At 37.7% G+C, this 72,089-nt stretch overlaps 1 pseudogene; it reads right to left on the bottom strand.

The window, feature by feature from the left end:
* Positions 1-41,409: 41,409 nt before the first annotated feature.
* On the bottom strand, positions 41,410-42,192 carry LOC100593589 (annotated as a pseudogene).
* Positions 42,193-72,089: the final 29,897 nt, after the last annotated feature.

Here is a 72,089-nt window from a genome sequence, read left to right as displayed (position 1 = left end):
TTAGATTTACAAATTTATTGCAAAGACAGTACAGAAAGTTACCATACACCCCACACCCAGTGTCTCCTGTTATTAATATCTTACATTTGTATGGCACATTTGTCACAATTAATGAGCCAATATTGATGCATTATTATTAATTAAAGTCATGCTCTATTTGGATTGTTTCAGCTTATCCCTAATGTCGTGTACTTGTTCCTGCATCCATCTACCACATCATGTCTCCTTAGGATCTTCTTGGCTGTGACAGTTTTTCAGACTTTCCTTGTTTTGATGACTTTAACAGTTTTGAGGAATACTGGTCAGGTATTTTGTAGAATATCCATCAATTGGGATTTATTGATGTTTTTCTCATGTTTAGTTTGGCGTTATGGGATTTGGGGAGGAAAACCCCAGAGATAAAGTGCCCTTCTTTCCTCATTATATCATGTCAAGGTTCTATACTATCAATAAGACTGCTTATCACTGTTGATGACCTTGATCGTCTGGCTGAGGTAGTGTTTGTCAGGTTTCTCCAATGTAAAGCTACTCATTTATTCTTCCTTCTTCCTACTGTACTGTTTGGAAGTAAGTTACTAGACTTAACCCTTAAGCATTAAAGAGTTAAGCTCCACCTCTTATTTATTTATTTATTCTTCAACTTTTATTTTAAGTTCTGGGGAACATGTGCAGGATGTGCAGTTTTGTTACATAGGTAAACATGTGCCATGGTGGTTTGCTGCACAGATCAACCCATCACCTGGCTATTAAACCCAGCATCCATTAGCTATTCTTCCTGATGCTGTCCCTCCCCCGACCATCCCCAACAGGCCCTCGTGTGTGTTGTTCCCCCCATGTATCTATGTGTTCCCATCACTCAGCTCCCACTTATAAGTGTAAGCTCCACCTCATTGTGGGGAATATTTACATAAACTATTTGGAATTCTTCAGTACAGAAAATGTGTCTATTCTCTTTATTTATTCAATCATTTATTTATATCAGTGTGGACTTGTAGATGTTTATTTTGTACTTTGGGTTATAATTCAACATTATTTTGTTCCTCAAACTCTGCTCCACCTTTGGCCATTAATAGCTCCTTCAGTCAAGTAGCTCCTGATCATGGTTTGTTTGTTAGCACTTCCTTACCTCTGTGGCCCTACAAGATGCTTCAGGCTTATCTTGTGTATTTCCTGCCCTGTCCTAAAGTCTGCCATTTCTCTGAGGATCTTCTGGTTCCTTTCATTGGAGAATGGTTGAGAAATCAAGATCTGGGGGCTGGGCGCAGAGTAATCTCAGTGCTTTGGAAGGCTGAGACAGGAGGATGGCTTGAGCCCAGGAACAGCCTGTGTAACATGGTGAGACCTTGTCTCTAAAATAAATAAATGAATAAAAGATAGCCATGCTTGGTGGTGCTCACCTGTATTCCCAGCTACTCGAGAGGCTGAGGTGGAAGAATTGCTTGAGCCCAGGAGTTTGAGGCTGCAGAGTAGTATGATCATGCCACTACACTTCATCCTGGATGACAGAGTAAGACCCTGTCTTTTAAAAAACAAAACAAAAAAATAAATCAAGAAATCAAGATCTGGATGCTAGCTATACTCATTGCTACTAGGGTGTTATAGGGTGTCATTGCCTGTAGGTCCCTCAGTTGACAGCACAAGCAAAGCAAGGAGATATATGTGTGTATACAAACCCGTGTATATACACAGATCTATAAATATTTCTATGTACAACTCTCTATATTTATGCTAAAGTAAACATGAGTTTATATTGATGTCTCCAACTCTAATTCATTACCACATGGATCATTCTAGCCTCTTCCCCTTCCCTATCTGTAATCTCCCACTCCAACAGTGAGAAAACTTGCTCCCACCATTCACCCTCTATGTATTAATACTTAATTGTTCAATTCCAGCATACATGTATAGTGATTTTAAAATTACTACTCCATACATCATTGGGAAAAAAATTTATCAAGTAGAGTACAGTGCTTATGTGCGGTTCCTTTTACTTTTAACCTTACAGACCACTCATTTCCAAAACTACTTAGGTCAATACCTTAGTCCCTTACTCCCTTCAGGTGGGGTTGTTTCATATATTTATAATAGATTGTTTTGTCACATTCTGCATTCCGCCCTGGAATCCCTCAACTTTCTAAATTATTAATTGCATAATTAAAGTTTACTCTTTGTACTGTAAAATTCTATGAGGTTTGACAACTTCTTAATGTGTTATATTCACCATGATAGTATCACACAGAATAGTTTTACTGACTTAAACAATCCCCTGTGCTTCACCAATATGACCCATTCCCATACTCCCCAAACATCTAACAACCACTATTTATTGTCTTTATATAGTTTTGCCTTTTTCAGAATATCACACAGTTGCCATCATACAATCTGTAGCTTTTTCGAACTGGCTTCTTTCACTTAACAACTTGCATTTAAGATTCATCCATGTCTTTCTGTGGCTTGACAATTCAGTCCATTTTATCACTGAATATTTCATTATATAAATGTACCACAGTTTTTTATTCATTCACCTATTGAAAAACATCTCAATTGCTTCCAGTTTTTGGTGATTATGAATAAATATGCTGTAAGCATTTACATGCAAGTTTTTGTGTAACATAAGCTTTCAAATGAGTTGGGTAAATACCTAGTAATGCAATTATCAATCACATGGCAATACTAGGTTTAGTTTTGTAAGAAACTGACAAACTGTTCTCCAAAGAAGCTGTATCATTTTACATTCCCACCAGGAATGAATGAGAGTTCTTATTGCTCTGCATACTGGCCATCAGTTGGTATTGTCAATTTAAAAAATTTTAGCCTTTCTCTTCGCCTAGGCACATTGTCATCAGGATATCCAAAATTAAGATGAAGGAGAGAATCTTAAGAACTGTGAGACAGAAGCACCAGGTAACCTATAATGGAAAACCTATCAGATTAACAGTAGATTTCTCAGCAGAAACCTACAAGCTAGAAGGGATAGGGGCCCTATCTTCAGCCTCTTCAAACAAAACAATTATCAGCCAAGAATTTTGTATCCAGTGAAACTAAGCATCATACATGAAGGAAAGATACAGTCTTTTTCAGATGAACAAATGCTGAGACAATTTGCCATTACCAAGCCACCACTACAAGAACTACTAAAAGGAGCTCTAAATCTTGAAACAAATCCTGGAAACTCATCAAAACAGAACCTGTTTAAAGCATAAATCACACAGGACCTATAAAACAAAAATACTAGTTAAAAAGCAAAAACAAACAAATAAAAAAAACCAAAGTACACAGGCAACAAAGAGCATGATGAATGCAACAGTACCTCACATCTCAATACTAACATTGAATGTAAATGGCCAAAATGCTCCACTTAAAAGATACAGAACCTCAGAATAGATAAGAACTCACCAACCAACTATCTTCTGCCTTCAGGAGACTTACCTAACACATAAGGACTCACATAAACTTAAGTAAAAGGGTGGAAAAGGCATTTCATGCAAATGGACACCTAAAGCAAGCAGGGGTAGCTATTCTTATATCAGACTAAACAAACTTTAAAGCAACAGTTTTTTTAACTTAAAAAAGTCAGAGAGGGACATTATATAATGGTAAAAGGCCTTGTCCAACAGGAAATATCAAGATCATATATGCAATATCAAATATCATAAACATATATGTACCTAACACTGGAGCTTCCAAATTTATAAAACAATTACTAATAGACTTAAGAAATGAGATAGACAGCAACACAGTAATAGTGGGGGTCTTCAATACTCCACTGACAGCACTAGACAAGTCATCAAGACAGAAAGTCAACAAAGAAACAATGGATTTAAACTATACCTTGGAACAAATGGACTTAACAGATACATACATAACATTTCACCCAACAACCACAGAATATACCTTCTATTCAACAGCACGTGGAACTTTATCCATGATAGACCATGTGATAGGCCATTAAATGAGCCTCAACACATTTAAGAAAATTGATTATATCAAGCACTCTCTCAGACCACAGTGGAATGAAACTGGAAATCAACTCCAAGAGGAACCTTCAAAACCATGTAAATACATGGAAATTAAATAACCTGCTTCTGAATGAGCATTGTGCTAAAAATGAAATCAAGATGAAAATTTAAAAATTCTTCAAACCGAACAACAATAATGACACAACCTACCAAAACCTCTGGGATACAGCAAAGGCGGTGCTAAGAGGCAAGTTCATAGCCCTAAATGCCTACATCAAAAGAGCACAAACTAACAATGTAAGGTCACATCTCAAGGAACTAGAGAAACAAGAACAAACCAAACCCAAACCCAGCAGAAGAAAGGAAATAACCAAGATCAGAGCAGAACTAAGTGAAATTAAAACAAAAAAAAATACAAAAGATAAATGAAACAAAAAGCTGGTTCTTTGAAAAAGATAAATAAAATTGATAAGCCATTAAGAAGATTAACCAAGAAAAGAAGAGAGAAGGTCGAGTATGGTGGCTCACGCCTGTAATGCTAGCACTTTGGGAGGCCAAGGTGGGTGGATCACCTGAGGTCAGAAGTTCGAGACCAGCCTGGCTAACATGGTGAAACCCTGTTTCTGCTAAAAATACAAAAAAATTAGCCGGGCATGGTGGCACATGCCTGTAATCCCAGCTACTTGGGAGGTTGAGGCAGGAGAATCACTTGAACCTAGGAGGCAGAGGTTGCAGTGAGCTGAGATCACGCAATTGCACTCCAGCTTGGGCAACAAGAGCAAAACTCCATCTCAAAAAAAAAAAAAATACTTCACTAAGAAGAAACAGGAGATACTACAACTGACACCACTAAAATACAAAACATCATTCAAGGCTAGTATGAACACCTTTATACACATAAACTAGAAAACCTAGAAGAGGTAGATAAATACAACCCTACTAGCTTAAATCAGGAAAAATTAGATACCCTGAACACACCAATAATAAGCAGTAAGATTGAAATGGTAATTAAAAATAACCAAGAAGAAAAAGTCCAGGACCAGATAGATTCACAGCAGAAGTCTACCAGACATTCATAGAAGAATTGGTACCCATCCTTTTGACACTATTCCACAAGACGGAGAAAGAAGGAGCCCTTCCTAATTCATTCTATGAAGCCAGCATCACCCTAATACCAAAACCAGGAAAAGACATAACCAAAAAAGTAAACTACAGGCTGATATCCTTGATGAAGACAGATGCTAAAATCCTTAACAAAATACTAGCTAACTGAATCCAACAACCTATCAAAAAGATAATCCACCATGATCAAGTGGGTTTCATATCAGGGATGCAGGGATGGTTTAACATACACAAGTCAATAAATGTGATACACTCCGTAAACAGAATTAAAAACAAAAATCACATGATCGTCTCGAAAGATGCAGAAAAGGCATTCAACAAAATTCAGCATCTCTTTATGATTAAAACTCTCAGCAAAATTGACATACAAGGGACATACCTTAATGTAATAAAAGCCATCTATTACGAACCCACAGCCAACATAATACTGAATGGGGAAACGTTGAAAGCATTCCCTCTGAGAACTGGAACAAGACAAGGATGCTCACTCTCACCATTCCTCTTCAACATAGTACTGAAAGTCCTAGCCAAAGCAATCAGACAAGAAATAAAGTGCATCCAAATCGGTAAAGAAGAAGTCAAACTGTCACTGTTTACTGACAATATGATCATTTACTTTGAAAATCCTAAAGACTCCTTCAAAAAGCTCCTAGAACTGAAAAAAACATTCAGCAAAGTTTCCAGATACAAGATTAATGTACACAAATCAGTAGCTCTTCTATACACCAACAGTGACCAAGGGGAGAATCAAATCAAGGACTCAACCCCTTTTATAATAGCTGCAAAAAAATAAAATAGAATACTTAGGAATACACCTAACCTAAGAGTCACAAGACCTCTACAAAGAAAACTATAAAACACTGCTGAAAGAAATCATAGACACAAGCAAATGGAAACACATCCCATGCTCATGGATGGGTAGATCAATATTGTGAAAATGACCTTACTGCCAAAAGCAATCTACAAATTCAATGCAATCTCCATCAAAATAACACCATTATTCTTCACAGAATTAGAAAAAACAATTCTAAATTTCATATGGAACCAAAAAAGAGCCTACATAGCCAAAGCAGGACTAAGCAAAAAAACAAATCTGAAGGCATCCCACTACCTGATTTCAAACTATACTATAAGACCATAGTCACCAAAACAGTATGGTACTGGTATAAAAATAGGCACATAGACCAATGGAACAGAATAGAAAACCCATAAAAAAGCCCAAATACTTACAGCCAACTGATCTTTGACAAAGCAAACAAAAACATAAAGTGGGGAAAAGACACCCTTTTCAACAAATGGTACTGGGATAATTGGCTAGCCACACGTAGGAGAATGAAACTGGATCTTCATCTCTCACCTTATGCAAAAATCAACTCAAGATGGATTAAGGACTTAAACCTAAGACCTGAAACTATAACAATTCTAGAAGATAACATTGGAAAAACCCCTCTAGACATTGGCTTAGGCAAGGATTTCATGATCAGGAACCCAAAAGCAAATGCAATAAAAACTAAGATAAATAGCTGGGACCTAATTAAACTAAAGAGCTTTTGCGTGTCAAAAAGAATAGTCAGAAGAGTAAACAGACAACCCACAGAGTGGGAGAAAATCTTCACAATCTATATATTGACAAAGGACTAATATCCAGAATCTACAATGAACTCAAACAAATCATTAAGAAAGAAACAATCCCAACAAAAAGTGGGCTAAGGACATGAATAGACAATTCTCAAAAAAAGACATACAAACAAACATATGAAAAAATGCTCAACATCACTAACAACCAGGGAAATGCAAATCAAAACAGCGATGCAATATCACCTTACTCCTGCAAGAATGGCCATAATCAAAAAATCAAAAAACATTAGATGTTGGCATGGATGTGGTGAACAGGGGACACTTCTATACTGCTGGTGGGAACATAAACTAGTACAGTCACTATGGAAAACTGTGGTGATTCCTTAAGGAACTAAAAGGAGAACTATGATTTGATCCAGCAATCCCATTACTGGGTATCTACCCAGAGGAAAAGTCATTATTCAAAAAAGATACTTGCACACACATGTTTATAGCAGCACAATTCACAACTGCAAAATCGTGGAACCAACCAAAATGCCCATCAATCAAGGAGTGGATAAAGAAACTGTGGTATATATGTATGATGGAATACTATGCAGCCATAAAAAGGAATGGATTAACAGCATTTGCAGTGACCTGGATGGGATTCTAAGTGAAGTAACTCAGCAATGGAAAACCAAACATCATATGTTCTCACTGATATGTGGGTGCTTAGCCATGAGGAAGCAAAGGCATAAGAATGATATAATGGACTTGCGGGGAAGAACGGGAGGGGGGTGAGGGATAAAAGACTACAAATATGGTGCAGTGTATACTGCTCAGGTCATGGGTGCACCAAAATATCACAAATCACCACTAAAGAACTTTCTCATGTAACCAAATGCCACCTGTACCCCAATAACTTATGGAAAAAAATTTTAGCCTTTCTAATAGGTGTGTAGTTGTGTCTCATTATTTTCCTTTGCAAGTCCCTAATGATAAATGATGTCGAGCATCTTTTTATATGCTTATTTGCCATCTGTGTAATCCCTTTTGATGAAGTGTTCATTTATATCTTTTCCTGTTTTTAATTGGTTTGTTCCTTTTCTTATTACTGAGTTTTAAGAGTTCTTTACATATTTTGGACATGTAGCCTTGATCAGATATGTGCTTTGCAAAATCCCTCAGTCTTGGGTTTGTCTTTTCATTTTTTCATTTTCCATTTGCAAAGCATAACATTTTATTTATAATAAAATACAATTTAACAATCTTTATTGTTATATTAGAAACTCATCACAAAACCCCATGTTATGTGAATATTCTATTCTTTATATAAAAATTTTATAACCTTGTATATTACATTTAGGTCTATAATCCATTTTGAGTTACTTTTTATGTAAAGTCTGTGCCTAGGTTAATTTTTTTGCACATGGGTGTTCAATTCTCCCAGCACTATTTGTTGAAAAGTCTATTCTTTCCCCTATTGAATTGTCTTTCCTCCTTTGTCAAAGATGAGTTGATTATATTTGTGTGAGACTATTTCTGGACTCTGTATTCTGTTCCTTTCATCTATGTGTCTGTTCTTTTGCCAATATGATGCTGTCTTGATCACTGCAGACTTACAGTAAATCTTATGTAGAGTAACACGAGTGCTACAACTTTATTCTTCTTTTACAGTGTTGTGCTGACTATTCTTGGTCTTTTCCTTTTCCATATAAACTGTAGAATTAGTTTCTTGATATTTATAAAACGGCCTGCCAGGGTTTTCACTGGGATCATATTGAATTTATAGATGAAGTTGGAAAGAATTAACATCTTAATAATTGAGTCTTCCAATCCATGAACATGGGCTATTTTTCCATTATTTAGATCTTCCTTGATTTTCTTCATTAGCATTTTGTAGCTTTCTGCATACAAATCTTGTGCTTATTTTATTATATTTATCTCTAAGTATTTTAAACTCTAGGTGCTTTTTTTTTTGTTTTTTGCTAGATGGAGTTTCGCTCTTGTTGCCCAGGCTGGAGTGCAATGGTGTGATCTCGGCTCACTACAACCTCCACTTCCCGGGTTCAAGAGATTCTCCTTCCTCAGCCTCCTGAGTAGTTGGGATTACAGGCATGTGCCACCATGCCCAGCTAATTTTGTATTTTTAGTAGAGACGGGGTTTCACTATGTTGGTCAGGCTGGTCTCAAACTCCTGACCCCAGGTGATCCACCCACCTCGGCCTCCCAAAGTGCTGGGATTACAGGTGTGAGCCATCACACCCAGCCCTCTAGGTGCTATTATAAATGATATATATTTTTTCACATTTCAAATTCCATTTGTTCATTGCTGGTATATAGGAGAGCAATTGACTTTTATATTGCAACCTTGCTATACTCACTTATTAGTTCCAGGAGATTATCGTTGATTCTTTGGGATTTTCTACATAGACAATCATGTCATCTGTGAGTAGAGAGAGTTCCAGTTTTTCTTTTCTAGTCTGTATATGTCTTATTTCGTTTTCTCATCTTATTTCATTACTAAGAACCATGTTGAATAGGAGTGGTGAGAGAGGACATGATTGCTTTGTTCCTGATTTTAGGGGAAACCATCCAGTTTTTCATTATTGAGTATAATTCAGCTGTACACTTTTTGGTAGATGTTCTTTAATTGAGTAAGTTTCCCTTCGTGCCCAGTTTGCTGAGAGTTTTTGGTATTGGATACCGATTGGACTCAGTATTGGATTTTGTCAAATGCTTTTTCTACATTAATTGATATAATTCTATGGTTTTTCTTCTTTAGACTGTTGATGTGGTAGATTACATTGATTGATTTTTGAATGTTCAACCAGTCTTGCACACCTCTCTAAATCCCACTTCATTGTGGTAAATAATTCTTCATATACATTGTTGAATTTCATTTTTAATATTTTATTAAGGATATTTGTGTGTATGTTCATGAGAGATATTGGTCTGTAATTTTCTTTTCTTGTAATGCCTTTATTTGGTTTTTGTATTAGCATAATGTTGACCTCAGAGCATGTGTTAGGAAGTGTTACCTCTTCCATTTTTTGGAATAAATTCTGGAGAATCAGTATTATTTCTTCCTTCAATATTTTAAAGAATTCACTGGTAAAACCATCCGAACCTGAAGATTTCTTTTTTGGAAGGTTATTAATTCAAATTTTCTAGTAGTTACATTTTAAAATGTTAAAAAAAAAAAAGTTAATTTCAGGCTGGGCATTGTGGCTCACACTTTGGGAGCTGAGGTGGCTCCCTCAGCATTTTGGGACGCTGAGGCAGGTGGATCACTTGAGGTCGGGAGTTCGAGACCAGCCTGGCCAACATGGTGAAACCTCGTCTCTACTAAAAATACACAAATTAGCCAGGCATGGTGGTGGGTGCCTGTAGTCCCAGCTACTCAGGAGGCTGAGGCAGGAGAATTGCTTTAACCCAGGAGGCAGAGGTTGCAGTGAGCCAAGATCACACCACTGCACTCCAGCCTAGGAAACAGAGTGAGACTCAGTCTCAAATAAAATAAAAGAAAACAAAAGAAATAAGTAAATTTCATTTGAAAATATACTTATTTAACGTAATATATCCCAATTATTAACACTTCAATCTGTCATTAATATTTAAAATATTGATGAAATATTTTATATTTTTTCATACTAAGTCTTTGAAATCTGCTGTGTATTTTATACTCACCACACATCTCAATTTGAACTAGCCACATACCAAATGCTCAATAGCCACGTGACTAATGGCTATCATATTGAACAACGTATGTCTAAGGCCTGAACCAAAGCTGTAGTTACTGTTGAGTTTTAATAATATCTATTTTATCCTCTCTCAGGATATTAATAATGGAATATAGATTGACTATTTTTAAGAGGAGACATTCTAATACTTCCTCTTAAGAGAGAACCACATTGGCCGCTATCAAAAAATAAGCCTTGGTAATAAAAACATAGTATGTGTGAGATTGTTTCTCATGTAGCAAATGTAAATTAATTTTATGGAATGTCACAAAATTTTCAAGAGGTGAATAAATCAAGTTGCGAAGTGGTAACTGGAAAATTACAGTTTTCTGTTACAAAGTAACTGCAACAGATTTAAATTGAGTCAGTATGCTCAAAGAACTGTAAAAGCAAAGCTATCTACCAGCAAAGTGACTTGACTTTGTTGCATTAAGCCATTTATTGTTAGCAAACATTTTCAATATGGCCTACTCATCAAATACAGTGGAGCAATCAGCTCTGTTAAACATCATCCCTGTCTGATGTTGGCTCAGTAAGGTTTTTGCCCCTTTTTGTATCAGTAGCTTTCCTTTTCCAGACCTGTCTCTACTAGTCTTCAGAAAGCCCAAACATTATGAAACCAACAGGACATTGAACAGTGGTTCCAAAGTATTGATTTGCATTCAGCCAGGAATGCAAAAGACACAGCAGGGGTAGCAGGAATCTGTTATTTCTGGCTCAGGGGTTCAGTAGCTCACAGGTGTCTTAGCCTCCATGAGGTTCCCCAAATCTTGCCAGCATACCATCAACATCAAGAATGAGCTTCTTATTTTTGTTGTTCTCACCATTGTATCTCAGATACCAAGAAGAAATCATACTGTAAGTGGTTAAAAAATAACAGTTGGGTGGATGGATGAGTCAATGAACAAATTCATGCGTGAATAAATGAATAAAAATCAAGTTCTGCATTCTCAAGGATCTGCAGTCCTCCTGCCTGCTTAAGGGGCAAGCTCCAGGCCAAATTCTGAAGTCCAGAAGCTTTGTCTTTGATTTCTTCTCATCTCTTTTTCTTAGTGCTGTTATGTCCCCATGAATTCTACCCTGTGTCCTATTCCCACATTATCTCCTAGTCTTTTGTGATAGTATTATTATTTCTATTGCACAACTATAAAAATAGAGGCTCAGAGAGAAACACTGAATTCTAATCTTGGCTCTGATTTTGTCCAACAGGATGATCTAGAATATCTCTCCTCAGTCTTAAGACTCATTTTTTTTTAACAGCTGTATTGAGGTACAATTGATATAAAAAGAACTGCACATACTTAATGTGTACAATTTGATGAGCTTGGTCATGTGTAAATACCTGTGATACCATCACCATGGTCAAAGTAATAGACACATTCAACACCTCTCAAAGTTTCCTTATGTCTTTTTGGGTTTTTGTTTGTTTGTTTTTGTTGTTTGCTTTGTGTGTGGTAAGAACACTTCGCATGAGATCTACTCTCTTAATAAATTTTGAAGTGCACAATACCATATTGTTAACTATAGGCACTGAGTTGTGCAGCAGATCTCTAGAACTTATTCACTGAGCATAATTTGAAACGTTATGGGCATTGAACAACTCCCCATTTCCCGAAACCCCAGGATCCTGGCAACCACGATTGTAGGCTCTGCTTTTATGAGTTTCACTATTATAGATACCTCATATATCGTGAAATTGAGTATTTGTCCTTCTGTGACTGGCTTATTTTGCTTAGCATAATATCCTCCAGGTTCATCCATGTTGTCGCAAAAAGCAAGATTTCCTTCTTTTTTAAAGCTGGATAATATTCCATTATGTTACATACTGGGACTCAGATTAATGCCTTCTATTCCGACATAGCTTGGATGACTGCCACTCAGCCGCTGTGTGGATATAGGCAATTTTTTTTTGCCTTCCATTAGCCTTAGTTGCCTGACCTATGAGGTCTGAGTAAATACCTGATGGGGCAATTTATGTAATGGGTTTCTATTTATAAAAAAAGTAAATAGATGAAACAAGGCTCATCAACCACTTAGCATAATGCCTAGCATATGACAAATACTTCATAAACATTAGCCACTATCATTTCTATTATCTCCAAACTATCAAATTGTTGTACTGTCTTTGCTGAAAAATAATAATAATACTGAAATAATAAACAACTAGCAAGAATTGGCCAGGACATGTTCAAAGCTACTTACATATATTAGCCCACCTGATTTTCACGATTATAATGTCGTCATTCTACATGTGAAGAGACAAAAACTCAAAATGTATAAGTAACTTGCCTAAAGTCACAATGACTAAGTGGTAGAGTGGAGATTTGAAGGTGTATCTTTCTCGTTTCAAAGTATTTTCTCTTCCCACTATATTATAAAAAGTCTTCTATCACCAAAAGTCTATGACTTCCATTATTTGATTTATAAAAATTTGGCAATTTAAAAAAATCCATCAAAGGCCAACTCGTGTATGGCTTGTGCTAGGTGCTATGGAGGGTACATGAGTAGGACATGGTCCTTAGCCTCTCATATGCTGGCAATATGAAATGAACATTTCATTCTGGCCAGTTTTCCTTGGTGTTCTTTTCTGCTATAATTCTAGAACTGAGTAGCCATTTCTCTCATTCTCTCATTTTATAAACTGTTAGTTTAGAAATGTGTTTCTAAGAATCGCATTTTCTAAATTAACAGTGCTAACAAAAGCTGATTATCTCATCACAGTACATTGTCAGCATCTATGCTTCAGCTTTTTAATTAGCTTGAAATTATTATTACTAAGTGACCCTTCATGTAACAAACCATTTCAAAAACATTTGCTGACGACCTGCAATAAGCTAGATGATGTCCAAAAAACCCCAACAAAACAACCTTAAAAGCCCACCCATGTTTCTGGGTTGTGGTTTTGTCTTTTTTTTTTAAGAAAGATTAAAACTTATAGGGGCTTCTCCCACTCTCCCATCTGTAAAAAGGTCTGTTCTATGGAATGCCTGCTGTGATACATGGTGCTTGACGTATAAGCTAATATAAAGTATAGAGTATGAGGAATGAGCTTGTTTTTCTAAAAATTGATTTTAAAAAATGGATTGAGAGATCCCAATCAAATGGATTATGGTTTGAAGAAAATAGTCTGAGAAACTGAGCTAACCAATCCACAGAAATCCTGTACTTACTGTTTACATGAAACACATTTTTAAATCACTTTTTATACTACCAAAAATTTATGGCAATGCTTCCTTTGTACCCCCTGCTCTCATCCAAATGAGGAGACATTAGCATAATAAAAATACTTGGGCAATTTTTATTGAATTTGTTCTCATTTCTCATGCTTCTGGTTTCTGTGGTTTCAGAAATAAAAAAATGAAAGGTTTAATCACATTATTTTCACATTGATCCAGAAAGAGGAATATGTATAATAGGTTTTTATGTAGAAACTGCCCCTGTCTACCTCCCTGTTCAGAGTATTCCAAAATTTATATTTTAAATCAGGGCACATACTTTGTTAACTAAAAAGTGTCTTTCCATCTCGGAGTCTGTCAAAAACCAGATCCTTCTGACTTTACCAAGACCCCTGCTCTTCAACTAGTCTCTCCATTATTAACTACTGTTTCTTCTCTAACCAAGCCAGTAGGTTGCTTAGGTTAAACTTGTTGCTTAGGTTATTTGCAGCTATCATTCTCTCTAACAGATGACCACTAAATTGTTCTGAGATCAGTTGGGTAATAGATGACTGAAAGTTTGAGTTGTGAATAAAATTCTGCTCAAATCACTTGTTTATAAAAAGTCAACTACTTTCATTAACAGATGAGGACTCACAAACATTAATAAATGGAGACTCACAGTCATCACTTATGCTTTAATCAACATTTCCACACCCAATTATTCTAACATTATAAAGAAATTTCAAAGTTATGGGGGTGGTTGAGAATCCCACTGATCTAATCCTGAGGGTTGTTCTCTGTGGAAAACCATGCCTCCTTTTCTACATCTTCTTTGCCCTCATATTAATGTCTTTGCAGTCCAGTGATTTATAGCTCACAGACTAGACCACACCCACAGACCACTCAATTCTGCACTTTTCCTGCCTTGTGCAAGGTTGTTCATTCACATTTATCAAATTTCCAAATGACCAGCTAGGTGAGTGATGGTGTGTGCAACAGAAAAAGAATTGCAACAGATCTTGAAAGGTTGAGGTGACTGGGCTCAGTCAGAGCAGATGAAATGCAACAAGAATATATGTAAGCTTCCTCACTCTGGCCTGAATAACTCAACTGTGCAGGCTTGGAGTGAAGGGGTCAGAGCTTTTCAGGAATATGTATAGTCAAAGGTGTAGGAGTTAATAGAAGCGTAAGGTCTAGTGTCTTTTGTTTGGTCTCTGACTGCTTCACTGTATGGAATTTTGACTTAGAAAAGAAAAGAAATAACTTGGAATGTGTTCAGAGGGAGATGAAGAAGAGGTAAGATAAAAGAAGAAGGAAACAAGCAAAAGGAAAGATGGGGGAAAAGAAAAAGGAGAACCATAGCAGACAATCTGTCTTCTAGTATCTGAAACAGAGGATCAGAAATTCCATCTCCGAATTCAGGCCTTTCAGCCTATTTCCATCCCATCTCTTCCCTGCCAAGCCCCTCCCATGTCAAGAACTGGAAGAGTGTTCAGTTCAGGTAGTTTAGATGGCAAAATAAAGAGTAAATACAGGATAAATATCCTTGGTTGAGGAGAGCAGTCTCTAGTAACACATGGAATCTGTCTTGTAATGTTTTCCTAAAGAAAAAAAAGGTCACGTTTTCCGATTTTCTCATAGAGTGGGCAAGTATAACCACTGTATCAACACAGCAGACTTTAATGGACCTGACATATCGTTTTAAGAACCTTGAAACAAGGCTGGGCGCGGTGGCTCATGCGTGTAATCCGAGCATTTTAGGAGCCCGAGGTGGGCAGATCACAAGGTCAGGAGATTGAGACCATCCTGGCTAACACGGTGTAACCCCGTGTCTACTAAAAATACAAAAAATTAGCCAGGTGTGGTGGCACACACCTGTATTCCCAGCTACTCGGGAGGCTGAGGCAAGAGAATTGCTTGAACCCAGGAGGCAGAGGTTCCAGTGAGCTGAGATCGTGCCACTGTACTCCAGTCTGGGCAACAGAGCAAGACTCTGCCTCAAAAAGAAAAGAAAAGAAAAGAAAAAAGAAAAGAAAAGAAAAGAAAAGAAAAAAAGAAAAGAAAAGAAAAGAACCTTGAAACAAAGTATTTACACCAATAGGCAAAAAGGTCTCAGTCTAGGCCAGCAATCCATGTCTCGATGGTTCCAAAATATGTATTTACCTAATGTGCCCATAAAAGTAATGTCACCTGGTGCAGTGGCCACTCATGTAATCCCAGCACTTTGGGAGGCCAAGGTGGGTGGATCACTTGAGCCCAGAAGTTTGAGACCAGTCTGGGCAACATGATGAAAGCCCTTCTGTACAAAATATGCAAAAATTAGCCTGGCATGGTGGCACGTGCCTATACTCCCAGCTACTCGGGAGGCTGAGGTGGGAGAATCACTTGAGCCTGGGAGGCAGAGGTTGCAGTGAGCTGAGATCAGGCCACTGCACTCCAGGCTGGGCGACAGAGCCAGACTCTGTCTCAAAAAAAAAAAAAAAAACCCTTGAAATTAATGTAAAAATATAAGTGCTTACACACTGAGCCAAGAGATGAAATTCAGTATCCCTTGATTCTCTTTTTGAGCTCTAACTTTTTAAATTACTGTTTAAATTACAGACACTCATCTGGCCAGGCACAGTGGCTCAAGCCTGTAATCCCAGCACTTTGGGAGGCTGAGGTAGGAGAACTGCTTGACACCAGGAGTTTAAGATTAACCTGTGCAACATAGTGAGACCCTCGTCTCTAAAAAAGTTTTAACAAATTAGCTGGGCATGGTGTATACTCCCAGCTACTTTGGAGGCTGAGGCGGGAGGATCGCCTAAGCCTGGGAGGTGGAGGTTGCAGTGAGCTATAATCCCACCACTGCACTCCAGCCTGACTGATAAAGCAAGACCCTGTGTCTTAAAGAAAAAGAGATACTTACCTTGTATTTAAATCATATTGAGTTTTACTTTTAAACTGCATTACTTCGATCTCATTTTGAATTCTTAAAACTTTTAAGAAGGAATAATGGTGGTGGGTGTTAGCAGTATGGGATAACAGATATTGAAATGATGCCTCACATTTGGGTTACATTTTTAACTTTTCAAAAGACTTTCATATCCTTTTATTTAATTTTTTTTAAAATCCCTGGAAATTCACAGAAAGGAGACCAAACTTTTAAAAGGATGGAATAGAAGGCACTGAAAAGTCAAGTGGCTCATCTTTACAATCCTGGTTGGCCAACTTGAAACTCAAGTCCCTTAAAATTATTCCACTGTATTTCTTGAAGTGTAGCCCTCACAATGTTACCATGTAATATTTTCTGTAGAAAGGGAGACCATGGTTAAAGAAGGATGTGCTGCAATATATAATCACCTTAGAGATTCACAATGACATGGTCATATTAAAGGTTCTGAGAAGTTCTATGTTAAAGAAACATGTTTAACTTTGTCCTGTGAAACACACTGGAAAAATTGCTCTAGATTTGTGCTGCTTTTGCAATGGGCTAGGTCTAAATTCCCTAACTTCTATGCAAAATAGTACCAAGATAAAGCAGAACAAGTTGAACACCAAAGAGTTTACTCCAATCTGGACATCAAACAACTTAGAACAGTATTTCATTTCTTATGTCTGAAGTGAGATTTTATTTTTATGGATCTCATTAAATGATGTGGTTCAAATCATTCATAGCAAATGCTAAGAGACTGTTTTAGCACATTTCAACATGTCAAATTGTACTTGGCATTAGACCAAGAACAGGACAATTTTTCTGTGTTTTCAAAGAGGTTGGTTGGTTGTAGGGATTTAAGACAATGCTTTTATGCAATGGTATGTTGGGATGTAGTGACTGGAAATGTTTTTGGGAGAACACTGCCTTTTCCATAGAGCAAGTTTGGTACTCTTTTGAAGTCTAGTCATGCCTTTTTAGTTTTGTGTTTTGTTTTAGATTTTTTTTTTCCTACACATATTGTTGGATATAAAAAAAAAGAAAATTTCTGTTTTCCTTAGGCGTATTATGCACTTAAGTATTAAGAGGTTTGAAAAAGAACAAAATCGCTGTCCATTACATTTTGGATTGGACAAGGGTTCTCGGAAAGCTATTTTAGTTAATAAAATGACTCAGAAGCTTTTTATTTCTAGTTATTTTTTTAATAAAAAATGGTTTTTCCTCTTCTACCTAGAAAAAGACATCAAGACTTTCAAAATTATCTTATTGTTGAACCAGTGGCTTTTGTCCTTGAAGAGTAATGGATTGCTTGTTTCTTGGAGTCTTCCTGGAAGAGGAAGGGAATGGATGTCCAGGGCAAGTTAAATATACAGGATTCAAGCCCTGTTGCCTTAAATAGAATGTTAGTTTCTGGTCAAGAGTTCTCTTGGCTCCACAGAGTGTTAGATGTCTTCCCAAAGAGAAGGTAACCATCCCCTACCCTATTAGCTGGGGGCTGGAAGTTCAGGAGAAGCAATGGATATTATCAGAGAAGCAAAGTACATTCTTAGCTAGCTATGCTTCTGTTAGTATCTGTAGAAACCTTGGACTCCAATCCCCCAGGGAATCGGCAAGACCTTTTAGTACTCATTCTAAATAAACCAACCTGCTGAATGTAGGGAAGTTACTTCTGTTAGAAAACCTCAGCCGTTAATTTGGCTCCTTTATTTTCCTTCCACAGTACAGAAATATTTCCAAAACCTGAAGTGGTTCTGATTAGTGGTGAAGTCAAGAAGCCTTCAGCTCCAATTAAAATGGGCATTAAGTCATTTTGTGTGGTAATGGCTTCAGTATAAAAGCAAGTTAAATTTCTCTTTATTTTTGATCATGAATTTGGCTCTTGAATTATTCTATTCACCAGCAATGTTGGCACAGCTTTCTGGGCTGCCTGCGGAGGAGGTGTTCATGGGCTTCCCAATTAACACCCTGTTAAGCTGCACACCTGTGGTGAAATTACCCTCAGATCACAATATTGAAGTTTTGAATCTCATGACACCTATATTATTGTCCTGAAAGTCAAACTTAAAATTATATAAAATTATTCCTGGTGTCCTTTCAAAGGCAGTTTGTTTCTATGGTATTCTTGTGGAGCAGTCAAGGGTAGAGGTGTATGTGGGGGAGTCACACAGCAATTTATTTATTTATTATGAACTTTATTGAGGTATAGCTCACATACCATAAAATTCATCCATTTTAAGTGTTCCAAGTCAATGATTGTTAGTATATTTACAGACTTTTGCAACCACCATCAAAATCCAATTTTAGAACATTTCCATCACCCCAAAAAGAAACCAATACCCATTAGCCATCACTTTCCATTCCCATACCCAGCCCTAGGCAACCAACAATCTACTTTCTGTCATATAGATTTGCTTTTTCTGAACATTTCATAGCATGGTCAAATTCTGTTCCATACAAATGGAGTCATGCAAGATGTGGTCCTGTTTATCATTAGTCTACGGACATTTCGGTTATTTCTACATTTTGGCTATTATGTGTAATGCTGACATGAACACTCACATATACAAATTTGTGTGGACATAACAATTTATATTTAATATACCAAAATCAGATTAAAACTCAGCTTAGATCTCCAGCCAGAACACTATTATTAGTGGAGCTGTGGGGGACTGTGACATTTTCAGAGTAAATGGTAGTTATAGTAAAGTGCTGATAATCAGAACACTAATTAATTTGAAAATTCATATAAATTCCCAAGGATTTTATAAAAATTTGGAGTTTTATGAGAATTTTTAGGTCATGCCTTTTCCATGTCCACTAGCAAAAAGCTTAGCATTTTCCAATGGCTATAAGGTATAGGGCTATGAAGGTCAGGGTGTGTGCCAGCCTGAGTTCTGGGGACTGGTCTGGGATTCGAGAGTTCTCTATGCCTTTTCTATAGCCTTCTGTGCTACTCTGGGAAAATCTTGTGAGGCATACTCCTCAGTTTCATTTTTTACAAAATGGGGACAAATGATTCCCATACAAATCCCAAGGTGGTTATAAGGTTAAGCATTTTCCAGGCATTTAAAGCACCTCAAATGAAATAGAAATATACTATATAAGTGTAAAAAATTTTGTTGGCAAAGATGAAAGGAAGGTTTAGTCAGCCTTTTGTTCTTTCTGGAAAACCTAAAAAATAGATAAAACCACACAGTTTAATTTTGTACATTTGTGCTGGCAAGAATGTGATATTCATTTCCTCCATGGCCAAAAATGTTCATGGTTCCAGTAATGTTAAGCCCTTGATTGGAGGAACTGTTTTTCTGAGCTCCCCAAAGATTTGCTAACTGCATTCTAAAATGAAATCTTTTTACCTTCTCATAGCAATACAGCAACTATTTGGTTTAGAGCAGAAAAGGAAAAAAGTTATATAGAAGGAAATTAACCCAATAAGCAATTAACAAGCAAGTCCTCATTGAATGAGATACAAGGTGTTTCTGCCCTTAAGGAAGTTACTATTCTGATGGGGTTCAAAGAGAATTAACAAGACAGAAACTATGCCTTATTTCCTTTGGTACAACCTCTATTTCCGTTCCAGAATGGTATCTGCCCTATTGAAGATAATTTTTTAAAAATGGTAAACTTTTAATTCTCATAAAGATGTAAAAATTAGCACATTTTTAAGGTTTCATTTAACTCATAATGAGGGACAAGGCAGATGTTATAACCAATTCAAAAGAGAATACAAAGAACAGACATATGTGTGTATATATATATATATTTTTTTTTTCAGGAATATTGAAATGAATGTGCAAATGGAGACTAAACTGACGTCTTCCACAGTAGGAGAGGGGAGTAAATTAAACCCCTACCATAGGATAGAATTTGCATGTCTATAAATAAGAATTATTTTGCATTGCTATCAGTTATCTATAATTTAGGGAGCTGTAAAATAGCTCCCATAAAATCGGAATCAGATAACCTGAAGGAGTGTCCGCTAGACCAGAGGGTCAGCAAACTAAGGCTCTCAGATGAAATCTAGCACCATGCCTGTTTTTGTAAACAAAGTTTTATTTGAACACAAATATGTATTCTATATGGCTGCTTTCACACTATAATGCTAGAGTGGAGTAGCTGGGACAGAGACACTATGGCCTTCAAAGCCTAAAATATTTATGATCTTGTTCTTTTGCAGAAAAAGTTTGATGACTCCTTCTCTAGACAATGCATGTTTTCCATTGAGACATGGTTTTTCTGTATAGTCTCTAGAGTGCTCAGAAAATATTTTTAAAGTTAATGGATAAAATAATTAATCAGACAATAAAAACTAGAATTTACAGAAGGAAATTGATAAAGGTCTGTAAGAGTTTGTGAAAGAGTAGGGCAGGAATTTGACTTTGAAGAAAATATTGGGATAATATCAGGGTACAGGGGAGAAGAAAGATGGGCAGTTCTAGACAGGGACAAAGGCATGTGAAGAGATGGGATGACCCAGCCTGTTAAATGTCCAGGCTAGTTGGAAGTGAAGAGTTGGACTGGTTACATGATAGGAGTTAAGAAGTATATCATTTATACACAAATTTTCAAATAAAGAGCTGGCTGTGTCCCCAGTTGCTTTCTTAGTGTGGAATCAGCCTGTGGGCACCTAGAGCTAAATAGTGTGGTTTGAGGTGTCCTGACACCTCCTCACAAAAGATTTTATGGATTCACCAGACTGTCCTGGTGTCTGAACTTTCCAAATCTAGTCACTCCTCTGGTTGTACCATATTGAAGGCAGCTGTTCAAATGTCAATGGTGTTCATCTTGAAAGAGTAAGTTATATAACTCTATTGGTTATTAACACCATAGCTCCTATTAGATGATTAGGTTCCTCAGAATAGGAAGAACTCCACCTAGAGGGAGGCCCCAGTCAAGATGCCACTTTGAATTTTGGCTGGTTTTGTTCTGCGCCACAAAATACTTTGGGACGTGGGAAAGGAGTGTCTTCAAAGCATCCATCATGCAAATACCTGTAGTTGGTAGATAGTTTTGCCCCCTAAAGGTTTCAATGAAGAACTTGGCTGGAAGCTTAAGGCGATTCTCCTGAAATCATACCTCTATGAGTCTCTTTGAATTTCTCTGTTTCTCTGGCATATTTTTGCTTTAATTGGCTCTCAGAAGAGGCAAGAAGAAATCTAGGAGCATGAAAACCTGTCTCACAGAAGGAGCTGGTAGAGACTGTCCTCCCAGAGGTGGGGTTTCTTTGCTAAGTGGCTCTTCAAAAGAGAGGAAGGAACTGGCAAAGGAGGATGCAACTTCCTGAAATGCTTGTATTAGTCTCTTCTCACACTGCTATAAAGAACTACCTGAGACTGGGTAATTTATGAAGAAAAGAGGTTTAATTAACTCACAGTTCTGCAGGCTTAACAAGAAGCATGGCTGGGAGGCCTCAGGAAACTTACAATCATGGCAGACAGCGAAGGGGAAGTAAGCACGTCTTACCATGGCAAAGCAGGAGAGAGAGAGCATGGGAGAAGTGCCATACACTTTTAAGCCATCAGATCTCATGAGAACTCACTTATAAGAACAGCAAGGGGGAAATCCGCCCCCAAGATCCAATTACCTCCCACCAGGCTCCTCCCCTGACATGTGGAGATAACAATTCAATATGAGATTTCAGTGGGGACACTGAGCCAAACCATATCACTGCTTCTCCCATTTCACTCCTCTTTCTGCTCATTTGCTCAGTATTTCCCATAGTGCTCAGCAATCTAAGTTGATTCATATGTTTGGTGTGCAGCTTTTGGAGACATTCTAGATATATATTAAATTAGTTCACCAATAAGTACTGTGCTACAGGGTGTGGTGCATACAGGTATGAGACTAGCCCCTGCCCTCAAGGTGTGTGCAGGAGGAAGCAAGACACAAACATGTGAAGACATCACTAATAAGTATGACAAGGATTTTTATTAATATTATGGAATTCGTATACTTGGAACTCACCAGATACCTTAATCATGAGTTAAGTTTTTCATCAAAAGATGAAAAACTAATATTTGAGACAGTTTAATCATCCTTTAGATCAGCAGTTCTCAACCCTGGCTGTTTATTAGAGTCAAATAAGAGGTTTTTTCAAAATGCCTTACCTTAACCCAGATATTCTGCTACAGTTGAATTGTGGTAGAGCCCAGGTATTAGTATTTTGAAACTTTTGAAACTTTTCTTTTTTGAGACAGGGTTCTGCTCCATCACCAAGGCTGGAGTATAGTGGCATGATCATGGCTCATTGAGTCTCAGTCTCCTGGACTCAAGTGATCTTCCTGCCTTGGCCTCCCAAATAGCTGGGACTACAGGCATGCACCACCACACCCAGCTAATTTTTTTATGTTTTTGTAGAGATTAGGTCTCACTGTGTTGCCCAGGCTGGTCTCAAACTCCTGAGCTCAAGCAATCCTCCTGCCTGGGCTTCCTAATATGCTGGAATTGTAGGTGTTAGCCACCATGCCTGGCCTTGAGGCCTGTTTACTATGAAATAAAATATAAATTTTAAAAGAACATATAATGAGAATGTATAGTTTAAGAAATTGTTTTTTAATGAATACCAGTGTCATCAATATCCAGGCCAAGAAATAGAACATTTCCTACACTCCATCAGTCTCCTTTCCATGACTCCATGTGCTCTCCCAATCACAGTCTCATTCCTCCCTTAAAAGTAACCATTATTTAGATTTTTATGGTCATCATTCATTGCTTTTCCTTATAGTTTTACCACATATATACATATACCAAAATATTAAATATGAGTTTGATCTCTCTCTGAAATGTATTTAAATGGAATTCTTCACATTCATTGGTGTCTGACTTCATCACTCAGCATTATGTTTGTGAAATTGATCTAATTTGTTGTATATTGTTTGTTTTCATTGCTCTATAGTATTCCATAGTTACTATTGGAATACTATACTATCATGACTATTTCACACTTCATTTATCCATTCTACTACTGGCCAACATTTGCCTTGCTTCCAATTTTGGGCTTTTATGAACATTCTTGTACATGTCTTGGTGTATTTAAATATGCCTTCCTGATGGATTTATACCCATGTGTATTATGGTTAGGTCATCAGTTTATACATTCAGCTTTAGCAAATATTGCCAAACAGTTTTCCAAAGTGGTTGTACCAACTTACAGTTTCACAAGCAATGTCTAAGAGTTATTTTTCTTCCATGGTCTCACTAAAGCTTGTTATTATCAGCCTTTTTTTAGCTTTAGGCTTTCTGACGGGCTAAATTTTAAACACAATTACTATAAGACCAACAGGCTCATATCCCACTGCACAGTAACAGACCCATTACACTGAGACAACAGGGTTTGCAGAAGAGAGTTTAATGATAGCAGGGTGCTGAGTGAGGAGATGGGAGGAGATCCTCAAATCCATCTCCCTGAGGAAATCTGGGCTGGAGTTTTTAAGAGGATCGTGGAAGGGGAGGGGCTGGAAAATTGAGGTAATTGATTGGTCAGGACAAGATGGTTGAAATCGTCAGGATTTGGAAACTGCATTCTTTGCTGAGTCAGTTCCTTGTGGGATCCTTCAAACTAGCTGGTGTCAGTGGGGTCTTTCAGATCAGCTGGCATTAGTGAGGTCTTTCAGATCAGCTGAGCCAGTAGTTTCATCAATAGGAAAGACCTGAAGGAAGATCTCAAAGGGAAAACTTAATATTTCATAACATTTAAGTCATTATCTATAGAACAGTTAAGGGGAACTATAATCTAGGGTCTATGGGATTCTAGGACAATAGGCACCAAACAACTATGAGGAAACAGGTCAGAGAGCAAATTGACCTCATGATTAATGCTAAATGTGCTGCAAGCTTGGTTTATTTATCTCCCTCTCTCTTCTTCCTTGATTAATTTTATAAAGTTTATAGGGATGGTTTCACAATATCTTATTGCAGTTTTAATCTGTGTTTTCCTGATTGCTAACAGTGTTGAGCACCTTTTCTTATTTATTGGCCATTTGAATTTCTTCTTTTGTTAAGTGCTAGTTTGAATCTTTGCTCATTTTTCTATTGGGCTGTCTGTCTTTTTTCTGTTGATTTGTAGGAGTTATTTGTGTATTCTAGATACAAGTCCTTTGTCAGTTATATATTTTGCAAATGTCTCTTACCACTCTGTGGCTTGTCTTTATGCTCTCTTACTGGTATCTTTCTATGGACAAAATTCTTAATTTTAACGCAATTAAAGTTATCAAGGTTTTTAATGTCAATATCACTTCACTGTAATAAGAAGAGAGCCATAAAGATAAAGAGATATTTTGCCAAAGACTAGATGAATCATATTTGCAGTCAGTTATGGAAAAATAGAGCACACATGATGTTGATATGTTTTTTAATCAAACAGAGAATAACACAAGTTTCTGATGAGAAGCCTTTATCAGAACTCATTACACAAATGCACAGGGCTCAGTTACAAGGACCAAGACCTGGAAATAAGCCTATCCATGAGGCTAATACTCATATTTTATTTGCTAATTATTTCAAACCTATTATTAGTTTCTCAATTAGATTTTAAAATCCAGTCCAGCAAATGGAATTCATTATCCTTGGACATACTATATAATGTGTGAACTTGCAGGCAGAGTATAGTGCAGAGAAAATGAATGCTGGGTAATACATAGTGAGCTATAGAGGTGTAGGAGAGGAAAAATAACTTGTTCTCTACCCATCCTAGGTTCATGGCTGTGGGCCCTATACCAAAAGAGATTAACAAGAGAAAAGCATACAAATTTATTTCATATAAGTTTTATGTGATATGGGAGCCTTAATAAGGAAATAACATAAAGTAACAGTTGAACTTTTGCATTTTTATACAAGGTTTGATGAAGAAGTAAATAGTCATGGAGAACTATAATTAGAGGACAAAAGGGTATAATCTAATGGTAATAAACCAGGAGAAACTTAGCAAGACCTGTTCGTTCAGATTCTTTTCTGAGTCCCTATGTCTTCAGAGACAAGAATATTTCTTTCCTCTGGGTATAAGGAGCTGTGATATTTAATTTTAGGTATCAACTTGACTGTGTTCAGGGATACCCAGATAGCTAATAAAACATTATTTCTGCATAGGTCTGTGAGGATGTTTCCATAAGAGATTAGAATCTCAATCAATAGATCAGGTAAAGAAGATCTGCCCCCACCAATGTGAATGGGCATCATCTGATCTGTTGAGATCCCAGATAGAGCAAAAAGGCAGAGGAAGGTATAAACTTACTTTCTCTTCTGGAGCTGGAACATTCATCTTCTTCTGTCCTCAATAATCAGAAATCCAGGTTCTCAGGTTTTTGGATTCTGGGATTTACACAAGCAGGCCCTAGTTTCCCAAGTCTTCAGTCTTGGGCTGAGAATTACACTGTTGGATCCCCTGGTTCTCAGGTCCTTGGATTTAGACTGAATGACACCACCAGGCTCCCTGGTTCTCCAGCTTGCAGACAGTATATTGTGAGACTTCTCAACCTCCATAATTATATGAGACAGTTCCCATAATAAATCTCCCTCTTATCTGTCTATCTCTCTCTTTCTCTATATATACCTTTTATTGACTTGTTTCTCTGGAGAACCCTGACTAATCCAGGAAAGTACCTCTAAAATGAGGGTTTTATGGCCTGCTTTAGGGGAGAAGGGAAAGAGAAATGTGAAAGTGATCTTCTTGCTTCCGCTGTTTTCTCAAATGACAAGATGACACATTTTGGGGTAGTGTATCTTGGACCCCATCAGGTGATTTACTATCACTGGGGTGGAAAGCATTGAGAAGGAGCAGGAACATTGGAGCTAATAACTAAGTGGTCTTGTTAAACTAAGGAACTTCGAGCTTTATACTGAAATGGTGGTCTATCGAAGTGCTTTAAGCAGGAGACTAACACAGTCAGTTCTGTAACTAGGGTCACTGGCAACTGTATGGAGAAAGGGTTGAGATAAAGGGCATTAAGACTGAATGTACAAAGGCCAATGGCCATTAAATGGAGAAGTCCCGTGATATTTAAAAAATAAATTTTAAAAAATTAGTGATTATTCAGGGGTGAGGGAGGTGAAGAAAGGAAAACATATCCTAAAGTCCTAAAAAGTTAGTCCAGCAAGATATTTTATTTACAGATTGGGTTCTGATATAACAAAGGTTTGAGAAACACAGTGTACTCTCTTAGGTGATCACTAGAATGCCAAGAGCTCTGATAACTAATTTGACAGGGGAAATCTGCTTATTTTTGTTTAATCCAGTAGTTCAAAATTTTATTTTATCAAAAAACTTTAATTTTTAAATAACACATTAATATCCTGTTCTGGTAGGTTTGGCTAGAACTACAGGTTTGGGAAATATTGGACTAGGATGGCTTCCAGGGAACTCTGGTTTGTTTAATAGAGTAAAGGGTGGTTTCACTAACTGAGTTAGCAAATACGTTAGTAAGAGAAGGTCTGTAGAATAAGATAGTAAGTTTAGTTTGCATGTTTTGAAATCCATGAGGATATCTCTAACAAGCAATTGAATAGATAGTCCTAGAGCTCAAGGGTGACCGCTGGGGTGGAGGAATAGATTTGGAAATCACTGGTTAAATTCAAAGAAGTTGATCATATTTCTAAGAAAAGTATTTATAAGTAGAAGGAGACAAAGGCCTAAGAATGGTGTTAACAGCACCATTTATTGAATTCTTTTCCCACTGATTTATCTGTTACAGATTTTATATTTCACATATATAGGTCTGGTACTGAGCCATCCATTTGGTTCCATTACTCTTTTTGTCTATTTATCTGCCAATATTGTGCTACATTAATAGTAATTAGCTTTATAGTAAGTTGGATTCTGGTAAGGCAAATTCATTCACACTGTTCTTCAAACTTTTCCTGGCTAGTATTAGCCCTTTGATCTTTCAAATAAACTTTAGGATAAGCTTATCAAATTCCAGAAAATATCACTATTAGTATTTTTATTGAAATTACACTAAAGTGATTAGTTCAGGAAAAACTGTTATTGTTATTCCAGTGAATCTACTAGTCAACAAACAATGGTACATATATCTCATTATGTATTTATGTCTTCTATATTATATATTTCAACATATGTTTCTATATTATATTTTAATATACTTTTCCACTTCAATAATCTTTTATGTATTTTGAAGGGATTAATGCTAGGCACTTTGTGGTCTGATTGCTATTTGTCAATAGACTCTTTTTGCCCATCTTTTTCCATTGTCTGATTGGCTGTTACTCTTGCGTAAGAATGATATTGATTTTCATATGTTGATTTTGTATTTAACAGCCTTGCTAAACATTTTTACTAATTCAAAGAGCTTGCTTCTTCTCTTTAATTTTCTCTGCAGACAATCTGTCAGGTACAAATAAGGAAAGTTTGATGCTTCCCTTTCAGTTCTTTTACCATTTTTATTTTTTATATCTTCTTGCACTGCCAAGGACCTCCAGTACAATATTAACTTTTAAAAAATGATGTTCAGATATGGCAGATTGGTTGAAATTATCAGACCAGAAATTTAAAACAACTATGATTGATATAGTAAGGGTACTAATGAATAAAGTAGACAGCATGCAAGGATAGATGGACAACATAAACAAAAAGATGAAAATTCTAAGAGACAAAAATAAATGCTATATAAATAAAAAACACTGTAACAAAAATGAAGAAAAAATGTCTTTGATGGGCTTATTAATAGACTGGACGTGGCTGAGGAAAGAATCTCCGAACTTGAGGATATGTCAATAGAAACCTCCCAAACTGAAAAGGAAGGAGATAAAAGACTGAAAAAAGCAGAACAGAATATCCCAAAACTGTGGGACAACCACAAAAGGTGTAACATGTCCATAATAAGAATACCAGAAGGAAAATAAAGACAGAAAGCAGCAGAAGAAATTTTTAAAACAATAATGAAATTTCTCCAAACTAATGTCATACCAAACCACAGACCCAGGAAGCTTAGAGAATACGAAATGGGATAAATACCCACCAAAAGCTACACATGGACATATCATGTTCAAACTACAGAAAACAAAAGATGAAGAAAAAATTCTGAAAGCAGCTAGAGAAAAAAAAATACCTTATCTATAGAGGAGCAAAAATCATAATTACATCTGATCTCTCCTCAGAAACCAATGCAAATAAGACAAGAGTGAAATGAAACATTTACATTATTGGGAGGAAAAAAACTCTGCCAACCTAGAATTCTGTACCCCAATAAATTATCCTTCAAAAGTGAAAGATAAATAATGACTTTCTTAGACAAACAAACATTGAGGGAAATGTCACCAGTAGACATTCCTTGCATGAAATACTAAAAGAAGTTATTTAGAGAGAAGGAAAACAATATAGGTCAGAAACTCAGATCTATACTAAAAAGGAAGAACATCGGAGGAGAAATAAATTGAGGTAAAATAAAAACTTTTATTTGTCTTAATCTTATCTTGATTAATCTAATCTTGACCTAATGGATAGTTTGTTTGAAAGATAACAGCAACAATGTATTATATATATATATATGCTTATGTATAAGTGAAGTGAATGACAGCAATGATACAAGGGATAGGAGGGAGGAATTAGGATTATTTTGTTATTATAAAATACTTGCATAACCATGAAGCAATATGGTGTTATTTGAAAGTGGAATTGGATTAGTTATAAATGAATGCTGTAAAATCTAAGGCAATCACTAAAAAAAGTAGAAAAGGAAGTACAACTGATATGCTCTAAAAGGAGAGAAAATTGAATCATATAAAATGCTCAAAACCACAAAAGGCTGAAAAATAATGGAAGTGAAAATAAGAAACAAAGAATAAGGGCAGCAAATAGAATCAGTAACAAATGTGACAGATGTTAATGTAACTATATCAGTAAACACTTTGAATATAAACTACTTAAATGCATCAGTGAAAAGAGAGATTGTCAGAGAACATCAAAAATCCCAAATTAACTATATATTGTCTACAAGAAACCCACTTTAAAGACACATATAGGTTAAAAGTAAATGAATGGAGAAAGATACACCATGCTAACGCTAATGAAAAGAAAGTAAGATTAGCTACATTAACTTCATACACAGTATATTTCACAGTAAGGAAAGTTATCAGGGATAAAGAGAGGTATTACATAATGATAAGGGGATCAGTTCTCTAAGACTAATAACAATCTGTAATGTGTGTACACCTAACAACAGAGCACCAAAATACATAAGGCAAAAATTAATAGAATTACAAGGAGAAATAAACAAATCTACTATTATATTTGGAGATTTCAATACACTCCTGTCAGAAATGGACAGATTCAGCAGACAGAAAATCAGTAAGGTCATAACTGAACTTAACAACAACATCAACCAACTGAATCTAATTGATACTTATAGAATACTTCATCCAACAAGAGCAGAATATACATTATTTTCAAATTCACATAGAACACTCACGAAAATAGACCACATTCTGGGCCATAAAACAAAGATTTTAAAAATAGACATCACATGCTTTCTGCTTTCAGACAATAATAGAATTAAACTGGAAATTAATAACAGAAAGATAGCTAGAATATCCCAAAATACTTAGAAATTAAACAACACACTTCTAAATAACACATGGATCAAAGAAGAATTCTCAAGAGAAATTTTAAAATATTTTGAAATAAATAAAAATGAAAACACAACTTATCCAACAGTTGTGAGATGTAGAGAAAGCAGTGCACAGAGGGAAATTTATAGCATTGAGTGCATATAGAAGAAAAGAAGAAAAATTTAAAATCAATAATCTAAATCAATAATTTTTGCCTTGGAAAACTAAAAAAAGAAGAGAAAATTAACTTCAAAGTAAGTAGAAGAAAAGAAATAATAAAAATTAGAGAATAAATCAATGAAATTGAAAACAGAAAATCAATTTTAAAAATCAATGAAACTAAAACGCTTTTTCTTTAAAATATCAATAAAATTGATAAGCCTCTAGCCAGGTTAACTAAGAAAAAAAGAGAAGATACAAATTACTAATATTAGAAATGAAAGAGGGGATATCACTATAGCTCCAATGCACATTAAAAGGATAATAAAGGCATACTTGGAACAATTCTATGGCCACAAATTTGATAACTGAGATGAAGTAGAACAATCCTTTGAAAGAAACAACCTGCCAAAACTTACACAAGAAGAAATACTCAACATGAATATGTCTATTCATTTTTTATTCAAATAAATTGAATAAATAATTACCTTTCAAAATGGAAATCATGAGGCCCGTATGAGTTCACAAGTAAATTCTTCCAATCATTAAAAAAGAAATAATATCAATTCTATATAATCTCTTTCAGCAGACAGAAGTAAAAAGGATTCTTCCTAATTCATTCTGTGAGGCCAGCATTACCTTAATACCAAAAGACAAATACTTTATAAGAAAAGAAAACCACAGACCAACATATCTCATGAACATAGCTGCAAAAGTCCTCAACAAAATGTTAACAAATCAAGTCTAACAATGTAGAAAAAGAATTATACACCATGACTAAGTGGGATTTATCCCAGGTATGCGAGTTAGGTTCAACATTCAAAAATCAATTAATGTAATGCATTAAATCAACAAGTTAAAGAAGAAAAATCACATGATCACATAAATAGATGCAGAAAAACATTTGACAAAGTCCAACATCCATTCATGATTATAAACTGTCAGTAAACTAGGAATGGACAGGATCTTCCTCAACTTGATAAAGAATATCTACAAAAACTAACAGCTAGTATACATAATGGTGAGAAACTCAAAGCTTTCCCAATAAGCTCAAAAACAAGACAAGAATTGGGTTGTTTGTAACACAAAAGATAAAAACTTGAGGGGATGGATACCCAGTTTTCCATGATGTGACTATTACACATTGCATGCCTGTACCAAAATATCTTATGTGCTGTATAAATATATACAGGTACTATGTATCCACAAAAATAAAAAATAAAAAATAAATTTTAAAAAAGAACAAGGTGGCCTGGCGCAGTGGCTCACGCCTGTAATCCCAGCACTTTGGGAGGCCGAGGCGGGCGGATCACAAGGTCAGGAGATCGAGACCATCCTGGCTAACACGGTGAAACCCCGTCTCTACTAAAAATACAAAAAATTAGCCGGGCGAGGTGGCAGGCGCCTGTAGTCCCAGCTACGCAGGAGGCTGAGGCAGGAGAATGGCGTGAACCCCGGGGGGCGGAGCCTGCAGTGAGCCGAGATCGCGCCACTGCACTCCAGCCTGGGTGAAAGAGCGAGACTCCGTCTCAAAAAAAAAAGAACAAGGCAAAAATGTCCCCTCTCACCATTCCCTTTTTACATTGTACTGTAAGTCCTACCTAATGCAATAAGACAAGAAAAAGAAATAAAACATATACTGATAGGGAAAGAAAAAATAAAAGTGCCTTTGTCTGTAGATAACACAATTGTCTACAGAGAAACTCTAAAGAATTGATTTCTAAAATCTCCTTGAACCAAAAAGTGATTACAGTAAGGTTGCAGGATATAAGGTTAATATACAAAAGTATGCTTTCCTATATCCCTGGAAGGAACAAGTGGAATTTGAAATAAAAAAAAATACGCTAGTATTTACATTAACACCCTCACAAAATCAAATACTTAGGTATAAATCTAGCAAAATATGTGAAAGATCTGCTGGCTTAAGATTGCCTTGGCTATTCAGGCTCTTTGGTTCTACATTAATTTTAAAATAGTTTTTTCTAGTTCAGTGAAGAATCTTGATGGCAGCTTAATAGAAATGTCATTGAATCTATAAATTGCTTTGGGTAGTGTGGCCTTTTTTTTTTTTTTTTTTTGAGACGGAGTCTCGCTCTGTCGCCCAGGCTGGAGTGCAGTGGCGCAATCTCGGCTCACTGCAAGCTCTGCCTCCCAGGTTCACGCCATTCTCCTGCCTCAGCCTCTCCGAGTAGCTGGGACTACAGGCGCCTGCCACCACGCCCGGCTAATTTTTTTTTTTTTGTATTTTTAGTAGAGACAGGGTTTCACCGCGGTCTCGATCTCCTGACCTCGTGATCCGCCCGCCTTGGCCTCCCAAAGTGCCGGGATTACAAGCGTGAGCCACCGCGCCCAGCCAGTGTGGCCATTTTTATAACATTGTTTCTTCCTATCCATGAGCATGGAATGTTTTTCCATTTGTTTGTGTCATTTCTGATTTCTTTGAGCCGTGTTTTGAAGTTCTCTTTGTAGAAATCTTCCACCTCCTTAGTTAGCTGTATTCCTAGGTATTTTATTCTTTTTGTGGCAATTGTGATATCAGTTCTTCTCAACGTGATCTACAGATTCAATGAAATCCCAATCAAAATCCCAGCAGATTATTTTTGTGAATATTGAGAAACTGATTCTAAAGTTTATATGGAGAAGCAAAAAAAAAAAAAAAAAAAAAAAAAAAATCCAAAAACAGAATAGCTACACAATGTTGAAGAAGAAGAAAAAAATTCGAGAACTGACACTGCCCAACTTTAAGTCTTACCATAAAGCTACGGTAATCAAGACAGTATAGGTTTGGTAGAAGGATAGACAAATAGGTCAATGGAACAGAATAGAAAGCCTAGAAATAGACTCACATTGATATAGTCAACTGATAATTGACAAAAGAGCAAAGGCAATTCAATGGAGCAGAGATAGTCTTTTCAACAAATGCTGCTGAAACAACTGGACATCCACATGCAAAAGAAGTTAATCTAGACTCAAACCTTACATTCTTCACAAAAATTAAAATCAATTGAAGACTTAAATGTAAAACACAAAGCTATAAAATTCCTAGAACATAACCTAGGAGAAAATTTAGATTACCTTGGGTTTGGTAATGACTTTTTAAATATGACACAGAAAGCACACTCCATGCAAGAAAGAATTGATAACTTGGTCCTAATTAAAATTAAAATTTTACGCTCTGCAAAATACACTGTCAAGAGAGTGAAAAGACAAGCCACAGTCTGGGAGAAAATATCTTCAAAAGACATATTTGATAAAGAACTGTTATCTAAAACATACAAAGAACTTTTAAAATTTAACAATAAGAAAATGAACAACCTGATTTTTAAAAATGGGTCAAGACCTTAACAGAAACCTTACCAACAAAGATGCATAGATCCCAAATACACACTTGAAAAGATGCTCCATGTAATATGTCTTCAGAGATATGCAAATTAAAACAACATTGAGATAGCCCTACATGCCTATTAAAATAGTGAAAATCCAAAACACTGGCAACACCAAATGCTGGTGAGAATGTAGAGCAACAGGACTTCTCATTCACTGCTGATGGAACTGCAAAGGGTTACATCCATTTTAGAAAATATTTGGCAGTTTCTTATAAAACATTCTCTTACCATATGATCCAGCAATCATGCTCCTTGCTGTTTACCCAAAGGAGTTGAAAACATGTCCACACAAAAACCTGCACATGAATGTTTTTAGCAGCTTTATTTGTAATTGCCAAAACGTGGAAGCAACCAAGATATCCTTCAGTAGGTAAGTGAATAAACTGTGTTATACTCATACAATGGAATAGTATTCAGTTTTAAGAAGAAATGAATTATTAACCCATTGAAAGACATGGATGAAGCTTAAATGCATATTACTAAGTGAAAGAAGCCAATCTGAAATGGATCTATAATGTATAATTACAACTCTTTGACGTTCTGTGAAGGCAAAACTATGAAGACAAGTAAAAAGATCAGTGGTTTCCAGGGTTTAGAGGGAAGAAAGGGATGAATAGCCAGGGCACAGAGAATTTTTAGGGCAGTAAGACTACTCTGTATGATACTATAATGGTAAATACATGTCATTATATATTTGCCCAAACCCGTAGAATGTACAACGCCAAGTGCGAACCCTAATGTAAACTACAAACTTTAAGTGATAATGATATGATGTGTCAATGTAGGTTCATCAGTTGTAACAAATGTAACTCTCTGGCATGGTGGGGTCGGGGGATGTTGCTAGAGGGGGAGGCTGTGCACATTTGGGGGAAGGGGTTATATGGGACATCTCAGGACCTTCTGCTCAATTTTGCTGTGAACCTAAAACTGCTCTAAAAAATTAAAGTCTATTTAAAAAAAAACAACATGGCAGCCACCTCTGTCTTGTTCTTAAGTTTTATGGGCATGTTTCCAATTTTTCAAAGGATGTTTCCCATAAATTGTGATAGATACTTTTATTAGGTTAGAGAAGTTACCTTTTTTCTGAATTTGCTAAAGGATTTTTTTCTGCATTGACTTTTATTGAATATGTTTTTGATATCACTCTATATGATATTTCTACTTTTATCTGTTAATATAGCATATTTATTACATTAATAGACTTTTTGAAATTCAAGTAACTTTGTTTAAATTCAACAACAATTATTTATTTATTTTTTTTAATTATACTTTAAGTTTTAGGGTACACGTGCACGACGTGCAGGTTTCTTACATAGGTCTACATGTGCCATGTTGGTGTGCTGCACCCATTAACTCGTCATTTAGCATTAGGTATATCTCCTAATGCTATCCCTCCCCCTTCCCCCTCCTCCCACCCCACAACAGGCCCCAGTGTGTGATGTTCCCCTTCCTGTGTCCATGTGTTCTCATTGTTCAATTCCCACCTATGAGTGAGAACATGCGGCGTTTGGTTTATTGTCCTTGCGATAGTTTGCTGAGAATGATGGTTTCCAGTTTCATCCAAGTCCCTACAAAGGACATGAACTCATCATTTTTTATGGCTGCATAGTATTCCATGGTGTATATGTGCCACATTTTCTTTTTTTTTTTTTTTTTTTTTTGAGATGGCATCTCGCTCTGTCACCCAGGCTGGAGTGCAGTGGTGCAATCTCGGCTCACTGCAAGCTCTGCCTCCCAGGTTCACGCCGTTCTCCTGCCTCAGCCTCTCCGAGTAGCTGGGACTACAGGCGCCCGCCACCATGCCCGGCTACTTTTTGTATTTTTAGTAGAGACGGGGTTTCACTGTGGTCTCGATCTCCTGACCTCGTGATCCGCCCGCCTCGGCCTCCCAAAGTGCTGGGATTACAAGCGTGAGCCACCGCACCTGGCCCAACCACATTTTTTTAATCCAGTCTATCGTTGTTGGACATTTGGGTTGGTTCCAAGTCTTTGCTATTGTGAATAGCGCCGCAGTAAACATTCGTGTGTGTGTCTTTATAGCAGCATGATTTATAGTCCTTTGGGTATATACCCAGTAATGGGATGGCTGGGTCAAATGGTATTTCTAGTTCGAGATCCCTGAGGAATCGCCACACTGACTTCCACAATGGTTGAACTAGTTTACAGTCCCACCAACAGTGTAAAAGTGTTCTTATTTCTCCACATCCTCTCCAGCACCTGTTGTTTCCTGACTTTTTAATGATCGCCATTCTAACTGGCGTGAGATGGTATCTCATTGTGGTTTTGATTTGCATTTCTCTGATGGCCAGTGATGATGAGCATTTTTTCAAGTCTTTTTTTGGCTGCATGAATGTCTTCTTTTGAGAAGTATCTGTTCCTATCCTTTGCCTACTTTTTGACGGGGTTGTTTGATTTTTTCTTGTAAATTTGTTCAAGTTCTTTGTAGACTCTGGATATTAGCCCTTTGTCAGATGAGTAGGTTGTGAAAATTTTCTCCCATTCTCTAGGTTGCCTGTTCACTCTGATGGTGGTTTCTTTTGCTGTGCAGAAGCTCTTTAGTTTAATTAGATCCCATTTGTCAATTTTGGCTTTTGTTGCCATTGCTTTTGGTGTTTTAGTCATGAAGTCCTTGTCCACGCCTATGTCGTGAATGGTATTGCCTAGGTTTTCTTCTAGGGTTTTTATGGTTTTAGATCAAACATTTAAGTCTTTAATCCATCTTGAATTATTTTTTGTATAAGGTGTAAGGAAGGGATCCAGTTTCAGCTTTCTATATATGGCTAGCCAGTTTTCCCAGCACCATTTATTAAATAGGGAATCCTTTCCCCATTGCTTGTTTTTGTCAGGTTTGTCAAATATCAGATAGTTGTAGATATGTGGAATTATTTCTGAGGCCTCTGTTCTGTTCCATTGGTCTATATCTCTGTTTTGGTACCAGTACCATGCTGTTTTGGTTACTGTAGCCTTGTAGTATAGTTTGAAGTCAGGTAGCGTGATGCCTCCAGCTTCGTTCTTTTGGCTTAGGATTGACTTGGTGATGTGGGCTCTTTTTTGGTTCCATATGAAGTTTAAAGTAGTTTTTTCCAATTCTGTGAAGAAAGTCATTGGTAGCTTGATGGGGATGGCACTGAATCTATAACTTACCTTGGGCAGTATGGCCATTTTCACGATATTGATTCTTCCTACCCATGAGCATGGAATATTCTTCCATTTGTTGGTATCCTCTTTTATTTCATTGAGCAGTGGTTTGTAGTTCTCCTTGAAAAGGTCCTTCACATCCCTTGTAAGTTGGATTCCTAGGTATTTTATTCTCTTTGAAGCAATTGTGAATGGGAGTTCACTCATGATTTGGCTCTCTGTTTGTCTGTTATTGGTGTATAAGAATGCTTGTGATTTTTGCACATTGATTTTGTATCCTGAGACTTTGCTGAAGTTGCCTATTAGCTTAAGGAGATTTTGGGCTGAGATGATGGGGTTTTCTAAATATACGATCATGTCATCTGCAAACAGGGACAATTTGACTTCCTATTTTCCTAATTGAATATCCTGTATTTCCTTCTCCTACCTGACTGCCCTGGCTAGAACTTCCAACACTACCTTGAATAGGAGTGGTGAGAGACGGCATCCTTGTCTTGTGCCAGTTTTCAAAGGGAATGCGTCCAGCTTTTGCCCATTCAGTATGATATTGGCTGTGGGTTTTTCATAGATAGCTCATTATTTTGAGATATGTCTCATCAAAACCTAATTTATTGAGAGTTTTTAGCATGAAGGGTTGTTGAATTTTGTCAAAGGCCTTTTCTGCATCTATTGAGAAAATCATGTGGTTTTTGTCATTGGTTCTGTTTATATGCTGGATTACATTTATTGATTTGCATATGTTGAACCAGGCTTGCATCCCAGGGATGAAGCCCACTTGATCATGGTGGATAAGCTTTTTGGTGTGCTCCTGGATTCAGTTTGCCAGTATTTTCTTGAGGATTTTTGCATTGATGTTCATCAGGGATATTGGTCTCAAATTCTCTTTTTTTGTTGTGTCCCCGCCAGGCTTTGGTATCAGGATGATGCTGGCCTCAAAAAATGAGTTAGGGCGGATTCCCTCTTTTTCTATTGATTGGAATAGTTTCAGAAGGAATGGTACCAGCTCCTCCTTGTACCTCTGGTACAATTCGGCTGTAAATCCATCTGGTCCTGAACTTTCTTTGGTTGGTAAGCTATTAATTATTGCCTCAATTTCAGACCCTCTTATTGGTCTATTCAGAGATTCAACTTCTTCCTGGTTTAGTCTTGAGAGGGTGTATGTGTCGAGGAATTTATCCATTTCTTCTAGATTTTCTAGTTTATTTGCATAGAGGTGTTTATAGTATTCTCTGATGGTAGTTTGTATTTCTGTGGGATCGGTGGTGATATCCCCTTTATCATTTTTTATTGCGTCTATTTGACTCTTCTCTCTTTTCTTCTTTATTAGTCTTGCTAGCGGTCTATCCATTTTGTTCATCTTTACAAAAAACCAGCACCTCGATTCATTGATTTTTTGAAGAGTTTTTTGTGTCTCTATTTCCTTCAGTTCTGCTCTGATCTTAGTTATTTCTTGCCTTCTGCTAGCTTTTGAATGTGTTTGCGCTTGATTCTCTAGTTCTTTTAATTGTGATGTTAGGGTGTCAATTTTAGATCTTTCCTGCTGTCTCTTGTGGGCATTTGTGCTTTAAGTTTCCCTCTACACACTGCTTTGAATGTGTCCCAGAGATTCTGGTATGTTGTGTCTTTGTTCTCATTGGTTTCAAAGAACATCTTTATTTCTGCCTTCATTTCGTTATGTACCCAGTAGTCATTCAGGAGCAGGTTGTTCAGTTTCCATGTAGTTGAGCGGTTTTCAGTGAGTTTCTTAATCCTAAGTTCTAATTTGATTGCACTGTGGTCTGAGAGACAGTTTGTTATAATTTCTGTTCTTTTACATTTGCTGAGGAGTGCTTTACTTCCAGCTATGTGGTCAATTTTGGAATAGATGTGGTGTGGTGCTATAAAGAATGTATATTCCATTGATTTGGGGTGGAGAGTTCTGTAGATGCCTATTAGGTCTGCTTGGTGCAGAGCTGAGTTGAATTCCTGGATATCCTTGTTAACTTTCTGTCTCATTGATCTGTCTAATGTTGACAGTGGGATGTTGAAGTTTCCCATTATTATTTTGTGGGAGTCTAAGTCTCTTTGTAGGTCTCTAAGGACTTGCTTTATGAATCTGGGTGCTCCTATATTGGGTGCATATATATTTAGATAGTTAGCTCTTCTTGTTGAATTGATCTCTTTACCATTATGTAATGGCCTTTTTTGTCTCTTTTGATCTTTGTTGGTTTAAAGTCTGCTTTATCAGAGACTAGGATTGCAACCCCTGCCTTTTTTTGTTTTTCATTTGCTTGGTAGATCTTCCTCCATCCCTTTATTTTGAGGCTATGTGTGTCTCTGCACGTGAGATGGGTTTCCTGAATACAGCACACTGATGGGTCTTGACTCTTTATCCAATTTGCCAGTCTGTGTCTTTTAATTGGAGCATTTAGCCCATTTACATTTAACATTAATATTGTTATGTGTGAATTTGATCCTGTCATTATGATGTTAGCTGGATATTTTGCTCGTTAGTTGATGTAGTTTCTTCCTAGCCTTCCTGATGGTCTTTACAATTTGGCATGTTTTTGCAGTGGCTGGTCCTGGTTGTTCCTTTCCATGTTTAGTGCTTCCTTCAGGAGCTCTTGTAGGGCAGGCCTGGTTGTGACAAAATCTCTCAGCATTTGCTTGTCTGTAAAGGATTTTATTTCTCCTTCACTTATGAAGCTTAGTTTGGCTGGATATGAAATTCTGGGTTGAAAATTCTTTTCTTTAAGAATGTTGAATATTGGCCCCCACTCTCTTCTGGCTTGTAGAGTTTCTGCCAATAGATCAGCTGTTAGTCTGATGGGCTTTCCCTTGTTGGTAACCTGACCTTTCTCTCTGGCTGCCCTTAACATTTTTTCCTTCATTTCAACTTTGGTGAATCTGACAATTATGTGTCTTAGAGTTGCTCTTCTCAAGGAGTATCTTTGTGGCATTCTCTGTATTTCCTGAATTTGAATGTTGGCCTGCCTTGCGAGGTTGGGGAAGTTCTCCTGGATAATATCCTGCAGGGTGTTTTTCAACTTGGTTCCATTCTCCCCATCACTTTTAGGTACACCAATCAGACGTAGATTTTGTCTTTTCACATAGTCCCATATTTCTCGGAGGCTTTGTTCATTTCTTTTTATTCTTTTTTCTCTAAATTTCTCTTCTTGCTTCATTTCATTCATTTGATCTTCAGTCACTGTTTCCTTTCTTCCCGTTCATCAAATTGGCTACTGAGACTTGTGCATTCATCACGTAGTTCTTGTGCCCTGGTTTTCAGCTCCATCAGGTCTTTCAAGGACTTCTCTGCATTGGTTATTCTAGATAGCCATTTGTCTAACTTTTTTTCAAGGTTTTTGCTTTGTTCCATTGCTGGTGAGGAGCTGTGTTCCTTTGGAGGAGGAGAGGCTCTCTGATTTTTAGAGTTTCCACTTTTTTGCTCTGTTTTTTTCCCCATCTTTGTGGTTTTATCTACCTTTGGTCTTTGATGATGGTGACGTACAGATGGGGTTTTGGTGTGGATGTCCTTTCTGCTTCTAACAGTCAGGACCCTCAGCTGCAGGTCTGTTGGAGTTTGCTGGAGGTCCACTCCAGATCCTGTTTGCCTGGGTATCAGCTGCGAAGGCTGCAGAACAGTGGATATTGGTGAACAGCAAATGTTGCTGCCCGATCATTCCTCTGGAAGTTTTGTCTGAGAGGAGTACCCGTCCGTGTGAGGTTTCAGTCTTCCCCTACTGGGTGGTGCCTCCCAGTTAGGCTACTCGGGGGTCAGGGATCCACTTGAGGAGGCAGTCTGTCCGTTCTCAGATCTCAAGCTGCGTGCTGGGAGAACCACTACTCTCTTCAAAGCTGTCAGACAGGGACATTTAAGTCTGCAGAGGTTTCCACTGCCTTTTGTTTGGTTACGCCCTGCCCCTAGAGGTGGAGTCTACAGAGGCAGGCAGGCCTCCTTGAGCTGAGGTGGGCTCCACCCAAATTGGGCTTCTCAGCTGCTTTGTTTACCTACTCAAGCCTTGGCAATGGTGTGCGTCCCTCCCCCAGCCTCACTGCTGCCTCGCAGTTTGATCTCAGACTGCTGTGCTAGCAATGAGTGAGGCTCCGTGGGCATAGGACCCTCCAAGCCAGGCACGGGATATAATCTCCTGGTGTGCCGTTTGCTAAGACCCTTGGAAAAGCACAATATTAGGGTGGGAGTGACCCGATTTTCTAGGTGCTGTCTGTCACCCCTTTCTTTGACTAGGAAAGGGAATTCCCTGACCCCTTGCGCTTCCTGGGTGAGGCAATGCCTCACCCTGCTTCGGCTCATGCTCGGTGCACTGCACCCACTGTCCTGCACCCACTGTCCGACACTCCCCAGTGAGATGAACCGGGTACCTCAGTTGGAAATGCAGAAATCGCCTGTCTTCTGCATTGCCCACACTGGGAGCTGTAGCAAAAACAATTCTTAAAACTGCATTTAGAGTCAAGACCCTTTTGTATTGTAAAAATCACAAGTATTTCTAAGAGACAAAAATACTTCTAGGTTAACTAGACCAGATCTTACTGACTTTGGACTTTATTCTTTAAACAAATTGCAGAGAATAGAGAAAAAGTTTACTTACAGAAAACAATATCTACATATGTACTTAGAGGTAGAAATTTGGTGGCAGAAAAGACTTCAATATATGCTGGCATCTCAGAAGTAGTTCTCAAAGAGCTTAGTTTTATTTTCTTGAATTTAAAGAATGGCTAAGGTCCTTCTTCATCCTTGATCTTGGGAGCCAAGTAGTACTTTAAGTGTCCCATATCAGCAATTTTATAGTCTACAACAAGGTGTATCTCTGCAGACATATTGAGTATCACCATTGAAGAGAGTGGAGTGGCTTTTGTAAGAAAGTTCAGGTACCTCAGTGCAAAAGTTAGTTGAACTGGTTCATTCATCTCCATGGTAACATCTTCCTCCTCTTTATCGACAGTACTTGTCTGTGACAATTTGTTTCCATTTCCAAGGTCTCCACTTGCAGAAAATTTAATTCCATCTTTTACACAGGAAATTACAACAGCATCTCCAATATGGCTGAGATCTCGGTATATACATGCAAATTCACCAGAAGGCGTCTTTACTACAGAGTGGTACTCTTGTTCTGCAATTCCAATTTGTTCAACATCCAAATCCATCAACTTAATTTCATAGTCTGAAACCTTCTCCTGATTTGAAGCTTCAAATACTAGCACCAAGGTATCCATGTTATCTTCAGTCCTTAGTGTAATGATATCTTCATTGCCAGCCCATTTTAGTATTTTGGCCATAATATTGAGGTTCACCCCCATGGCCAGGTTGCAGTTGCAGCGGTAAGTGTCAAAGCCCTCAGACAGCAGGCTCAACTGCACCAAGGAGACGTGCGACGAGTCCATGCTCTGCAGGTTCGCACCACTCGAGCAGATGTCCCAGCAGGCCTCGTTGATGAGGTCCTTGAGTGCCTCCAACACCTTCTTCAGGATGGAGCCCTGGACCAGGCACGCCTTGAACATGGTGGTGGAGTGGCAACAAGGCGACTACAGGTGGGTGGAAAGTAGGAAAGTCTAGCCGGTTTTGGCTTCATGAGCCTCAGAGCAAGCGGGCGAACACCATGGGGAGAGGCTGAGACCTAGAATGATGACCATTAATAGACTTTTTAACCTTTAATCATCCTTGCATCACTGGAATGTACTCTACTTATTCCTGGGATAAACTCTACCTGGTTGTCCTAAGTAGAATTCTAAGATGGCCCCTGTGATTCCCACTCCCTGGTATCCATGCCTTTGTGTAATCATCTCCCCTTGAGTGTGAGTGGAACATATAACTTGCTTCTAACCAATAGAATTTGGCAAAGCAAAGGGATTTTTCAGGTGCAATTAAAATCCCTATTCAGTTGACTTTGAGTTCATTAAAAGAGAGATTTCCTGGGTGGGCTTGACCTACTCAGGCAAGTTCTTTAAAAGAGGGTCTAGTGATTAGAGGGATTCCGCTGCTGGCCTTGAAGAAACATGACCCTATGAGTTCCACAGCTTCAAGAAAATGAGTTCTGCCTTGAGCTTGGAAGAAGACTCCAACACTCAAATGGGACCCAGCTCTGGTCAACAAGTTAACTGCAGCCTATGAGACCCTAAGCAGAGAATCTAGTTAGGCTGTGTCTGAATTTCTGAACTACAGAAACTGAGATAGTAAATGAATGTTGTTTCAAACCGCTACATTGTGTGATTATTTGTTACACAGCAATAGAAAACTAAAACATTGGTATAATATATTTTTAAATTTGCACTGTCAGCTTTTAGAACTTTAGTATCTATGTTTATAAGTGAGAATGGCTTAATTTTTTGCACTGTTTTTATTCCATTTTTGTTATCAAGTTTTTATTAGCCTCATAAATGAGTTCTTATGTTCTCTGGAACAGTTTATATAACATAGGGAGAATGTATTCCTTGAAAGTTGATAAAAATTGCCTGTAAAATTAATGGGGCCTGATATATTTTGAATAAGACAGTTGATTACTTCTGAAAACTTTCAGCGGTTATTTGATATCGAGTCAATTTTTTTATAATTTACATTTTCTTAGAAATTATTTCATCTTTGTCAGATGGATAGATTGCAAAAATTTCCTCCCATTCTGTAGGTTACCTGTTCACTCTGATGGTAGTTTCTTTTGCTGTGCAGAAGCTCTTTAGTTTAATTAGATCCCATTTGTCAATTTTGGTTTGGTTGCAATTGCTTTTGGTGTTTTAGTCATGAAGTGTTTGCCCATGCCTATGTCGTGAATGGTATTGCCTAGGATTTCTTCTAGGGTTTTTATGGTTTCAGGTTTTACATTTACGTCTTTAATTCATCTTGAGTTAATTTTTGTGTAAGGTATAAGGAAGGGGTCCAGTTTCAGTTTTGCATATGGCTAGCCAGTTTTTTCCCAGCACCATTTATTAAGTAGGGAATCCTTTCCCTATTGCTTGTTTTTGTCAGGTTTGTCGAAGATCAGATGGTTGTAGATGTGTAGTGTTATTTCTGAGGCCTCTATTCTGTTCCATTGGGCTATTATCCGGAATCTACAAGGAACATAAATAAATTTACAAGAAAAAAACAAACAACCCCATCAAAAAGTGGGTGAAGGATATGAACAGACACTTCTCAAAAGAAGACATTTATGCAGCCAACAAGCATATGAAAAAAAGCTCATCATCACTGGTCATTAGAGAAATGCAAATCAAAGCCACATGAGATACCATCTCATCCAGTTAGAATGGCAATCATTAAAAAATAAGGAAACAACAGATGCTGACGAGGCTGTGGATAAAGGAACGCTTTTACACTGTTGGTGGGAGTGTAAATTAGTTCAACCATTGTGGAAGACAGTGCGGCCAGTCCTCAAGGATCTAGAACCAGAAATACCATTTGACCTGCCAGTCCAATTACGGGGTATATACCCAAAGAATTATAAATCATTCTACTATAAAGACACATGTCACACATGTTTATTGCAGCACTATTTATGACAGCAAAGACTTGGAACCAACCCAAATGCCCATCGATGATAGACTGGATAAAGAAAATGTGGCATATATACACCACGGAATACTATGCAGCCATAAAAAAGAGTGAGTTCATGTCCTTTGCAGGGACATGGATGAAGCTGGAAACCATCATTCTCAGCAAACTAACACAGGAAGAGAAAACCGAACACTGCATGTTCTTACTCATAAGTGGGAGTTAAACAATGAGAACACATGGACACAGGGAGGGGAACATCACACACCAGGTCTATCAGGGGGTGGAAGGCAGAGCATTAGGACTAATAGCTAATGCATGTGGGGCTTAAAACTTATATGACGGATTGATAGGTGCAGCAAATCACCATGGCACATGTATACCTACGTAGCAAACCTGCACGTTCTGCACATGTATCCCAGAACTTAAAGTAAAATTTTAAAAAAAGAAAAGAAAAATTATAATAGTAAAAAAAGCAGTGTACATTAAGAAACATGAGAAAATAGCATGATATATGCAACTTAATAATTCATATATGCAACTCAGTATGCAATTTAAAAAAGAAATTATTTCATCTGTTTCTAAATATATTATTTATATTCTCTTTATCTTTTAATGTTAGAAAACTCCTTGTTTGTAATGTTATATCTCATTGTTCCTAATATTGTTTACTTGTGTGCTTTTCATATAATTTCCTTTTTTTTGTTCAGTATTACTAGAGATATGTTCAATTTATAGATTTCGTAACAGTTTTTATTTTTGTTGATCCTATGCAGTTTTCCACTTTATTTTTACAGCTCTTGTCCCCTTTATTCCAACTTATTTGCAATGTTAGTCTTTTTATATTTATTTAGTATTGTCTTTATAAAAGTTTTGTGTGTGTGTGTGTGTGTATGCATACATTTGGAAAAGTCACAGAGTTGTGCAAATAGATTGTTTCATAACAAATAACACTGTCCTGCCACACCTTCCCCATTCCTGCTCCCTAGAAGCAACCATGTTCATTCTTTTAGCTATTACTTATGATTCATGTATCTTAAAAACATGGCTTATATTGCTACTTTTTGCTTGTGAAGTTTTAAATATTATCCATTGATTTCCCAATACGGAATATTGGTATCTGGGTTTAGTTATTACTCAATCCCCACTACATTCCCTCATGCCCTATTTTCCCTGTGTCCTGTCCTTCCAGAACAGTTATATGGTTTCTTTGGTTAAATCATAATAATTTAACCATAATTGAGTTATTATTGGGTCTATATAAACGCTATTTATCTTGGAATATTTTTTTCCTGCATAATCTTTTGTTTTCTTGTAGTTGATATCTTTTTGTTTTGTTCGCAAATGCTTCCCCCTAAAATTATGCTCCATTGTGTAAATAGCCTCATAATAGAATAATATAATATTGGATTCTTTTTTTTTCATCTTCTTGAAGAAATCCCTTCTGGAAACTAGTGATTGCTCTCTCCCTAATCTGCAATTGTCTTTCTGAGATTTCACGTCAGCAGTAATAGGGGGAATTTCCTTCCTTCTTTCTTATATCAGCCCCCATTACTTGAATCCCATGTTTTCCTCTTTCTTGATTTACTCCCTCACTTTCTGGGAGGCAAAAATGGTTGAGATCTTTCATGTTGGGAAAAAACTGCCTTTATGCTACCCTCACACTTATTTGATAGTTTAGCTGCCTGTTAAATCCTTGATTATAATTATTTTCTAAGAATGATGCTGCTCCATTGGTTTTGGGCTTTCACTGTTGCTGGTTAGAACTCCAATGCTATTCTGACTCTTTTACATTCCTGTTAAACCTTTTCCTTTTCTCCTCTTTGGAAGCTGCAGGATCTCCAGTGCTCTAAAATTTTATGAAGACATGCCTAGGTTTGAGCCCTTCAATTGATTGATCCATTTAGTTGTGAAACAGGTCTTTCGGATATGGGAAACATTCTTAAATCGTTTCATCCATGACTTCTGCGCTGTTTTCTTTGTTCTCTGCATCTCTTTGTCTTTCCTTATGAATTCCTATTATTTAGATGTGAAACCTCCACAGGTAGCTTATCTTTCATCTCCCATTTTCATAAAGTTGTCTTGTTACTGTTTTCCAGGAAATTTTTCTCAAAATTACACTCCATTTTATTGAAAACTTTCCATGTTTTTCTTTGTTCTTATTGTTGTTTCCTGAATGTGATTTTTTTGTAGTTTCTGTTCTTGTTTCAAGGAAGATTTTTTTTAAGTTTCTTAGTCCCATAAAGTCTCTATTTCTTCCATATTAACTGAATATCTGTCATTCCTTTTCTAGTTTCTGAAAGAGAACACAACTTTTTTATTTTCAATTAACGTCTTTATTTTCAATCTTTTTCATTTTTAAATAAATACATTTTAGACTATAAATTTCTCTCTAAACACTGCTTTAGCTACATATTACAAGTTTTGAAATGTAGTATTTTCATTGCCATTCAGGTCTAAATTTCTATTTTGCAATTTTCATTGTTTCTTATTAAGCACGAGTTAGTTCCAGGAACATTTTTAAGTTTACAAACATTGTGTTTTTAACCACCTTTATCTGGTGCTTGATTTCTAATTCAATTTTATTGTGATCAAGGAAGAACATAGTCAATATGATAACAGATCTTTTACACTTTTTAGAAACTTTAAGTCCTATTAAGTGATTAGTTTTTATAAATATTCCATCTATATTTGGAAATAATGCATATTTTATATTTATTGAATGGTAATTAATTTTGTTGTTCCTTTGAATAACAAAATTCCTTCTTGTAAGAGGAAAAAACCCTGTTTTTCCTTTCTGCTCTCTACTTTCACACTCAACACATAGCACATGGACACCAGATACTCCAGAGGACACAAGCTATGTGTCCTCCAATTCAATTCTGACATTACTGTCAAATTCCATAGGTTGAGGGCTCAGTCCCACAAGACTGTCCCCCACTTCAGACAATAGACACAAACCCCAGGTTTGATCTGTACTTTCGACCTATCAGCAGTAAATTGGAGTTCCCATGACTTTCTCCTTGGATCCTATCAATTTGCTAGCGCATTGCACAGAGCTCAGGGAAATACTTTACTTATGCTTACCAATTTATTATAAAGGATATTAAAAAGGATACAGATAAATAGCCAGATGGAAGAGCTGCACAGGGCAAACATGTGGGAAGAGGAAGAGAGTTTTCATCCCCTTTCTGAGCATGCCACACTCCAGGAACTTCCATGTGTTCAGATATCTAGAAGCTCTCTGAACCAGCTTCATGTGTAGGTATGATTAACTAAATCATTGGCCATTAGGGATCAACTCAACCTTCAGCCCCTCTTCCCTCCCCAGAGGTTGGGAGGTGGGGCTAAATATCACAACCCTTTAATAATATGTTGGTATTTCCATTGACTACCCTCCTTCCTGAAGATATTTAGGGGCCCCAGCTACCAGTCATCTCATTAGTATACAAAAGATTCTCATCATCTTAGAGAATCCAAGGGTTTTGGTAGCTGTATGTAAGGAAATAGGGACAAAGACCAAATATATATTTTGCAATATCACAGATTCTACACCCTTAAAAATTTTTTATCTTGTTGATCTATCAATTTATAGTAGAGATGATTTTAAATCTCCTATTATGATTGTGGAGTTTTGCTGTATATCCGTTGAGGCAACATTGTCAGTTTCATACAAGTTGAAAACAAATATCTTTCTGGTACAATTTTCATTTCATTATATTATTGCTAGTTATCTGTCTTTATTACAGTTAATGCTTTTGGCTTCCAATTTTGACTTATATGAATATAATTTAACATCTTTTCATAGTTAGTATTTGCATGGGTTTTTAAATTTTTGTTGATAATTTTGTGGATAGGTATGTATGTTTATGGGGTATATGAGATGTCTTGATAAGGTATGCAATGCATAAAAATCACATCATGGAAGATGGGGTGTCCATCCCTGCAAGTATTTATCCTTTGTTTTACAATCCAGTTATACTCTTTTAGTTATTTTCAAATGTACATCTAAATTATTATTGACTATAGACACCCTGTTGTGCTAACAAATACTAGGCCTTATCTATTCATTTTAAATATATCTGTACCCATTAACCATCCCCACTTCCAGCTCAACCCCCCCCACGAGTTTTTCCAGCCTCTGGTGAACATCTTTCTACTCTCTCTCTCTTTTAAAAAAAATTTTTTTTTACTTTTATTTTCAGTTCAGGGGTACATGTGTAGGTTTGTTACATAGTAAACATTGTGTCATGGGGACTCGTTGTATAGATTATTTCATAACCCAGGTATTAAGCCTAGTATCCATTAGTTATTTTTCCTGATCCTCTCCCTCTGCTCATCCTCCACCTTCCAATAGGCCCTAGTGTATGTTGTTTCCCTCATCATTTAGCTCCCACTTATAAGCGAGAACATCCAGTATTTGGTTTCCTGTTCATGAATTAGTTTGCTAAGTATGATGGCCTCCAGTTCCATCCATGCCCCTGCAAAGGATATGATCTCGTACTCTTTTATGGCTGCATAGTATTCCATGGTGTATATGTACCATATTTTCTTTATCCACTCTATCATTCATGGGCATTTAGGCGGATTCCATGTCATGTCTTTGCTTTTGTGAATAGTGCTGCGTTGAATATTCATGTGCATGTGTCTTTGTAATAGAATGATTTATATTCCTTTCCATATATACCCAGTAATGGGATTGCTGAGTCAAATGGTAATTCTGTCTTTAGGTCTTTGAGGAATCACCACACTGTCTTCCACAATGGTTGAACTAATTTACATTCCCACTAACAGTGTATAAGTGTTCCCTTTTCTCCACAACCTCCCCAGCGTCTGTTATTTTTTGACTTTTTAAATAATAGTCATTCTGACTGGTGTGAGATGGTATCTCATTGTGGTTTGGATTTGCGTTTCTCTAATGATCAGTGATATTGAGCATTTTTTCATGTGACTGCTGGCCATGCCAGGAATAACGCTTAAAATTTTAAGGAAATTGAACACTTGAATAAAGGATTTTTAGTAAAGCAATTTTACTTTTGTGTAGAGGGGTGTTTTTTGGCCAGTTGCTATGAGAGTGTATTTGAACAAAGGGGCAAGAGAGTTTTTATTTTTGACACAGCATGTGGCCACCGCCACCTCAGGCCCACAAGGAGTTTTACCAGATTACCTCTGATGTTCCCTCAAGGCCCAAGGGCTCTTTAGTTAGCTTATGGTGAATGCTGCCTGGCCTGAGACTCACCTTTCAGAGAAGTGGGCTCCCCTTTGACCTGAGCAGATCCAGAAATGCCATCCAAGAGCCAAGTCCTGGAATTGGGGACCCCAAGAGCCTGGTTGGTGTCATACCCATCATAGTATACTCAACATAGTACCTGGGTATCACTGCTGGTCAGAGTTCAAGGGCTCTTCTATTAGTAGGTGATTCATCCTGTCAGGACTGGGTCCTTCCTTTCGTCAGGCCTTTGAGCCCAAGCTAAGCCATCATAACCCCTGTGACCTGCACGTATACATCCAGATGGCCTGAAGTAACTGAAGAATCACAAAAGAAGTGAAATAGTCAGTTCCTGCCTTAACTGATAACATTCCACCATTGTGATTTGTTCCTGCCCCACCTTAACTGATAAATTGATCTTGTGACATTCCTTCTCCTGGACAATGAATCTCAGCAGCTCTCCACCAAGCACCTTGTAACCCCCACCCCTGCCCGCAAGAGAAAACCCCCTTTAACTGTAATTTTCCACTACCTACCCAAATCCTATAAAACTGCCCCACCCCCATCTCCCTTTGCTGACTCCTTCTTTGGACTCAGTCCACCTGCACTCAAGTGATTAAAAAGCTTTATTGCTCACACAAAGCCTGTTTGGTTGTCGCTTCACATGGTTGCATGTAACACCTTTCAAAGCAGTGGGTCCACTTCTGGCCCAAGGTGTGTCTGGAAATGTCCAGGTGGTAGGGCCTGTAATGGGGGCCTCATGACTCTGATCAATGCCCTATCCTGCTGTGGCTAAGGTGGTATCCAAGAAGCAAGACAAAGTCCTCCCACTCTCCCCTCTCCTCTCCTCAAGTAGAAGGAGGGGATCTCTTTTTTTTTTTCTTGCCTGCTCCCACTTTGCCTTCCACCATGACTGTGGAAGGAGGAGGATTGTAGAAGCTGATGCTACCATGATAGGGAGGATGTCTTTTGGAGACACAAGCTGTGCATCCTTGGCTTAGGGAAGGAGTGATACCAGCAATTCCTTAGCTGCCCCAGATGGTGATTCAGTAGGTGAAGTTCCCGCCCCCGCCACCTGCCACCCGCCACCCTGTTCACTGTCTCTGGGCCTGGTTCAGCCCTGGCACTCACCTAGTGTTGCAGTCCTTGTGGCCTAGACTGCCTTTCTAGTTTATTTGGAGCCCCAGAGCACTTTAGCCCATGGTGGAAAGGCTTGCAGAAACTCAAGTTCCCACTGCTGGGACAGGCTATTCCCCTTTGGCTAGGGCAGGTTTAAATGCATCCTCAGTGGTTGGGCGTCAGTTGAGTTTTGTCTCATTTTGCTTTCTGCTTTAACAAAGGCAGCTCGAAAGTTCATCGCCTAAGGATTGCTGGCTGTCCCTCTCCCCAGGGCACAGAAAGTCTTTCTGCACCAAGCCTCCACTGCCAGGGGATGGGGGAGGAGTGACATCAGCAATTCAAAACGGTTTATTCTACCTCTTCAGTGCCTCTTTCAGCAATATAGAGTTAGAACAAGGTACTGTGAGTGCTTGCCTGATTTTTGGTTCTTACAAAGGTTTTCTTTTGTGTAGATAGTTGTTAAATTGGTGTCCTTGCAGAGGGTATAATTTGTGGGGACTTCTATTGTGCCATCTTGTTCTACCCTGCATAATGTTTTTCATTCCTTTATTGTCAACATTTCTGGTGGCTTTATTTTTTGATGTGTGTCTTACATACTTGAATTTTTAAATGGCCCACTCTTTTAATAAAGAGTTACATTTATTTTGATTACTAACGTATTTGAAGTTACTTGTGTAATTATTATTTGTTCCTTTTCTTATACCTTCTTTTGGATAGATAAAATTTTCCATTTGTTGATTTGGAAGCTGTATTTTCTAAGAAATTTCAGTTATTCAATATCTATATCTTTATCCAACCTTGGTCCTTAGCTTAGTTTTACTATCCAATGGACACACTTGCTCATGGTTTTGTTTAATGTTTTAATTGTATACCCATTTTAAATATGAAAAGTTGTTATAATTATTTTAAATTAATAGTTAAACAAATTTACTCACGTATTTATTATAGGTGATGTGGTGTTTCCATTAGAAAGCATATAATGTCTGGCTCTCTTTTTATGCCATTAATAGCCACTAATGACCATTACCTACATCATTAATTAGATAGGTGTTACAAAATGGTGATGTTTTATTTTTATTATTTCTTTTTCATTTATTAGTTGAAATACTTCTATAGATAGAAACTTGTACTTATCAACTATTTGTTTACCCTGAGGTACAGTTCATACAGGAAAGGCATAATTAATACTTGATTTTCCCCACTTATTTATGTGGGTTTTTTTCTGGAGTGCATTGGCATACCGCCTTATTTGTTAATTCTGAGTAGTAAATTCATTCTCTAGCATCCTCCAAGGAAGATCAAAGAGTATTTTTTAAAATATCCTTATGAACTCATGGATTTAAATCCATTACATGTTTTTATCCTCCATGATGTTCAGACAGACCTACCTTTGATTAGTTGGAACCTATTCATACTGATTTCTGAGTCCTACAGACAAAATTCTATTACTTTTTGATAAAACTTCTTGCTTTTATTATATCACATGATATTTAAACTCATCTAATACATTTTATATCCAGGAACTCTGATCCTTCTAATGGGAAATTAGAGACCATGATGTGGGCTCTAGTGGTGCTTATTACTTCTGGTTCATTTTTGTTTCTAGATCTTTTTAGTGATAAAAACAAATAGACCTTTTAAAAAGAAAATGCATCATGAGTTCATAATGATACTTCCAATTCAAAATAAGAATAACCAATTTTACCTAACCTCATTGAATTTACATACTGATTTCCTTTCTCCCATGTCAAAAATCCTGATGACACCAAAAAATTACTCATTTGCCTTATTCAACAATAAACACACAACAATCACAGAATAACATTATCAACACTACCACTAACAATGTAATTACTAAGTGGTTTTAGATCTATTTTTCAGGGCTGCCTTTTGTTGTTGTTGTTGTTTTGTCCTTAGGTTTTGTCCCCATTAAGGATGTACAGACAAATTTCTGTGTTTTAAAATCAATGGGTATAAGTCTTCTTTAGGTGATTATGCCACCAACTATATACACATAAGTTAATTTATGTCTTCTTAATTTCAATTTCAGGAGTTGCTTTGTATATATTTAATTTTGCCTTATAAATGCATGAAATATTTACATAGTTTCAAAGTCAAATACACAAAATGAGGTATATTCATTGAAATCTAGCTTCTATTTCCGTCTCTTTGATGCTACTTCCTCTCCTCATAAGTAACCATTCTTTAATGTTATGGTTTATAATTTCATTTACACTGACATATGGGCATAATTATACATGCATTTATAATTTATATTTCCCCTTTCCTAGATAAAAATGGCATCTATACTGTTTTCTCCTTTTTGATTTTCTTCCCCAAACAACATACCCTAAGATTACTTCAAAGTATTACAGAGAGATTTTTTTATCCATTTTTGTACCTGCATAGCACTTCACTTTTTAATACCGCAATTTATTTTACCAGTTCCCTATTGATAGACACTTAGATCTGTTTCCTGCTTTCCTATCATTACAAATAATGTTTCAATGAATAACTATATATATATATATATACACACACACATATATATGTCTCTTTTTGCATTTTTGGCAATGTATCTTTGAATGATATACTTAGAAATGAGATTGCTGGATCATAGGATAATTTAGTATGTAATTTTTCAGGATTTTGCCAATTTCCCTTTATAGGGACTTTGCATTTTCCGCTCCCATCAGCAGTGTTGCCTCATAGCCTCAGCCAATCTGGTAAGTGTGAAATGGTCTTTCTGCACAGTTTGCATTTCATTCATTTTGAGTTAACCATCATAAGGTTAAGGTCCATTTGCATTTTTTTCTGTGAACTGTCTGTTCATATCTCTATCCAAGTTTTCCCTAGGACTGATGGTCTTTTTCCTGCCTATTTTAAGAAGTCCTATATTCTTTCCCAGTTTATTATTTCTCTTTTTACTTTATTCAGAATGTTTTAAATGTAATCAAATATATCAGTCTTTTTTCCCTTATTACTTCTGGATTTTAAAACATAGTAAGGAAAGTTTTTCCAACTCTCAACTTATAGAAGAATTCACCCATGTTTTCCTCTGGTACTTATATATTTATTTTCTGTATTTGAATCTCTGATCCATTTTAAACTTACCTAGTGTATGGTGTGAGGGGTTTTATCTTTTTCATTAAGGTTATATAGTTATCCCATACCAACTAAATAAAAGTCCATCTCCCCCTACTGACTTGAGATGTCACTTTTAGTGTATACTTAAATTTCGTATAAAATGGGATCTATTTTCTATTCCTTTTTTTTTTTTTTTTGAGACGGAGTCTCACTCTGTCGCCTAGGCCGAAGTGCAATGGTGCGATTTCAGCACACTGCAACTTCTGCCTCCCAGGTTCAAACGATTCTCCTGCCTCAGCCTCCTGAGTAGCTGGGACTACAGGCACCCACCACCATGCCCGGCTAATTTTTGTACTTTTAGTAAAGACAGGGCTTTGCCATGTTGGCCAGGCTGGTCTCAAACTCCTGACCTCAAGTGATCCGCCTGCCTCGGGCTCCCAAAGTGCTGGGATTACAAGCGTGAGTGACTATGCCTGGCCTAGATTTTCTATTCTTTCTCATTGATGTGTCTATGAACCAGTATCAAAATGTTGATAATTTTAAAAGATACGTAGTATGTTTTAATGTCTGGTATTGTTAGACCTTTCACCATTACTTTTCATTTTCAGGGTTTCCTGGATATTCTTACTTGTGATTCTAAATGAACTTATAACCAACTTGTTAAGCTCCAGGAAAATAACTATTAAATTTATAAATAAACTTAAAGAGATCTGATACCCTATTATGTTGATTCTTTAATGCAAGACTATGCTAAGTCTATTTTGGTCTTTTAAAGTGTTGTAGAGGTTTGCTCATATCTGTTTTGAATATTTCTTGTTAAGTTTATGTCTAAGCATTCTATTTAATTTTTTTCTATGGCAAAAAACTCATATCTCCCATTCGACTTCCTAAATGGTGTTTGCATATATGAAAGATCTCTTAGTCTTTTTTTCTCTTAAATTTCTCTATCTCTCCCCACCAAGCTTAAATGACAAGTTTAGCTGTGTAAAAATGATAAATCGAGATTTATTTTTCCCCTCTGAAAATGTTACTCCTTTCTCTTTGTCATTAAGTGCTACTGGTGAGAAGTCTTCTCTCAAATTCTTATTAATATGTATATAATGTCTTTTGTAGCTATTACTACAGTCTCTTCATCTCTGAAATTCTGCGACTTTACTATGAAATACCTAGCTATGTATTTGTTTTAATTTATTATAATAGGTGCTAAGAGTCCTTTTATTCTGCATGTTCAAGCTTTTGTTCTATTTAATTTAACTATTATTATTTTAAAAAATTTCAACTTTTGTTTAGATTCCAGAAGTACATATGCAGATTTGTTACATGGGTATATTGCATGATGCTGAGGTTTGGAGTTTACAAATGATCCCATCACCCAGGTAATGAGCATAGTACCCAATAGGCAGCTTTTCAACCCTTGCTCCCCACCCCCACTCTAGTAGTCTCCATGTCTATTGCTCCCATCTTTATGTCCATGTGTACCCAATGTTTAGCTCTCACTTACAAGTGAGAACATGCAGTATTTGGTTTTCTTTCTGTGTTAATTAGCTTAGAATATTGGCCTCTAGCTACATCCATGTTGCTGCAAAAAACATGATTTTGTCCTTTTCGTGGCTGCATAGTAGTCCATGGTGTATATGTACAATATCTTCTTTATCCAGTCCACCATTGATGACCTAGGTTGATGCCACGTCTTTGCTATTGTGAGTAGTGCTGTAATGAACATAGACATGCATGTGTCTTTTTGGTAGAATGATTTATTTTCCTTTGGGTATATATCCAGTAATGCAGTTTCCAGGTTGAATGTCAAATGGTGGTCCTATTTTTAGTGTTTCAGCAATCTCCAAATGCTTTCCACAGTGGCTGAACTAATTTACATTCCCATCAACAGTGTGTAAGCGTTCCCCTTTTTTGCTCTGCAGCCTCACCAACATGTTATTTTTTGCCTTGTAAATAATAGCCATTGTAAGTGATGTGAGATGGTATCTCATTGTGGTTTTGATTTACATTTCTGTGATGATTAACGATATGAAGCATTTTTTCATATGTTTGTTGGCTGCTTAGCAAGGATGCCCACTCTCACCACACATATTCAACATAGTTCTAGAAGTTCTTGCCGGGGCAATCAGGCAAGAGAAAGAAATGAAAGGCATACAAACAGGAAAAGAAGAAGTCAAGATCTCTCTCTTCACTGACGATAGGACTCTATACCCAGAAAACCCTAAAGATGCTACCAAAAGGTCCCTAGAACTGATAAATGACTTCAATAAAGTTTCAGGATACAAAATCTATTTACCAAAATCAGTAGCATTTCTATACAGCAACAATGTTTAAGCTGAGAGCCAAATTAAGAACACAATCCTGTTTAAAATAGCCACACACAAAAATAAAATACCTAGAAATACATTTAGCCAAGGATTTAAAAGAGCTCTACAAGAAGAACTACAAAACACTGCTGAAAGAAATCGGATGACACAAACAAATGGAAAAACATTTCATGCTCATGGATTGGTAGACTCAATATCATTAAAATGGCTATACTACCCAAAGCAACCTATGGGTTCAACACTATTCCTATCAAACTAGCAATATTATTTTTCATAGAATTAGAAAAAACTATTCTATAATTCATATGGAACCAAAAAGAGCCCTAATAGCTAAAGCAATCTTATTTTACTATTTTTTTAAGAGACAAGATATCATTTTGTTGCCCAGGCTGGAGTACAGTGGTGCAATCATAGCCCCATGGGCCTCAAACTCCTGGCCTCAAGTGATTCTTCTGCCTCATGCTCCTGAGTAGCTGGAACTATAGGCATGCACCACCACACCCAGCTGATTTATTATTATTTTTTTTTTAGAGATGCAGATCTCACTATATTGTCGAGGCTGTTCTCGAACTCCTGGCCTCAAGAGATACTCCTGCCTCAGCTTCCCAAGTAGCTGGAATTACAGGCATGAGCCACCAGGCCCAGCAAATTAGGCTTAACTTAAAAGAAAATTCTCACTTATTATATCTTCAAATTATTGTATTTTGCCATTTCCTCTGTTCTCACCCCCTTAAAACACTTTTCTACAAATGTGGAAGCATCTCAGTCTTCTCTTTAATATTTCTCTTTATTTTTATTTCCCTCTTCCATCCTGCATTCCTCAGGATTATTTCATATCATTCACTAATTTTGTCTATTGGTCTAGTCTTTATTAAATTTCAATTTTTCTGACAAGAGATCAAATTTCCAACATTCTAATGGGTTTGTTTTCAAATATACATTTTTTTCTTTTTTTTAGACAGGGTCTCACTCTGTCACCTAGGCTGAAGTGCAGTGGTGTGATCATGGCTCACTGCAACCTCCGCCTCCCGGACTCAAACGATCCCCCCACCTCAGCTTCCCGAGTAGCTGGGACTACAGGTGCATGCCACTATGCCCGGCTAATTTTTGTTAAATATACCAGTTCTTTTAAAATATCTCTCTGTTTTTATTTCTTTACTCTTTTAGTGAAAATTATGCTTTCATTTATGTCTTTGAACATTTTCAATACACTTACATTCAATTATTCATCAGACTATTACACAAAAATAATTTCTTTTTTTTCTTCTTTTTTTTTTTATTATACTTTGAGTTCTAGGGTACATGTGCACAACGTGCAGGTTTCTTACGTATGTATACCTGTGCCATGTTGGTGTGCTGCACCCGTTAACTCGTCATTTACATTAGGTATTTCTCCTAATGCTCTCCCTCCCCCTGCCCCCCACCCCATGAAAGGCCCTGGTGTGTGATAGTTCCCACCCTGTGTCCAAGGGTTCTCATTGTTCAATTCCCACCTATGAGTGAGAACATGCGGTGTTTGGTTTTCCGTCCTTGTGATAGTTTGCTCAGAATGATGGTTTCCAGCTGCATCCATGTCCCTGCAAAGGACATGAACTCATCCTTTTTTATGGCTACATAGTATTCCGTGGTGTATATGTGCCACATTTTCTTAATCCAGTCTATCATTGATGGACATTTGGGTTTGTTCCAAGTCTTTGCTATTGTGAATAGTGCCACAGTAAACATACTTGTGCATGTGTCTTTATAGCAGCATGATTTATAATCCTTTGGGTATATACCCAGTAATGGGATGGCTTGGTCAAATGGTATTTCTAGTTCTAGATCCTTGAGGAATCGCCACACTGTCTTCCACAACGGTTGAACTAGTTTACAGTCCCACCAACAGTGTAAAAGTGTTCCTATTTCTCCACATCCTCTCCAGCACCTGTTGTTTCCTGACTTTTTAATGATGGCCATTCTAACTGGTGTGAGATGGTATCTCATTGTGGTTTTGATTTGCATTTCTCTGATGGCCAGTGATGATGAACATTTTTTCGTATGTCTGTTGGCTGCATAAATGTCTTCTTTTGAGAAGCATCTGTTCATATCCTTTGCCCACTTTTTGATGGGGTTGTTTGTATTTTTTCTTGTAAATTTGTTTAAGTTCTTTGTAGATTCCGGATATTAGCCCTTTGTCAGATGGGTAGATTGCAAAAATTTTCTCCCATTCTGTAGGTTGCCTGTTCACTCTGATGGTAGTTTCTTTTGCTGTGCAGAAGCTCTTTAGTTTAATTAGATCCCATTTGTCAATTTTGGCTTTTGTTGCCATTGCTTTTGGTGTTTTAGTCATGAAGTCCTTGCCCACGCCTATGTCGTGAATGGTATTGCCTAGGTTTTCTTCTAGGGTTTTTATGGTTTCAGGTTGAACATTTAAGTCTTTAATCCATCTTGAATTAATTTTTGTATAAGATGTAAGGAATGGATTCAGTTTCAGTTTTCTACATATGGCTAGCCAGTTTTCCCAACACCATTTATTAAACAGGGAATCCTTTCTCTGTTGCTTGTTTTTGTCAGGTTTGTCAAAGATCAGATTATTGTAGATGTGTGGCATAATTTCTGAGGCCTCTGTTCTGTTCCATTGGTCTATATATCTGTTTTGGTACCAGTACCATGCCATTTTTTTACTGTAGCCTTGTAATATAGTTTGAAGTCAGGTAGCATGATGCCTCCAGCTTTGTTCTTTTTGCTTTGGATTGTCTTGGCAATATGGGCTCTTTTTTGGTTCCATATGAAGTTTAAAGTAGTTTTTTCCAATTCTGTGAAGAAAGTCATTGGTAGCTTGATGGGGATGGCATTGAATCTATAAATTACCTTGGGCAATATGGCCATTTTGATGATATTGATTCTTCCTATCCATGAGCATGGAATGTTCTTCCATTTGTTTGATTCCTCTTTTATTTCATTGACCAGTGGTTTGTAGTACTCCTTGAAGAGGTCTTTCACATCCCTTGTAAGTTGGATTCCTAGGTATTTTATTCTCTTAGTAGCAATTGTGAATGGGAGTTCACTCATGATTTGGCTCTCTGTTTGTTATTGGTGTATAAGAATGCTTGTGATTTTTGCACATTGATTTTGTATCCTGAGACTTTGCTGAAGTTGCTTATCAGCTTAAGGAGATTTGGGGTTGAGATGATAGGGTTTTCTAAATATACAGTCGTGTCATCTGCCCACAGGGACAATTTGACTTCTTCTTTTCTTAACTGAATACCCTTTATTTCTTTCTCTTGCCTGATTGCCCTGGCCAGAACTTCCAATACTATGTTGAATAGGAGTGGTGAGAGAGGGCATCCCTGTCTTGTGTCAGTTTTCAAAGGGAATACTTCCAGTTTTTGCCCATTCAGTATGATACTGGCTGTGGGTTTGTCATAAATAGCTCTTATTATTTTGAGATATGTTCCATTAATACCTAGTTTATGGAGGGTTTTTAGCATGAAGGGCTGTTGAATTTTGTCAAAGGACTTTTCTGCATCTATTGAGATAAACATGTGGTTTTTGTCATTGGTTCTGTTTATGTGATGGATTATGTTTATTGATTTGCATATGGTTGAACAAGCCTTGCATCCCAGGGATGAAGCCCACTTGATCATGGTGGATAAGCTTTTTGATGTGCTGCTGGATTTGGTTTGCCAGTATTTTACTGAGGATTTTTGCATCGATGTTCATCAGGGATAGTAATCTAAAATTCTCTTTTTTTGTTGTGTCTCTGCCAGGCACAGGTATCAGGATGAAGCTGGCCTCATAAAATGAGTTAGGGAGGATTCCTTCTTTTTCTATTGAATGGAAACTATTCCAATCAATAGAAAAAGAAGGAATCATACCAGCTCCTCTTTGTACCTCTGGTAGAATTCAGCTGTGAATCCATCTGGTCCTGGACTTTTTTTGGTTGGTAAGATATTAATTATTACCTCCATTTCAGAGCCTGTTATTGGTCTATTCAGGGATTTGACTTCTTCCTGGTTTAGTCTTGGGAGGGTGTATGTGTCCAGGAATTTATCCATTTCTTCTAGATTTTCTTGTTTATTTGCATAGAGGTGTTTATAGTATTCTCTGATGGTAGTTTGTATTTCTGTGTGATCAGTGGCGATATCCCCTTTAACATTTTTTATTGAGTCTGCTTGATTAGTCTCTCTTTTCTTCTTTATTAGTCTTGCCAGTGGTCTATCTATGTTGTTGATCATTTCAAAAAATCAGCTCCTGGATTCATTGATTTTGTGAAGGGTTTTTTGTGTCTCTATCTCCTTCAGTTCTGCTCTGATCTTAGTTATTTCTTGCCTTCTGCTAGCTTTTGAATTTGTTTGCTCTTGCTTCTCTAGTTCTTTTAATTGTGATGTTAGGGTGTCGATTTTAGATCCTTCCCACTTTCTCTTGTGGGCATTTAGTGCTATAAATTTCCCTCTACACACTGCTTTAAATGTTTCCTAGAGATTCTGGTATGTTGTGTCTTTGTTCTCATTGGTTTCAAACAATATCTTTATTTCTGCCTTCATTTCGTTATTTACTCAGTAGTCATTCAGGAGCACGTTGTTCAGTTTCCATGTAGTTCTGTGGTTTTGAGTGAGTTTCTTAATCCTGAATTCTAATTTGATTGCACTGTGGTCTGAGTGACAGTTTGTTGTGATTTCTGTTCTTTTACATTTATTGAGGAGTGCTTCACTTCCAACTATGTGGTCAATTTTGGAATAAGTGTGATATGGTGCTGAGAAGAATGTATATTCTGTGGATTTGGGGTGGAGAGTTCTGTAGATGTCTATTAGGTCTGATTGGTGCAGAGCTGAGTTCAAGTCCTGTATATCCTTTTTAATCTTCTGTCTCGTTGATCTGTCTAATATTGACAGTGGGGTGGTAAAGTCTCCCATTATTACTGTGTGGGAGTCTAAGTCTCTTGGTACATCTCTAAGGACTTGCTTTTTGAATCTCAGTGCTCCTATATTGGGTGCATATATATTTGGGATAGTTAGCTCTTCTTGTTGCATTGCTCCCTTTACTATTATGTAATGTCCTTCTTTGTCTCTTTTGATCTTTGTTGGTTTAAAGTCTGTTTCATCAGAGACTAGGATTGCAATCCTTGCTTTTTTGTTTTAAGCTTTCCATTTCCTTGGTAGATATTCCTCCATCCCTTTATTTTGAGCCTATGTGTGTCTCTGCACATGAGATGGGTCTCCTGAATACAGCACACTGATGGGTCTTAACTCTTTATCCAATTTGCCAGTCTGTGTCTTTTAATTGGGGAATTAGGCCTTTTACATTTAAGGTTAATATTATTATGTGTGAATTTGATCCTGTAATTATGGTGTTAGCTGGTTATTTTGCCTGTTGGTTGATGCAGTTTCTTCCTAGCATCAAAGACCTTTACAATTTGGCATGTTTTTGCAGTGGCTGCTACCAGTTCTTCCTTTCCATGTTTAGTGCTTCCTTCAGGAGCTCTTGTATGGCAGGCCTGGTGGTGACAAAATCTCTCAGTGTTTGCTTATCTGTAAAGGATTTTATTTCACCTTCACTTATGAAGCTTAGTTTGGCTGGATATGAAATTCTAGTTTGAAAATTCTTTTCTTTAAGAATGTTGAATATTGATCCCTACTCTCTTCTGGCTTGTAGAATTTCTCCCAAGAGATCCACTGTTAGTCTGATGGGCTTCCCTTTGTGGGTAACCCGACCTTTCTCTCTGGCTGCCCTCAACATTTTTTCCTTCATTTCAACCTTGGTGCATCTGACAATTATATGTCTTGGGGTTGCTCTTCTCAAGGAGTATCTTTGTGGTGTTCTCTGTATTTCCTGAATTTGAATGTTGGCCTGCCTTTCTAGGTTGGGGAAGTTCTCCTGGATAATATCCTAAAGAGTGTTTTCCAACTTGGTTCCATTCTCCCTGTCACTTTCAGGTACACCAATCAAACGTAGATTTGGTCTTTTCACATAGTCCCATATTTCTTGGAGACTTTGTTTGTTTCTTTTTACTCTTTTTTCTCTAAACTTATCTTCTTACTTTATTTCATTAATTTGATCTTCAATCACAGATACCCTTTCTTCGACTTGATTGAATCGGCTATTGAAGCTTGTGCATGCATCACGTAGTTCTCATGCCATGGTTTTCAGCTCCATCAGATAATTTAAGGTCTTCTCTATACTGTTTATTCTAGTTAGCCATTTGTCTAATCTTTTTTCAAGGTTTTTAGCTTCCTTGCAATGGATTCAAACAGCCTCCTTTAGCTCGGAGAAGTTTGTTATTACCGACCTTCTGAAGCCTACTTCTGTCAGCTTGTCAAAGTCATTCTCCACCCAGTTTTGTTCTGTTGCTGGCGAGGAGCTGTGATCCTTTGGAGGAGAAGAGGTGCTCTGGTTTTTAGAATTTTCAGCTTTCTACTCTGGTTTCTCCCCATCTTTGTGCTTTTATCTACCTTTGGTCTTTGATGTTGGTGACCTACAGATGAGGTTTTGGTGTGGATGTCCTTTTTGTTGATGTTGATGCTATTCCTTTCTGTTTGTTAGTTTTCCTTCTAACAGTCAGGTCCCCCAGCTGCAGGTCTATTAGAGTTTGCTGGAGGTCCATTCCAGACCCTGTTTGCCTGGGTATCACCAGTGGAGGCTGCAGAACAGCAAATAATGCAGCACAGAAAATATTGCTGCCTGATCCTTCCTCAGGAAGCTTCATCCCAGAGGGGCACCCACCTGTATGAGGTGTCAGTCAGCCCCTACTGGGAGGTGTCTTCCAGTTAGGCTACACAGGGGTCAGGGACCCACATGAGGAAGCAGTCTGTCCATTCTACGAGCTCAGACACCTTGCTGGGAGAACCACTGCTCTCTTCAGAGCTGTCAGACAGGGATGTTTAAGTCTGCAGAAGTTTCTGCTGCCTTTTGTTCAGCTATGCCCTGCCCCGAGAGGTGGAGACTATAGAGGCAGCTGGCCTTGCTGAGCTGCAGTGGGCTCCACCCAGTTTGAGCTTCCCCAGCAGCTTTGTTTACCTACTCAAACCTTAGCAATGGCGGACACCCTTCCCCCTGCCAGGCTGCTGCCTCGCAGGTCAATCTCAGACTGCTGCACTAGCAGTAGGCAAGGCTCCCACTGAGCCACATGTGGGATATAATCTCTTGGTGTGCCATTTGCTAAGACCATTGGAAAAGTGCAGTATTTGGGCAGGAGTATCCCATTTTTCCAGGTACCATCTGTCACGGCTTTCCTTAGCTAGGAAAAAGAAATCCCCTGACCCCTTGCCCTTCCCTGGTGAGGTGACACCCTGCCCTGCTTCAGCTCGCCCTTCGTGGGCTGCACCCACTGTCCAACCAGTCCCAATGAGATGAGCCAGGTACCTCAATTGGAAATGCAGAAATCACCCATCTTCTGCATCAGTCACGCTGGGAGCTGCAGACCAGTGCTGTTCCTATTTGGCAATCTTGGAATGGAATCCAAAAATAATTTATTGTGCAGTAAATTTCTGTTTCCAACAGCATTAGGAGATACACCTAATGCTAAATGACGAGTTAATGGGTGCAGGAAATCAACATGGCACATGGATACATATGTAACAAACCTGCACATTGTGCACATGTACCCTAAAACCCTAAAGTATAATAAAAAAAAAAAAAAAAAAAAATTCTGTTTCAATTAAATTGAAAAATCTCCATTTTATCAATTTTTTCATAGGCTTAGATTTATTCTTGCATTTTGGAATTTTTGTTTGTAGCCTCAGTTTTCTTTCTTTCTTTTACTCCCATCTATGCTCCCCCTTTTATTTTGGCAGTTTTGTAGTTTCTTATTCTTGTCCCTCTGTACTTTCCATTCAAAGCTAGGCCTAATAATAACTTGTGGGGGGCTTTGTCTCATAGTGATCTTGAGGACCTGACAGATTCAGTAAAGGCCAGCATGTGGCTTAGTTCAATCCCAGGTTTCAACATGGTATGTCTGTTCTTTCACCTTCCTTGACCTGCAGCATTATTCTAGTTGTAGGTTCTTCACTCTAGTTCTCCCAGGAAACATTTGGAGTAATTTCTTTAGGCCCCTTTCAGAGGGGATGAGTTGGGACCTGGTTCCCCTGACCCATTGCTTTGCACTGTGAGTCTGCATCTGTTTTCCATGTCTTGTATGAATCACTGCAGTCTCCATGGCCATAGAGGAGCTAAATTTCTAGCTACTATTGCCTGTTCTTGGGTTTCAAGTTCAGCAAGCCTCAGCCCATCTCTGGTTCACAAATATATATCTTTTGTATTTGATCTCAACTACATTCTTTTTTATTTTTACTTTTTGTATCTTATGCACCATTGCTATGTGTTTAGATCCAAAAGGGTTTTCAAAGCAAGGAATCACTAAGGAATGTTAATTGGAGGTCTGTGTGATTCTGATTCTTTTCATCACTTACCCTGGATTTAACATCCATTGTGGCTGCATATAATTGTCTGACTCCAGGTCACATGCCTGCATCAAAACTTTAAGGGAGCTTGAAAAGTATCTGGCATTTTCAGTTCCCACAGAGAGAGATAGCTCTGCCTCCCACCAAAACTCACAATTTGTTTATCTACCAGACTTAGAAAGGGTATTCAGATTTAGGGCTGCCAAACAAAATAACAATCTACTATACTATATACCCTGGAAATCTATGAAGCAATATCTTCTATTTGAGCATTACATATATTTTCTCCTTTCTGTACTAAACCATATAAATACTGAAACATCAACCAGATAAAGTTTAATCTCCATGCAATGCAGAGCTGCAGGCTCTACAGATCAACAAGACCACATGAAGCAGAGCTTTTTTGTTAAAAGCCCGACTGAAATTCACAATGGCCTGATTTTATACTTTATAATAGCTTTTAATCTGCATTGGTTGGAACTCTAGAGGCCCATCTGTTCTAACAGAAGACTTTGTCAACTTTATATTTTTATGGCACTACTGTAATTGCAGGTTTTTGTGATATTTGTAGAGTTTAAGCTGAAAATAATGAGAAAAAATAATCTATAAAAAGGGTTGGGATGCCATCACTTTTTAGCAGTTACCATGCGATCACAGATGCCAGGGACATTTAATGATTTAATTATATTGAACTTGAGGTTCTCTTTCCAGTTTCAAAATTTATAGACTTTTGGTATCATAGATTGTGAGGAAAAGAAAAAAGAATGGGGTTTCCAGATTCCCTTTCCTCTCCTATGTAAGAAAATATTTCCTTTGCCTTATGCCCACTGGAAAAGATTACCACTCCCTTGTGTCCTATGAGAATCTCCCTTTATAATTTTTTTATAAACAAAATGTACTACAAGTCTTTACTTGAACCTTTGTCAATGACTCTGTGCCTTTTCTTCACATGCCAAATGTGAGTGAATTTATGGGCCTCTATTCTTCCCCAAGATCTGTACCTACCTCTGTAATGTCAAAGCCTGCAGGTTCTCTGGCAAGATTTTAGAATTAAAATTCCAACATGATATTTGTTTGCTTCCCATACTGATTCTCATTAATAATTAGGGCAACGTCTGACTCTGTATAGGAGCACTGTGATCATTTTTAACACATTTTTTTTTTTTTAGACGGAGACTCACTCTGTCACCAGGCTGGAGTGCAGTGCTGCAATCTCGGCTCATTGCAACCTCCGCCTCTTGGGTTTAAGTGATTCTCCTGCCTCAGCCTCCCAAGCAGCTGGGAGTACAGGCACCTGCCATCATGCTCGACTAATTTTTGTATTTTTAGTAGAGACGGGGTTTCATCATGTTGGCCAGGATGGTCTTGACTTCTTGACCTCGTGATCCACCTGCCTAGGCCTCCCAACATGCTGGGATTACAGGCATGAGCCACTGTGCCCAGCTTAACACTTTTTTTTTAAGAGATGGGGTCTTGCTCTGTCACTCAGGCTGGAGTGCAGTGGAATGACCTCAGCTCACTGCAGCCTTGAAATCTTGGGTTCAAGCAATCCTCCTACCTCAGCCTCCCAAATAGCTAGGATTACAGGTATATGCCTCCACACTGAGCCATTTTTTTAATTTTTTATCTTTTGTAGAGATGAGGTCTCACCCTGTTGCCCAGGCTGCTCTTGAACTCCTGGGATCAAGCCATCCTCCTGCCTCGGCCTCCCAGTGTGCTGGGATTACAAACATGAGCCACTGTATCCATCCCACTTTACCACATTTCGTGTTAGAAGATAACTCGACTGTAACTATTTGTCTATAGTTTCTGCCTTATGCCTGGTTACTCCTTCAGCATATTCTTTGGGAATCCTCTTCATCTTCTTGACTCCATTTTAGAGGTGCCTTAGAACATTATCATAGATTCTCTGTGCATTCACCAGATGAGAGATTTTGATTGACTGGAATTTGGTGACAGTGTACCACCTTTTTCTCTGAATATTTACCCCTCTTTCTTACCGTCTAACTTAGACATATTTTTACCACCTCAAGTTATATATTGGTTAAGACTAAATTCTCCTTACCCTGAATACAACTGGTAACATTTTGACTAGAAGAGGTAAGGGTGGAGTGAGAGGCAAACAGGCCTGGAAGCCAAGCTAGGGAAAGAAGTAAGAAATGTGTGTTTTCCAACAAAGTAAAGGAATAAAACATGCACGTATTTGCTAGTCTTATCTCCTTAAAGAAAGGGTCCTTGAATTAGCTACTAGCGCACTTGTGACCTTCTCCATGGTACCTGACATGCTGTGAATAGTCAGAATGGGTTGTACTCACCTTCTCTTCTATATTGTTTCGTGTTAAATTCAAGTTTAGTGAAAATATAACAAATATAACAAAACTCAATGAGCCTATATTACACCACTTATTGTGGTTAGTCAAGTGATAAAAGTTGTACTGAAAGTATACAGCTGGAGAGAAACACTCCTCAGATTTTTCAAGACAAAGAAACACAAACATATTTCAGAAATTTTCTAAATAGCTATACATTTATAATGGAATAAATAAAATTATTTATTTAATTAAATCCCCCCATCTTTATGGATATATTCCTTTTGAGGATAATGTGAACAGAAATAAGTGCCATTTTTCTAAGAAAGGTGCGTTGTCATCTGGCATCAGCAAAATCAAAAAGAGCACTATTATACCACTAAAAATCTTGCTCCTTTTCTTCTAGTCTTTGAAGCTGTGATTACTGCAAGTTTACTTCAGATTTACATCCAAGCAAATAATCTCCTTTCCACTTGTCATTTTACCTAGTGGTCTCAGAATTAAAGTAAGCTATTTTGGTGGGGGAGGAAAGGAATAGATTTGCATAGTGAGATTAACTCCTTGTCCAGGAGTAGGCCCTGGTCACACTGTAATAAAAACAAGTACCAAAAACAAATGAAGAAAATAGGCTAAACCCCAAATCAAACGTTAATATTAATGCAAAAGTAGGGAGGAGACAAAGGTAGAATTGCAAAGTAATTGTCAACATAACGTAGAATGAAAATGAGTGGTCACCCCTTGCATCATACACGCATGTCACACTGCTGCTACCTGCCACAAACCAAAGATAAGCTCGTGGAAGAATTGATACTCTCTCTGAACCAAACTAGGGGTGGAGGAGGAGTGGAAGTCTAGAGAAGGCTGGATGAATAGTTATTCTTTAAGTAACACATAGGAAGGGTGGAGGAGAAGGTGATAGATGAGGAGGAGTAGAACTAGGAATAAAATGTTATAATTTGACAACTCCCTCCTGCAATTCCTTTATAGTCACATCTCCTCCCCCCTACACCCCCAACTCCTGGCAACCACTGATGAATTATCCATCTTTATAGGTTTCTCTATTTCAGAATAACATACAAATAGAATCACACAGTATGCAGCCTTTGGGTCTGGCTTCTTTGACTCGGTATAATTCCTTGGAAATTCATTAAATTTGCTGCGTATATCAATACCTTGTTCTTTTCTATGGATGAGTAGTATTCTAGGATGTATATGACTACCACTGTTTGTCTAACCATGAATTTGTCTGAAAGACAGCTGAGTTGTTTCCAGTGTTTGTCTATTACAAATAAATCTGCTATTCATGTACAAGATTTTTTGTGAACATACGTTTTCTTTTTTTTTTTTTTTGATAAAGGATCAAGAGTGCAATTGCTGGGTGATATGATAACTGTATGTTTAGTTTTATAAGAAACTATCAGAGTGCTATGCCAACAGCAACGTATGAAAGATTCAGTTGCCCCACATCCTCACCACCATTTGGTATAAATAATATTTTTATTTTAGCCATTCTAATTGGTATATAATGGTATCTTATGGTGATTTTAATTTGTCAAATACTTTATATGATTTTCAATTCATAACATTGTGTGACTTTTCCTTCCTAAATCTGTTAATATAATGGATAACCTCAATGGATTGGGGGGAGGAATAACTTTTTTAAAAATAGATTTTATTTTTTAGAGCAGTTTTAAGTTCACAGCAAATTTGAGCAGAAAGTGCAGAGCTCCCATATATTCCCTCACCTCCGCACTTGCATGGCCTCCCCCACTATCAACATCCCTCACTAGTTACAATTGATGAACCTACATTGACACATCATTACCATCCACAGTCCATAGTTTCATTAGGGTTCACTCTTGGTTTTGTATATGCCATATATTTTGACAACTGTATAATGACATGTAACCACTAGTCTAGTCTAGTCTAGTCTAGTCTAGTATAGGTGTAGTATAGTATGGTATAGCATAGCATAGCTTTGTATATACAGAATAGTTTCATTGCCCTAAATATCTTCTGTGCTTTGCCTATTTATTGCTCCCTTTCCCCAAACCCTGGCAACCACTGATCTTTTTACTGTCTCTATAGTTTTGCCTTTTCCAGAATGTCATATAGTTGAAACCATACAGTATATAGCAGACACCTCACCAAAGAAGGTATGCATTTGGCAAAGGAACCATATAAAAAGGTGCTTGAAATCATATGTCACTAGAAAATTCCAAATTAAGACAGCAATGAGATACCACTATATACCTATTGAAATAGTGAAAACCCCAAACACTGACAACAGTAACTGCTGGTGAGGGTGTGGAGCAACAGGAACTCTCATTCATTGCTGGTGGGCATGCAAAGTGGTATAGCCACTTTGGAAGACAATGCAACAGTTTCTTACAAAACTAAACATACCCTTACCAAACAGTGCAACAATCATGCTTCTAGCTTGTTACCTAAATGAGTTAAACATGTGGGTCACACAAAAACCTGTACGTGGATGTTTATAGCAGCTGTATTGAGAATTGCCAGCACTTGGAAGCAACCAAGATATTTTTCAGTAGGTAAGTGGATAAACTGTGGTACAATGAAATTTTATTTAGCACTAAAAAAATATGAGCTACCAAGTCATGAAAAGACATGGAGGAACCTCAAATGCACATTACTAAGTGAAAGAAGCCAATCTGAAAAGGCTATATGCTGTATTATTCCAACTGTATTATTCCAACATCTGGAAATGGCAAAACACTGGAGACTGAAAAGATGAGTGGTTGCTACAGGTTTGGGGGATGGGAAAGGGATGAGTATGTGGAGCACAGAGGATATTTAGGGCAGTGAAACTGTTATGTATGCAAAATTGAACAGCCATTTTGGAATATAGTTTGGAAGTTTATTACAAAGCTAAATAGTCTTACCAACAATTGTGCTCCTGGCTATTTACCCAAATGAGCTGAAAGCTTATGTCCACACAAAAACCTGTACATTAATGTTTATAGCTTCTTTATTCATAGTCATCAAAATTAGAAGCAATGGGTGGCTGGCAAGATGGCTGAATAGGAACAGCTCCGGTCTGCAGCTCCCAGTGAGATCAATGCAGAAGGTGGGTGATTTCTGCATTTCCAACTGAGGTACCCAGCTCATCTAATTGAGACTGGTTAGACAGTGGGTGCACTGTAGCCCATGGAGGGCGAGCCGAAGCAGGGTGGGCTGTCACCTCACCCAGGAAGCACAAGGGGTCAGAGAACTCCCTCCCCTAGCCAAGGGAAGCCATGAAGGACTGTGCCATGAGGAACAGTGCATTCCAGCCCGAATACTATGCTTTTCCCATGGTCTTTGCAACCCTCAGACCAGGAGATTCCCTCAGGTGCCTACGCTACCAGGGCCCTGGGTTTCAAGCACAAAACTGGGCAGCTGTTTGGGCAGACACAGAGCTAGCCGCAGGAGTTGTTTTTTTTTTTTTTCATACCCCAGTGGTGCCTGGAATGCCAGAACCTCCCTAGAAAGGGGGCTGAAGCCAGGGAGCCCAGTGATCTAGCTCAGCAGATCCCACCCCCATGGAGCCCAGCAAGCTGAGATCCACTGGCTTGAAATTCTTACTGCCAGCACAGCAGCCTGAAGTCTGTCTGGGATGCTTGAGGTTGGTGGGGGGAGGGGAGTCTGCCATTATTGAGGCTTGAGTAGGCCGTTTTCCCCTCACAGTGTAAACAAAGCTGCCGGGAAGTTCAAACAGGGCAGAGCCCACCACAGCTCAGCAAAGCTGCTGTAGCCAGACTTCCTCTCTAGATTCCTCTTCTCTGGGCAGGGCATCTCTGAAAAAAAGGCAGCAGCCACAGTCAGGGGCTTAGAGATAAAACTCCCATCTCCCTGGGACAGAGCACCTGGGGGAAGGGGTGGCTGTGCGTGCAGCTTCAGCAGACTTAAACATTCCTGCCTGCTGGCTCTGAAGAGAGCAGACTGCCTCCTCAAGTGGGTCCCTGACCCCTGTGCCTCCTGACTGGGGGACACCTCCAAGCAGGGGTGGACACACACCTCATACAGGAGAGCTCTGGCTGGCAACTGGTGGGTGCCCCTCTGGGACAAAGCTTCCAGAGGAAGGAACAGGCAACAATCTTTGCTATTCTGCAGCCTCCACTGGTGATACCCAGGCAAACAGGATCAGAAGCAGACCTCCAGAAAACTCCAGCAGGCCTGCAGCAGAGGGGCCTAATGGTTAGAAGGAAAACTAACAAACAGAAAGAAATAGCATCAACATCAACAAAAAGGACATCCACGCAAAAACACCATCCAAAGGTCACCACCATTAAAGACCAAAGGTAGATAAATCCACAAAGATGAGGAAAAACCAGCACAAAAAAGACTGAAAATTACCAAAATCAGAACACCTCTTCTCCTCCAAAGGATCACAACTCCTTGCCAGCAAGGGAACAAAACAAGATGGAGGATGAGTTTGATGAATTGACAGAAGTAGGTTTCAGAAGGTGAGTAATAACAAAATCCTCCAAGCTAAAGGAGCACATTCTAACACAATTCAAGGACGCTAAGAACCTTGAAACAAAGGTTAGAGGAATTGCTAACTAGAATAACCAGTTTAGAGAAGAACATAAATGAACTAACGGAGCTGAAAAAGACAGCATGAGAACTTTGTGAAGCATACACAAGTATCAATAGCCGAATTGATCAAGCAGAAGAAGGATATCAGGGATTGAAGATCAACTTAATGAAATAAAGAGTGAAGACAAGATTAGAGAAAAAAGAATGAAAAAAGCCTCCAAGAAATATGGGACTATGTGAAAAGACCAAACCTACATTTGATTGGTATACCTGAAAGTGATGGGGAGAATGGAACCAAGTTGGAAAACACTCTTCAGGATATTATCCAGGAGAACTTCCCCAACCTGGCAAGGCAGGCCAACATTCAAATTCAAAAATACAGAGAACACCACAAAGATACTCCTCAAGAAGAGCAACCCCAAGACACATAATCCTCAGATTCAGCAAGGTTGAAATGAAGGAAAAAAATGTTAAAGGCAGCCAGAGAGAAAGGTCGGGTTAAAGGGAAGTCCATCAGACTAACAACGAATCTCTTGGCAGAAACCCTACAAGCCAGAAGAGAGTGGAGGCCAATATTCAACATTCTTAGAGAAAAGAATTTTTAACTCAGAAATTACTATCCAGCCAAACTAAGCTTCATAAGCGAAGGAGAAATAAAATCCTTTCTAGACAAGCAAATGCTGAGAAATTTTGTCACCATCAGGACTGTCTTACAAGAGCTCCTGAAGGGAGCACTAAATATGGAAAGGAAAAACTGGTATCAGCCACTGCAAAAACATACCAAATTGTAAATACCATCAACACTATGAAGAAACTGCATCAACTAATGGACAAAATAACCAGCTAGCATCATAATGACAGGATCAAATTCACACATAACAATATTAATCTTAAATGTAAATGGGCTAAATGCCCCAGTTAAAAGACACAGACTGGCAAATTGGATAA

The sequence above is a fragment of the Nomascus leucogenys genome, chromosome X (assembly GCF_006542625.1).
Source record: "Nomascus leucogenys isolate Asia chromosome X, Asia_NLE_v1, whole genome shotgun sequence".
NCBI classification, from domain to species: domain Eukaryota; kingdom Metazoa; phylum Chordata; class Mammalia; order Primates; family Hylobatidae; genus Nomascus; species Nomascus leucogenys.
Note: the sequence above shows the minus strand (reverse complement) of the source record. Positions and strands in the feature narration are given on the sequence as shown.